General features: G+C 45.0%; 3 protein-coding genes across 7 annotated transcripts; all 3 read left to right on the forward strand.

Annotated features, from left to right (window-relative positions):
* The first annotated feature begins 1,835 nt into the window (after positions 1-1,835).
* Positions 1,836-24,533, forward strand: Pm20d1 (peptidase M20 domain containing 1). 2 transcript variants are annotated; one of them, XM_060364250.1, is made up of 13 exons: positions 1,836-2,026; positions 3,058-3,144; positions 4,578-4,810; positions 5,166-5,252; positions 5,731-5,864; positions 6,166-6,285; positions 7,471-7,546; positions 7,985-8,046; positions 8,274-8,352; positions 10,258-10,329; positions 14,918-15,086; positions 16,757-16,856; positions 19,049-24,533. In XM_060364250.1, the coding sequence occupies exons 1-13, from the start codon at positions 1,858-1,860 to the stop codon at positions 19,170-19,172; spliced, it is 1,512 nt and encodes a 503-aa protein (XP_060220233.1). In that variant the 5' UTR covers positions 1,836-1,857; the 3' UTR covers positions 19,173-24,533. The 2 variants fall into 2 exon arrangements, with proteins under 2 accessions (XP_060220233.1, XP_060220234.1); XM_060364251.1 differs by lacking the exon at positions 4,578-4,810 and having other exon boundaries at positions 3,058-3,200.
* A 7,630-nt stretch (positions 24,534-32,163) lies between these two features.
* Positions 32,164-52,401, forward strand: Slc41a1 (solute carrier family 41 member 1). The gene is made up of 11 exons (XM_021636395.2): positions 32,164-32,561; positions 34,139-35,127; positions 42,705-42,812; positions 43,751-43,822; positions 44,423-44,567; positions 44,744-44,890; positions 45,544-45,691; positions 46,510-46,589; positions 47,521-47,655; positions 47,931-48,079; positions 50,052-52,401. The coding sequence occupies exons 2-11, from the start codon at positions 34,753-34,755 to the stop codon at positions 50,235-50,237; spliced, it is 1,545 nt and encodes a 514-aa protein (XP_021492070.1). The 5' UTR covers positions 32,164-32,561; positions 34,139-34,752; the 3' UTR covers positions 50,238-52,401.
* Positions 52,402-63,816: 11,415 nt separating this feature from the next.
* On the forward strand, positions 63,817-70,281 carry Rab29 (RAB29, member RAS oncogene family). 4 transcript variants are annotated; one of them, XM_021636354.2, is made up of 6 exons: positions 63,817-63,966; positions 64,272-64,397; positions 67,619-67,690; positions 68,389-68,570; positions 69,446-69,567; positions 69,883-70,281. In XM_021636354.2, exons 2-6 carry the CDS (start codon positions 64,274-64,276, stop codon positions 69,995-69,997), a joined length of 615 nt encoding a protein of 204 aa, XP_021492029.1. In that variant the 5' UTR covers positions 63,817-63,966; positions 64,272-64,273; the 3' UTR covers positions 69,998-70,281. The 4 variants fall into 4 exon arrangements, with proteins under 4 accessions (XP_021492029.1, XP_021492025.1, XP_021492028.1 ...); XM_021636350.2 differs by having other exon boundaries at positions 63,818-64,151; XM_021636353.2 differs by having other exon boundaries at positions 63,818-64,018.
* Positions 70,282-70,402: the final 121 nt, after the last annotated feature.

The raw sequence follows: 70,402 nt of genomic DNA on the forward strand, positions 1-70,402 counted from the left end.
TTTCTCTTCTAGACTGGAGAAGACACCAATGCCAAACATGTTTGGAAGTGGACCATTGGAGAAGACATTGAATCTACTGGCAAATGAGGTGTGGGGGGGAACATTGCCTGCTCCTGGCCAGCTCCTGGAAGAGGAGCAGAAAGGGGGTGGAGAAGGAGTGTCAATCGGGTCTCTGCCTGCTCCCAGCCAGAGGCTGAGCCAAGAAGGGGTTTATTGTCTGAAGCTGATGGGACCTATCCAAGATCCTACAGCCTAACATATCCAAGTCGCCTTGAGAGCTGGTTCCCACTCATCCTTGAGGCTGCTCAACTGCTCCATATAGTCAGATGTGCCCATCCAAGTGGGGACTGCCTCACTCCAGCCTCACTCAGACTGAGCCAGCTGACCTGAGAGTTGAGGATGGGGTGATGAGGTTTGAGTGCTGAGATCCCTGAGGTGCCTGAAGTAGAGAAAATCAGGCCTCGGCAATAGCAGCCCTATCATGCTGACCCATTTCCTCCTGCTAACCTTGTCCCTTCCCTTTCAGTTTTCCTTCCCTACCAATATAGTCCTAAGAAACCTGTGGCTATTTCTTCCTATTGTAAGCATATTGTAATATGTAACTTTTGCTCCTCTAAAACTCCCACCTGTTCCCCAGCTTACCTGGCCTGACTAGTCATCCCTCAGCCATAGATAATTCTGATAAGCTGGTATCTCTCTTGGCCTTAAAGATCTCCAAGGTTACAGCTGTTTTTCACTCCCCTAAAGATCCAACTGCAGCCGTTGAGCTTCATCACATGTAGTCTAGTCGGGAGGTACATGGGTAGGAAACATGTCAGGATGCATGCTTGCCCAGTTTGGATATAGCTGTAATTGAACTCACCAGATCTCTCACATACACACACATACATGCACACGTAACAGAGGGAGATTAGTTGGAACAACAAGGTGATCAGTGGGTGTGAGAGGGAGACAAGAGAGGATGTTGGGAGTAAATTTGATTTAAAAAAACATACTACATACATGTATAAAATGTCATAATGAAACATATCTGATGCTGTCTAGGGGCACAGGACTGAGTTTCATTTTCTCTGTCAATTAAAGAATTAAAAGAAAGGAAAGACCTGTTACCAGAAAATGTTCAGAGTCCCAGCAGCGGCATCATATTATACCTGAAAATTTTCCAGTCTCCGCTTGGGGTTCTTGGTGTCTTTAATACAAGAATTTAAGAGCCATCACGAATGGAAGCTTGAGGACAAAGAATATACTCAAACAGAAATTTGGGGACCATTCGTTAGCGTTTAAAAGGAAAACCCCAGTGCAGGCAAGCTTAAATCTCAAAGCTTTGGGAACCTGTAGTATTGGATTAACCCTTGAGAAAGACGCAAGATCGCCTCTCCGCTACAAGTAGATTCCATTCTTTTCACATTATGGTGTACGGTTATGCTAAGAAAGGGTTCAAAACAGGAACAAAGTCTATGGAGCTGGTATGTCAAAGCACTACCTATCAACAGCCATTCTGTTGCAGTTTTCGGTGAAATTAAAGCTGTAACTCACTGAGTTCCTCCCCAGAACCTAGGGACTAGGAGTCAAAAATTACACACACACTTAACGAGTTTCCTCTCATACAGCAAATGAATCGTTCGCAGTATCTCAAAGCAGATAAAGAGAGGGCAAGACTGGATCTTTCAGTTTGCTTGCTGTCTCTACTCTCAAGCGAAACCACACACCCCTAAAGAGGCCTCCTGGGGCAGGGGCGGGTCGTTTTGTTGGTTGGCTGGCTGCCATCCAGGCCAAGCGATGATTGGTCAGCGGCGAGTCAGGCATTAGGCTTCTAGGTCCAAACTGCAGCCAGATTGACGGTGCCTCCCGACAGACATGGCTGGGCGGGTTGTTAACTTGCCGGCCCAGGCAACTGCACTCCTGCTCTTTCTCGCCTGCGTCTTCGGATCCACCGACCCTAGGAGCAGAGAAATTCGGGGGGCGTCGAGGATCCCTTCCCAGTTCAGCGAGGAGGAGTGCATGGCTATTAAAGAGGCGCTGAAAGGTGAACCTCCGCCCTCTTGTGCTCAGATGTGGGTCCCTCAGTTCCCCGTCAGCCCGGGACTGTCTCCCTCTGCATTGGTACTGCTCGCTGATCAGGCCCGAGTTCCAGCGTTCCCGCACGCATTCGGGACACGGTGCAACTGATCTAGCACACCACTCGAGTCCGTGTTCCCTTGCCTATCCTGAAGGCTCCACTTTCTCAGCATAGCCCGCACCCACCCTGCCCCTACCTGCCTCCAACAGTGTTTGTAGTACTTTGAACCTTTTATATCTTTTGACTTTTTATATCTCTGCGGTGCATGAAAACAAAACTGATTTGCTTGGTTTAAATGATCTTCCCCAGGATTCCAGCAAGAACTGGGCTCTCAGTGCTGTTTTAGAGTCAGCGGAGAATATATTGTTCCTCGGGTGTAATATGTAATTAGCTCTGCCCTTAAACGAGGAATTAACAAGGCAACTAACTCATTGGCTTGAGTCTGCGCCTTTCAGAGGAAAGAAGAGCATATTTGTAGGTTCATGGCATGCGTTGTGACCACTGGGCTCAACTCCTCTTTTCCGTTCTTGAGTAGTGGATCAATAAAAACTGCCTATGCAGGCCAACACAGGGTCCAAATGCTAACCCCTAGGAGGAGATAGTTTGTGCATATCATGGAGTGAGGAGCTGGGAAGAGTTTTCCCAGAGCATCACGCAATAGCCCTCTGCAAGGAGTCCCTTTGCACAGAAGAAAACAAAAGTTTACCAAGAGACCTCATAGCAGCAGCATGGCTTAAAAGCATCAACAAAGCCCAAGTACTCTAAAATCCAAAATCTTCTTAATGCCATGCTGACCCTCAAAAGGTTTAAATATCAATTTTATTTATTTATTCATTCATTCATTTTTGGTTTTTTCTTCGTTTGAAACCGTTTCCTGCTCCCCCAAGGTGCTGGAATTACAGGTGTGGCCTGCCACATTCAGCTATGGTTTCAGATTTCTTTATTAGAAATATGCAACCTCTGTAAACTTTAATCCTCTGACTGCTGAATCTTGACAGGTGCCATCCAGATTCCCACAGTGTCTTTCAGCCCTGAGAAATCCAACACCACAGCCCTCGCTGAGTTTGGAGACTACATTCACAAAGGTCAGCTGCAAACCGAGGGCCAAGGGTGGCAGACATACACTGGAGACCTTGACAAGGTGATAAGGAAATACATTTTGTCACTAACAGAGAACAGTCATAGTCTTGGGGGTTGCTTTTTCACTTTGCACATGGAATGTGTAAAAGGAAGAATTTAAAAGTTACACTTGGTGGAGGGTAAAGTGAGGACTATAGATTAGTCTTTGAAAAATAAAGAACTAAGAACTAGCTGTAAGCTGGGTGTTTGACCCCCAACCTTTGGCTAAATATGTATCAGTTAATAAACTATATGATTAATAGGTAAAACAAAGTATTCTCTCTCTTTTGCAAATGTCCCAGCACCTTCCACCCCTGTTACCATGCATATATTCATACAGCATGCAGGCACTTCACTGAGTGGGGTCCATTTATAATAATCACTAGCATATTTCTAAGCCTCTTGGCAGCCAACATCCTTGACCTATCTTAGCATCCTGTCCATTCACCCCTATAACCAAGGAGAGGTTGGGGGAGGGGTCTAAAATCTTCCTTAGTTTAAAAAAAAAAATCTTATGGAGAATAGGGAGGCTCCTCCTTCAAGATGTAGCTGGCCATGGAATATCAAGTAGTCCCCTCTCTAACACTCTGGGACAAATGGATCTGGGACTAAAGCCTTGTCAGTAAACCAGAAGCCAGGCAAGAAGTCATCACCAAAGAAGGGAGGGGAGGAGAGAATTAACTAGGGGCCTGGAGATAAAGCTTAGTGGTAGAGTGTTTGCCTGGTGTGTGCAAGACTCTGGATGCAATTACAAGTCTCTCTCTCTCTCTCTGTCTCCAAAAAATAAGGATATGCAGTGACAATAAACTAGGTAAAGTGGGTGACAGGCTAATCCATACTCTTATTCAGTTTTGTTTTGTTTTTTTGTTTGGTTGGTGTGTGTGTATGTGTGTGTGTGCGTGTGTAGTTGTTTTGCCTGCATGTATGTCTATCACTATGTGTACAGTCCCCTTAGAAGCCAGAAGAGGACATCAGATTCCCCTGGAATTGGAGTCACAGATAGTTTTGGGTAGCCATATGGGTGCTGAGAACTGAATCTGGATCCTCTGCAAGAAGAACTGATACTCTTACCTCTGAGCCATCTCTCCAGCCCTAATATTTAAGTAGAATATTAAGATAGGAAGGGTTTGATCCTGAAGGGAATTTCTGTGTGTGTATAGATACATGTGTGTATGTATGTATATTATACATATATATTTAAATATATACACACACATATGGAAGAGGAATTTCAGAAACTGAATAGCTAGATCAGAATTTATATCTTTAAGAGACATCTATATTCAAAAAATACAGAAAGGAAAAAAAGAGAAAAAGACTTGGGAGCAGAAAATGGTAGGGAAATGGAAGGAAAGTGCTGCCCTCAATTTCTCACTGTTCCTCATCCCTTTGCCTCAAGCCTTTCCTACAGTATTCAACCGCAGCTTTATCCGGCATGAAGTCGTGGGACAGTATAGCCACCTGTTCTCTGTCCATGGCTCAGACCCCAGTTTGCAGCCCTACATGCTGATGGCTCACATGGATGTGGTTCCTGCCTCTGAAGAAGAATGGGAAGTGCCCCCGTTCTCAGGCCTGGAACGTGATGGCTTCATCCATGGCCGGGGCACACTGGACAACAAAAACTCCCTGATGGTCTGAAATTCTATGCTTACTATCTGACTTAGGGCCCAAAAGGTGAATTCAGGATGGGAGAATGTGACTGGCTTTCATGGAGGAAGGAGGATATATTGAAAGAATTGTGTGCAGGAAGCCTGAATGGTAGCTATCAGTTTTTCACTTCATATTTCTGGACTTTGATTTCGCAACCATATAGGAATTGGGGTTAGACAGCCCACTGCTGTCCTTTTCATCTGACATTCATTAATGCTTTTCAGGCGGTACAGAGTTCTGCACCACTTGAATTTGTTCTTTAAAGCTAGTTTATCAGATTCCACCATTCCCAAAAAACACCTCAGACAGTAAGTTTTTCTCCTCTTCTAAATCCTAGGCAATCCTGCAGGCCTTGGAGCTCCTGTTGACCAGAAACTATAGGCCCAGAAGATCTTTCTTCATTGCTTTGGGCCATGATGAGGAGGTAAGCCACCTTATCCAGTACCAGTCTCAGGGCCTCCTTTGAAAGTAGGGTGCTTTCTGTGAGCCAGTATGACCATCAGCTTGCAGGGCTCTGTGATACTCTGTAGCTGTTTGCTACTTTCTGTGTCTGTGTAATAGAACCAAGCTTCCTGGTAATATCTAAGGCAAACAGATAGGCTGCCAATTCTACCCCCAGGAAACATAAGCACAACGAAAGGGAACTGAGTGCTTTCTTTGCAGTGATGCCACTGGCTTTAATCCTGGATGGTTGCTTCACTCTCCAAATCCCAGTTTCTTCATTTCTGAAATTAGTGGTTCCCAGAGGGACTCTGACATGTGGCCTGAGAATTATCTCAGGCAATACCCACAGAATAAGAGTAGGAAGGAAGGTTCTGGAGTGACAAGTGAGTGACATTTGCTGTCTCTGTATGTCTGTCTCTGGCTGAGAAGGACCATGGCTTTGGGTTTTCTATCTGCAGGTGTATGGGCTAAAGGGAGCTCGGCAGATTGCATCACTCCTACAGGCAAGGGGTGTTAAGCTGGCCTTCCTTGTGGATGAAGGGAGTTTTATTTTGGAAGGTTTTATTCCAAAACTAAAGAAGCCTGTTGCCATGTAAGTGAATCGTGTACCCCCTTTTCCACCCTTTGAAGAGTTGTCACTCCATTTGAGAAGAGTCCAGCCTACCATCTATAAGCCACTAAGATCGCTCACCCTCATTTTCAACATGTCCTGGGCTTTCCATTACACCCTTCTTCTAGTGTTGGGTTGGTTTGTTTGCCTTTATTCAAAACAGCATGAAGCTGACCTCCCAGACCTCCAGACCATCGTGTAGACAGGCCTGTGCGTCTATGGAATAGCTTAGTGAAGGAGGCAGGGGAACAGTCTGAAGACTTACCTTTCTCCTCTCCCACAGGATTTCAGTCACAGTGAAGGGTATCCTTGACCTCATGCTGCAAGTAAACATGACTCCGGGCCACTCTTCAGCACCCCCAAAGGAGACAAGCATTGGCATCCTTTCTGCTGCTGTCAGCCGGTAAGCATCTCCTGGCTGCACTCCCAGGACTGTCTTGGATGGAACACCAGACACTTTACTCTGAGACCGTGCCTGTGCATCCTGCCCTGAAGCTGGCCCAGGGAGCAGAGGTGCAGGCCACAGGAGGGACAAAGCCACCAACAACCCAGAACAGGACTGGGATCAAAAGATCTATCAGTACAACTAGAGGGCATTCAGGAGCCAGGAGACAAAAACGAAGTCAAAGAGCTGGGTAGTTCAGTTCCCACCCAAGCAGTTGGCAGCGGCTGGTAAAGCTGTCTAAAGTCTCCTGCTGCTCTGACAGGAGGACAAAGATAAATAAGGGGCACTGGCTGTGGGTGAAGAACAAGGCTTGCAAGAGCAACACTTACCTGCATCTAGGTTCTATTAACAAAATAAAAAGAAAGTGTGCTAGCTAGTTTTGTCAACTTAACACAAGCTAGAGTCATTTGAGAGGAAGGAGCCCTGTTGAGAAAATGCCTCCATAAGAACTAGCTGTACAAAAGCCTGTAGGACATTTTCTTAATTAGTGGTTGATGTGAGAGGGCACACCCCATTATGGATGGTCTCATTCCTGGGCTGGTGGTCCTAAGCAAGCCAGTAAACAGCACCCTCCATGGCCTCTGCATCAGCTCCTGCCTCCAGGTTCCTGCCACATTTGAGTTCCTGTCCTGACTTCCTTCAGTGATGGACAGTGATGTGGAAGTGTAAGTCAAATTAACCCTTTCCTTCCCAAGTTGCTTTTGTTCAGGGTGTTTATTCACAGCAATAGTAACCCTAGCTAGGACAGAGAGCTCTATTCATCAGATATTGAGTGAATAGTGACCATTTATCAAGGCTTTGTGTAAGAGAATAGAGTAAAAAAAAAAAAAAGAGTTGGCCCCTGCCTTAAGCAAGTCCCAGTTGGCGCAATAGACTGGCAGTCCTGCCACGATGTGATAAGTACAATGAGAGTGTCTGCAGGTGGCAGAGGAGCAGAGCAACAGCAGGACATAGCCCTGACTTCCACCTGTAACCAGGGCATGCTCCTGTCGGTTCTCTGGATCTTCAACTCAGGCTGGTGCAGGTGGGAGGCAGGTGGATGAGTGGCTGGCTTGCTGAAACTTGTGCCCATCTCCCTCATCCTCAGGAGGCTGGTCTCAGTCTGGAAGAGGCCTGGTCTTGAGAACTCTGTTTCTCTTCTAGACTGGAGAAGACACCAATGCCAAACATGTTTGGAAGTGGACCATTGGAGAAGACATTGAATCTACTGGCAAATGAGGTGTGGGGGGGAACATTGCCTGCTCCTGGCCAGCTCCTGGAAGAGGAGCAGAAAGGGGGTGGAGAAGGAGTGTCAATCGGGTCTCTGCCTGCTCCCAGCCAGAGGCTGAGCCAAGAAGGGGTTTATTGTCTGAAGCTGATGGGACCTATCCAAGATCCTACAGCCTAACATATCCAAGTCGCCTTGAGAGCTGGTTCCCACTCATCCTTGAGGCTGCTCAACTGCTCCATATAGTCAGATGTGCCCATCCAAGTGGGGACTGCCTCACTCCAGCCTCACTCAGACTGAGCCAGCTGACCTGAGAGTTGAGGATGGGGTGATGAGGTTTGAGTGCTGAGATCCCTGAGGTGCCTGAAGTAGAGAAAATCAGGCCTCGGCAATAGCAGCCCTATCATGCTGACCCATTTCCTCCTGCTAACCTTGTCCCTTCCCTTTCAGTTTTCCTTCCCTACCAATATAGTCCTGAAAAACCTGTGGCTATTTCGTCCCATTGTAAGCAGGTAACATATTACTCTTCCTCCTCTAAAACTCCCACCTCAATTACCTGCTCCCCAGCCCCATTTCTTGGAGTCATCCCTCTGCCAAAGATACATCATGTTATTAATGTATAAGCTGATGTCTCTTGTTCTTAAAGGTCTACAAGATTTAGAAAAGAATGAAATTCTAAGTCTTTCTTTTCTCCATTGCACAGTTCTTCCTGATGTCTAACCATGGCCTTTTGCTTTAGGTTACTGGAGAAGAATCACATAACCAATGCACTGATCAGAACCACTGCAGCCCCCACTATGTTCAATGCAGGAGTCAAGGTAACATCATCTGCTTCCTCCAGCTACACCTGCACCTCCATTCCTTGAGCCTATCTATGGGCTTTCCTTTCCTACTGTGGCTACAGTATGAATAATAGGAAGGGCCAGTTGTCCCGTACCACTGTTCTCTGTTGTCAGTTGGGTAAGCCTTGAGAGCCCCTCCAGTGAAGGTCTACAGCCCATTGAGAGTGTTGGTTACATCTCTATGCATGTGTAGAGGGCAGTTTGGGGGTGCTGGGTTTCCTAACCCATGCCCTGAATGCAACTCCTCTTGTTTTATGTTTTCCTAGCACTTAGATCATTTCGACTAAAACATTCAAACCTTTCTACCATCAAAGTTCTGTATCTATTTTTATTTATTCACTTGTTTTTGGTAGTGCTAGAGACCAAGCCTTCTACCTGTTGAGTACTCTACCACTGAGTAAGATCATCAGTCAAGTAGAATCTTTTTGTAAATGTCTTTGTTTTTAAAGATTTATCCACTGAATTTTTTAGCCACTCATTTGGTGGATGATTAACATGTTTCCCTGTTGTACAAGAGATACTCTCTTGCTACTTATAAAATCTATGATACTTTTTCCCAAAATCTGCCTCAGTACATATAATTTCTATATGAGTCCTTTTTTTGGAATTTAGAATCAATAATTTTATGTGGTTTGATCGCATAAAGAAAGCATTAAGTTTTCAGTAAGTTGACCCACTTGCAGTTGCACTGGCTACCAAGGGGTGTCTCTTGTTAAAGGACCAAGCCTAGCCAATGAAGACATTGGGCTTTGAAGAGAATTAGACCCACTCATAATCATTAGAGGCCACCATTTTCCTGAAGTACAGTGTAATCTGGAAAAAACTGGACTAATCTGAAACCCAAGTTTGATTTGGGTTTGGTGTTTTATTTTGTTTTGTATGCAGTGTTTTACTGTGTAGCCCTTATTGGCCTACAATTTAGTATGGAGAACATGTTGGCCTAAAGCCCACAGCTATATACCCACCTCTGCTTCCTGAGTATGCTACCACACCTGGTCCCCAAGTTTAATATAAGTGAATAATGCTTCCAAATTTATTGGCAAAACAAGCCTGACCCAGCCCAGATTATCTTCACCAGCTGCTGTTCAGAATAGTCATATATGTCTAGTTATTGCTTGATCACAAATATATTAGTCCTGTGCCCTTACATTTGACCTGTTGTTTTTCTCTCCATGCTGGTTGCAAGGTACTTCATTTGATTCTTCTAGAACTATGCAAGTCACATCGCCCTGACAGCTGGAAAAGCAGAGGTTCAGTGAAGTAGCAGATGGTCAAAAATCACACTGCTAATTTGTAATATTCCCAGGATATTCCTGTACCTGGTGCTTTTTGGCATCTTACAAGTTCAAAGAAAGATAAAGGAAATATTCCTCCATAGCCTATCTTCTCCAACTATTCATAAGTTCAGACAAAAAATATATATATATATGCAGATTTTGTAACCAGATATGCAAAACAACCACCACTGTTGTCCTTTGAGGGATTAAACCCTTGAGACCCTGGGTGTTCCACCACACGTAAGCACTAATATTAACAGAATTTGCCACGGTGTCTTGGTAACATGCACACAGATGTCTCCCAATGGCACAGAACAGAGTTGGTTGTCTGGGCAGTTTCAGGGAGTATAGTCCTGCTCTGAAATGCTCTATGACTTCTCCAGGACCAAGAAGTACAAAGATCTCACCTAAAGCAGAGAGCCTAAAAGTGAATATAACCGCTTTTAGGTTGAGGGCCAAGAGAAGACAGGGCAGATTCCAGATTAAGCCCTGGCTTCTTAAGCCAGAGCAGCTGCTTCTTCTCCTTCTGGTGGTACTTTGTGTTTCCTGGGCAAGGGCCAGCTCTAGAAATGTGTTCAGGCCAGGTTTGTGCTTCTCTTTCTAGGAGAATGTCATCCCCCCATTGGCTCAGGCTACAATCAACTTCCGAATTCACCCTTCACAGACAATGCATGAGGTATGTACTTACGTTCCAAAGAGCAGGTCCAGCATCAAGAAGTAAGACCACCAATATCAAGTTTTGTTTTTGTTCTGTTTGTTTGTTTGTTTGTTTGTTTGTTTCAAATGTCCCTGTGTACCAACTACATAGGACAGGAAACATCTGGCTTGAGAAAACTTGGAGTCTAAGTATAAGAAATAAATACAAATGGATGATAATGATTTAGTAAAATCTCTTTAGTGGACTTGCTGTGGGCTTGGCACCATCCTTAGGCAGACAGATGCGTGCACTCACTCATTAGCACTCACACCACTCAGTAAGGCAGAAACCATGCCATCCTCACTCTGCTAAGGAAAACTAGGGTGGTGAGCAACTGAGCAGTTCAACAGCAAGCCAATGAGTACATATCCAGCAACCCAGCTCCAGGGGTCTTTCCTCAACTCTTTGCTGTTGCTGTAATAATCAGTGGTGAACAGAGTCCACAGGACCACTGCAAAGCCACCTTCAAGGTCACAACAGTCTTTTCCTTTAATAGAAATGTGATCTGGGTGTTAAAGGACCCTTAAGATGTTGCTAAGAATACGATGTTAAGGCAAAAGAGTAGGAAAAGTGAAAAAGTAAGTGGATTTTGAGACCAGCCTGGGCTAGAAACCTTGCCTCAAAAACAGTCACAGCACATATGAGCAAACTAAATGAACTCAGCAGTTTGTAGTGTAGATAGATAGACAGACAGACAGACAGACAGACAGACAGATAGATAGATAGATATAAAGAGATAGATAAGGTAGACCAGGTTGTGATGGTTCAGAGTTTTACCTGCCTCTTCTCAGGAGACAGAGGCAGGCAAAACTGAATTCTAGGCCAACCTAGAATATATAGCAAGTTCCAAGCCAGATGTCTTAGTCAGTATTCTATTGCTGTGAAGAGACATCATGACCACAGTAACTCTTAGAAAACAAAGTATTTCATTGGTTCTTGCTTACAGTTTCAGAGGTTTAGTCCATTTTCATCGTGTCAGGGAACATGGCGGCATACAGACAGACATGATGCTGGAAAAGTAGCTGAGAGTTCTACATTTGGGTCCACAGGCACGAGAAAGGGAGAGATACCGGGCCTGCTTTGGGCTTTTGAAACCTCAAAGCCCATCCTGTGTAACACACTTTCTCCAACAAGGCCACGTCTTCTAATGCTTCTAAGTGGTGCACAATCCCTGATGACCAAACATTCTGATATATGAGCCTAGGGGGGGCTGTTCTTATTCAAACCACCACACAAGCCAAAGCTATGTAGTAAGACCTTGTCTCAAACTAATATGAAAAGCATAGGCTGGAGAGATGGCTCAAAGGTTAAGAGCATTGACTGTTCTTACAAAAGTCCTGATTTCAATTCCCAACAAGCTTATGGTGGCTCATAACCATAAAGATGGTTAAGGTGCCCTCTTCCAGCATGCAGGCAGGCATGTGTGCAGAATACTGTATATATAATAAATAAATAAATAAATCTTAAAAAATCATATGAAAGGTAAGGCAGAGAACAGTAGAGAAAGACACCCAACATTGACATCTGATCTGTAACACACACACACGTACATACATCTGTAACACATCTGTAACACATCTGATCTGTAACACACACACACATGTACATACATCTGTAACACACACACACACATACATGTAACACACACACACACACACAAAATGATTACAACAAAAGAAAACACCAAGAAGCCAGACAGCAGTGGCACATGCCTTTAATCCCAGCACTTGGAAACCAGAGGCAGGCAGATCTGTTTGAATTCAAGGCAGGTCTGGTCTACAGAGTGAGTTCCAGGACAGCCAAAACTATACACACACACACACACACAAAAAAAAAAAAAAAAAAAAAAAAAACTTGCCTCAACAAACAAACAACAACAACAAAACAACCACCAAGAGGTTCACCCAACAGCTGGCAGATGGATAATACATTCTAGAATACAGTAGGAACTCTGGTCTATATCCACAATGGTCAGACATGCCCAGATTTCTACATGTTGGTTTTCAAGAGTTCTTCCCATGTGTCCCTGTACAAGTGGGAGGTGCATACATCATAGACTCAGGAGTGGGTTATCAGCCTGCCCAGCCTTGGGGAAGGGGACTGAGCTCAATGTGAATCCTGGATTCAGTTGCTTTTCATCAGGTGCCAGCCTTGTCCTCTCCCTGGAGGCTCATAGGACCAGGAAATCACTCAATTTCCTCAGCTGAGCTTTCCACTGTTTTTTTTTTCCAGCCCATTCCAACTCCATCCTTTTCCAAAGGCTGTTTTCCACCTGTGAGGGCTTTCATCTTCCTGATCCTGGCACTGTCCCCACCTAACCACAGAAGCCTTCCCGCCTGGTCTATCTGACGATGCCTCTGGAATTCCCTGTACTCATCCTGGTCACCTGCCCCAGTGACAGATGGAAAGTCTCCATCCTCTAGAAAGCTCAGAGGACCTGTTTGTCCTGGCCACTCCTCTCTCTTGCCTAGGGGCCACATGCTCAGAGCTGCATGCTTGTTCCAGTGGGAACACAAGTGGGTGCCACAGTTCTCTTCCATCTGCACCTACTCTTGCCCACAGTCTAGAGGGAGGCTTCAATCCAGCTATATAAGCTGCTACTGGAAAACCCATGACAGGCTGTCACTCAATATATACTGTCTTGGTTGGTTGTTTGTTTGTTTGTTTGTTTGTTTAGCAACCTGATTACGAATATCTCCCTGTGATGAACTTGAGGCATGTTTCCCTGTAACACCTACCCTATTCCCCTCTTTCATACTGCTCACACTGCACTGAGCAGAATGTAGTACCAGACACATCACAGACAAGAAGAAAAATCAGCTCCTGGTAACAAGTGAGCAAGTGAAGGCATGGAGAATCTCAGAGCACACACCACTGTGAAGCGTTATCCAAAGCACATTTTTACCATGCCTCATTTTTCTGTTTTTGTTTTTGTTTTTTCAACCCATCCTTCTCCACCCTAGGTAATAGCTCTTGCTTCTTCTCTGCCAGTCCATATCCTCTCTTCAAACCCAAAATCTCTAGCAACAGACTGTGCACAATAAGATAAATGTTTTTCTGATCCTCATTTCAGATTGTTGTAGCAATACATCTGATGGATACTCAGCCCAACATTCCTAACTGGCTACAAGGGGAAGACAGCACCTCACTAGATTGATTCTTGTTGGGTTTTGTTGGTTCTTGTCTTTTATGATCCAACATTTATTACTTTTTATTTGTTCAGTACTGTAGATAAGGGAACAAAGCTGGCACAGCCCCTGCCTTTGAATCAGGCTCTTACTACAGGGAACCAGTGTTCATATCTTCTTCAATTTCTAGAAGACTGAAAACTCTGGAGTGACCTGAAGCAAGAAAGCAAGAAATGCAGGCACAGCCCTATCTACCTCAAAAGAGATGGCTTAGGAGCCTTTTCCAGGGGAGAGGGATGTGTGAAGAACATATATATATATATATATATATATATATATATATATATATATTTAACATATTAGGCCTTGAACCTAGGGCCTTGTGCATGCTATTGCAAGCATTCTGCCATTGAGCCATATCCACAGTGAATTCAGTATTGACTGAGTGAGACTATTGGGAATACTAAGCTGTGGTAAAACTGAGTTCTGAATGAAAACAAGTTCTTATAACCCTCACCCACTCCCTGAAGGGCATTTGCTTTGATTCTTATGGTGATTCTGAGCTAGAAGTGGGAGCCTTCACTGATCTCTCCAAAAGCAACTTCTAGGGACCATTAGCCTAAAATGAGTCCTCCAAATAATGTCCTCATTGGGGTGATCTCCAGCTTTTAGACATGGCCCTTTCAAGGACAGGAGCAGCTTCAATCTAACCACTAATGGATCAAATGGTTGACATTGAGCTTTTCCTTGTGTGGCTGACTGGATTGGGGGACCACTGTAAGCTTCTGGTCCATTCCCTCATGTGACCTGAGCCTTAGGGGTCTGACCTGCATCTTTTCTGGGACCAGGGATTCACTGGATTCCCCCTAAGTCACCTCAGGCTCAATTGTCTGGAAGTTTTCTTGTGGTCCTTCTCAAGAAAAAGAGGCAAAAGGGAAAACTTCAGCTCTAGCATTGTACTCCTGATTTTTTGTGTATGCCGAGCTCATCTTTCTGACTCAGTGTATTTGATTACAAATAGGCCTCAGCTCAAACAAGGAAAAGTAAGCTATGTGGTATGGCCCTATGGTGACCTCTCTCAGACTCTCAGGTTGGAGCAGGATCATCCCTTGAGATGGCTGAGATTCCCATCCTCCAGTCTCTTATACTCTACCTAAGCCCATGGCTCACAACCCAAAGGACAAAACAATTTCCAGATTATCCAGTTTTCCATCTGACTCCTAGCTGTATGACAGTCCTCCCAACACTTAGCTAAATTCTGCTATGCTTTCTAGGAAGTGCCAGCTCTTACATCATCTATAGCCAGGGTCCCACTGCAAAAATAAACAGCCTTTTCTTTGAACTCCAGAGTGCTACCTTGCTGAAACAAAGGGTCTGAATTTGGCGCTTAGCTTGGCAGATCAATGAGAACTATAACCCTCTTTGCTTCTATACTAAAGGTCCTAGAACTTGTCAAGAAGACCATGGCTGATGACCGAATCCAGATGCGTGTGTTGAGATTCACTGATCCCGTGCCCATCAGCCCCTCTGATGACCAGGCCTTGGGCTACCAGCTGCTTCAACAGACCATAAAATCTGTCTTCCCAGAAGTCAATATCGTTGTGCCTGGTAATGACTTCATCAGCCGTGGCTGGTGGGTGGTGGTAGCTGGGACCACTTCCTATCTGACACCCCTTTCTTTCCCTAATCCCAAACCAGCCATTTATCCTGGAAACAGCTGACTGCTTCTGTCCCTGGAACTGTGTTTTCCCCTTGGGCTGGAAGTGAGAAAGCAAACAGGAAAGGAACAAAAACAATAAATTAGGTCAGTTGAGTGTGGGTCCTCGCTTAACCTAGGCCAGCAGTGACCTGTAGAGGGAGGATCAGCTTAGAATCTACCTTTGCTGGAGGAGTTATGTCACCACCATCCTAGAATAACAAACAGCTCAGCAGCAAGAAAAAGTCTCTGACCCGTGACATTCATTTTGACCCAGTTCTCTTCAATCCCTTTGCATTCTCCCCATCTTCCATCCAAATCTGGCAAATCTAGCAAATCCTAGGGAACCTCATAAAATTTAACTACTCACGTATTCCAGTTAGAATCTGCCTTTCTGAAAGATACTCCCAGAGGATTTTTGTCACAGTGGTGACTGAGCAATTTCTAAATATCTGGTCCCAATGTACAGGCATGTGCTGATACGAAAGCTTGTGTCCAGTCCCTTCTATGTAGGTTTACTCATGGCTTTCTATGAACATCTCAGAACCCTGGCTCTCACAGTCCACATCCTCCTCTCTTGGCCTCAAAGGCTCTTTCCACTCCTTCCATGCCACTGGCCATAATCCCATTGGTAGGATAAGGCTGCAATAGGACTGGAGAAAATTAACAGGAAGAAATCTACAAAGCACAGAATCAGACCTAGGTACCTACTTGAAATCAGAAGAGGAAAACAGAACAAAACATAAAATGTCATCTTGAATCATCACACCACATTTGAATCAATTCTGGGAATACCTCTTCCCAAAGGTCATGCCTATCCAGGGCAAATCTCAGCCCAGCTGGGTGACTTATCTACCTTCGGGAAAGTGGGAGACCAGGGGGAATTTCTTAGAACTTTCCCAAGCTTTGCCTCCAGGACAAAACCATCCCTCAGAAGAGGAGACCAGAAGAACATGCTACCCTATGAGGAGGAATTATGTTTTATCTTAGTAAAATGCCCCACAGATGTCTCCATTCTTCTGTCCTGAGTGATATGGAGTAAAGGCCAAGTGATCTCTCTAGAGTCTTGATTTCTCAAATGGCAAATTGCTTTGACTGTGGAGATAAGATGAAAGTGCTGGCCTCCCTGGTCATCATAAGACAAGAACAGATTGGCTTTGGACCACTCCAAGCTATCTCACCAGTGCTTCCAGGGGATTCCACATTCCTGGTTAAAGCTAAAGTTTTTGCAAAAATTTGAAAAGGAGCACCTTAGACAATAAGAAATATCCTAGGTGCTGGCTGGTGGTGATGAATCCCTTTCATCCCAGCACTCGGGAGGCAGAAGCAGGAGGATCTCTGAGTTCAAGGCCAGCCTAGTCTACAGAGCAAGTCCAGGACAGTCAGAGTTACACAGAGAAATCCTGTCTCAAAAAAACAAAACAAAAACAAAAAGTCCTAGGCAGATGCTCTTAAGAAGTTACAGACATCACTCTACAGTGGCCCAAGCTCCTAAGTGGCCCAGCCACTCACCCAGTGTCCCCTACTTCACTGGTTGGTCTGCTCACATAAAGCCCATTTTCTCATAATCTTCCCTTTCTAGGTATTTGTATTGCGAATGCAGACTGCCGACACTATGCCAACATCACCAACGGCATCTACCTGTTCAACCCCGTGTTCCTGCAGCCTGAGGGCTTCAGTAGGTAAGTGGCACAGGATTAAGCAGCAAAGCACAGAGGAGGTATATCTGATCTGTCCCTTCCCATTTTGGTGACTTACAGAATAAAGGAAAGGCAGATTTTGACAAATTAGATTGGCATCATTGGCCCAGGAATTGTGGGGGTAACCCCATGCACACTCCTCTTTTAAAAGAATAGCAGGTGACTGGTGAGAACTTGTTGAAAATAAGATCCTTGGGTAAAGCTGTATGTAGTGACCTGTAATCCTAGCACTTTAGAGACTGAGACAAGGGGATGGCCATTAAAAATTTTTTAACATATTTTTGTTTATTTTATTTTATTAATTATACTTTATTCACTTTGTATCCCCCCATAAACCCCTCCCTCCTCCCCTCCTAGTCCCACCCTCCCTCCCCCTTCTTCACACATGCCCTTCCCCAAGTCCACTGATAGGGAGGTCCTCCTCTCCTTCCTTCTGATCTTAGTCTATCAGATCACATCAGGAGTGGCTGCATTGTCATCTTCTGTGGCCTGGTAAGGCTGCTCTACCCTCAGGGGGAGGTGATCAAAAAGCAGGCCAATCAGATTATTCCAGAGGCAGTCCCAGACATCAGAAGAAGACAACAGGAAACAACCTAGGAACCTGCCACAGAGGGCCTCTGAAAGGCTCTGCCCTACAGACTATCAAAACAGACGCTGAGACTTATGGCCAACTATTGGGCAGAGTACATGGAATCTTATGTAAGAAGTGGGAAATAGTAAGATCTGGAGAGGACAGGAGCTCCACAAGGAGAGCAACAGAACCAGAAAATTTGAACACAGGGGTCTTCCCAGAGACTCATACTCCAACCAAGTACCAGGCATGGAGATAACCTAGAACCCCTGCACAGATGTAGCCCATGGCAGTTCAGTGTCCAAGTGGGTTACATAGTAATGGAATTTTTTTTCTTATTTTTTGAGTGTTTTGCTTTCATATATATCTGTATACTGTTTGCATGCATTGTTCAGAAGAGGGCACCACAGAGCAGGTGGTTGCAAGCCACCAGGCTTCAAATCCAGGTCCTCTGAAACAGTGCTCTGAACTGTTGAGCCATCTCTCCAGCCCCATGGATTGTCAAGTTTAATTCCAGCTTGAGCTATGTAGCAAAATCATGTCTAGGAAGGGAGGGAGAGAGAGAGGGAGGGAGGAAGGGAAGGAAGGAAGGAAGGAAGGAAGGAAGGAAGGAAGGAAGGAAGGAAGGAAGGAAGGAAGGAAGGTTGGATTACCCATAAGTAGTCTTTCTCACTTTGGGAGAATGCTCACCTTGATAAGCAAACATATGAGTTCAAAGTTGGGCATCCAAAATGTGAATACCAATTTTAACTGTCATATGTGACTGTTTTATGGTTTCTTAAGTAAATTTGGACCTTTGAAATTTGGGGAGATAAGTTTTATTTAGCCTTCTGCAGTCTATCACATCAGACCTGACTTCACCACAGGTCACTTTAAGCAGAATGGATGTGTTTGAATGTGATCTTAAGGACAGCATCCATTAAGCAAGGCATGGTGGCTTATATCTTTAATCCCAGTGCAAGGGAGGCAAAGGCCAAGTTCAAAGCCAATCTGGTCTACATAGGAAGCTCTTAAACAACCAGTACTACTTAGAGAGGGCCTGTCTCAAACAAACAAACTAACAAAAAGAATAGCATTCATGTTTGGGGGTTTATTTGTTAAAATTGAGGGTAAGTGACCCCTCTGTTTCCTATCATCTTTTCACTTTGTGGGTGAGCATGAGATCTGATAGCAGGGTTCCTAGGTAAAGTACAGACTGGAGAGGTACCTTGAACTGTTGTTGCCTTCCTGCCTTCCCTTATGCCTAATGATCACAACCTTAGAAAATTCTAGCCAGAAAGAGAAGAAGGAGGATGAGGAGGAGGAAAAGGAGAAGAATTAGGAAGATAATCCTCCCAGAGGAGAAACAGACCTCAGAAGAGTGGATAAGTCCCCAGAAGTTTAGTCATCAGTGTCCCCACTGTCCTTGTACATGAGCACAGGTCCTTGAGAAACAACTGCTATGTCACACATCAGCTGACAAATGACTCTTCTCACCTTTCCCCATGGGGGGCCAAAGACGAGTCTATCAGGGGATGGAAGAGGCAGAAAGGGTGTTCTGTGACAACTCAAGTGCTATAAACTTTGACCCTTATCTCCTCCCCCTGAACGTTTTTTCCCTCAGTATCCATGGAATCAATGAGAAAATCTCAGTTCAGAGCTACCAGAACCAGGTGAAGTTCATCTTTGAGTTAATGCAAAATGCTGATACCAACACAGAGCCAGTTCCTCATCTGCACGAACTATGAATCGAGGATCCGGCTGAGTGAGGGGTGCCCAGCACTGCGCCAGGACTACCCTAAAGGGAGAGAACACTGATACTGATGGAAGGTTTGATAGAAAACATCTTGTCATGCAGAGCTCAGCTGCCTCCTCCACTCACCAGGGAATGAGCTCCATGGAGAAGAGGAAGATGAGCAGAAACTGGCCTGTTAGCCTCTGGATGTCTGTGTTCTTCCCCTGAGTGGCATTCACTGCCTTCTGCTCTGTCCTGCTTGTTGGCCTCTCTCTTGTTGGTTATTTAACTATTCCACTTTCCCAGCCTGACTTAGCAAATGTAGATTTTGGAAAAATCTCAAGCAGGTTTTATCTAGATAGAATGTTAATTTAGGGTGCTTGAGCTGGACTGTCTTCTAGAATTTCCTTTCTCCTGTCATTTTCTCTCAGACTTTGGAGCTGCCTCTTGGCCTCTCCTTTTCTGCCTCTGCTTCCTTTCTCCATTCTCAGGTTCATTCCACATCTGGAATAAGACTCAGTCAAACTGAGACACTCTCACAATCACAGTCAGTCAAATAAAGGGGTTGGGGACTGTAGCATCAGCTGCTCTCTGACAAGTGAGCATGAGGTAGAAACTTTGAGAGAACACCATAACTACTGGTACCAGAGGCTGGGGCCTGAAAAAGTAAGCTGCTGACCTTGGGCTCCTGGGACTTTGTTCAACCCTGTTCCTGCCACCTGCACTTGCTGCTCCACCCCAGGAAACACTAATCCATTGAAGCATTTTGCTGGCACAGCCTATGGGGCTGAGCTCCCAAGAAAGAAACTTTCACTCAAGATCCAGCTTCCCACTGGAGCCCAGAACCAGCAGAGCCCTGGCCCTGGCGTCATGTCCTGTTTCAGGGAAGTGAAGGGCAATAAAGGGGGTGGTTAGAGGGTTTCTTCCCTGGTCAAGACAGGCAAGGGGAGGTAGCCTCCATTAGAGGACAGCAGAACTCCTGTCTTCTCTCTGGACTCTAACCCTAGGCATATTTGAATCTTCCCAGTAGCTGCCAGGTTGGGGGGGGCATTGGAAAGCAGCATTTCTTGACTCAAGGCCAAGATCTGTGCTTTTTGGGTCACAAGGGAGTCAAGGTCACAAGAGGAGATACAGAAACAGGACTTGAAAGACTCCATCTTTTCCCTTCTCCAGGCCAGGACAGTCTATGTGTACCAGGGCTTTGATAGTACTAGGTTTCCTTGATAACTCCTCAGTAACCCCAATTCTCCCTCACTCCCAAATCCTTACCTTCCTCCTGTGGATGTGAACTGTTCCTTGCAGCTTGGGCTTAATTGTCACTGTTAGAAACAGTGTGGGAATTATTCAAGCTTTTTTGCTATTCCTGCTAAGATTCACATTCCTTCCCTCACTCTCCCTTTCTGGCCAATTCAGTACTTATTCAGTCTTTGTTGGAGGGCAAGCTTAAGAACAAAAACAATTCTTCATTTTTGTGCAGAGCCCTACAAAGTAGTTTTATACACCTTATCTCAACCCTGTAAACATGTTACTGTTAGTCCTTCCTAACAGATGGGTGGGCTACACATCTAGCTGTAAACAGTTATGGAAACCCACATTACCTGGCTCCCAAACTCACCATTATTCTCTGATCTGACTCACCACTGAATTCTTATTTAATCCTCATAGCAACTTCTGTGGTATGTGTGTACCCCACATTTGTATGTTGTAAACTTAATCATATAAGAAAAGTATTCAGAGGTGGGAAACACAACCTTTATAGGGCTATTAGGGTTAGACAAGGCTATCAGGGCTGAGCCCCATCTTTGACTTACTGATAGCTTTTTAAGATGAGAGTTTGAGAAGACAGATACATTTAAATTGATTTGGACATTGTACCATGAATACATATGTCAAAATATCACACAGTACCCCATTATAAGAGAAAAAGAGAGCAGAAGACAGACAAGTTAATACATGCATTCCTACATCTTGCCATGCGAAGTCCTGTGCCATCTCTACAGCAAAAAGACCTTTACCAAGGAGCAAACCAGTGTTCCCCACATGATTTTAAAGCTCCAGAGCTGTAAGCCAAAATAAACCTCCTTTCTTTGTAACTCAACCCAGTTTGTAGTATTGTGTTCTTGAAAACAGAAAACAGTAACACAACTCAAATATGCTATTGCTCCATTTTATAAATGAAGTCCCGGGCTTAAAAATCCCAAGGTTGCCCAAGGCCATGCAGGTATTAAGGACAGGGTCTCTGTGAATTCAAAGTCTATGCTAATAGTTCTCCCAAAAGCCCAAAGTGACAGGATCCTCAAGGAGCAGTTGTAGAAATAAAAGGAGGTCCTGAGTCCCCAAGTCCTGCCTCCCCCCCAAGAAACTGTGGGGTGTAGCTTACTGCTTTTTCCCCTCTATCTGGAATCAGTTCCCCACTCTAGCTCTGTTCCTCTGGCTGACCTCTCCTTATTCACACCTCTCCCTGTGTCTGCTAGCACTTCCTATTCCCATTCTCCAGGTTCAGCTCTATGGAGGACAATCACATCTCTAATGACTACAGTGACTGGAGGGATGTACAGCAACTTATCCCCTTCCATCCCACTTTCTTTTCTAGCTTCAGAAAGGATAAGCTTTCTGCAACCCCTAATGGGAAAAAAGGCCCTTGAGAGAGAAAGCCCTGACTCCTTCCCTGAGAGATCACAAATGCCAGTCAATGGCCCTGAAGGGTCCTGGGAGGTATGGATCACAGCTTTAGATAGCATAGCTACAGTTAGACTTTTCATAGGTGAACAATAAATCTGAGGCATTCCTCCAACCCAAACCCTACCCACTTACCAAACCCTAAATTCACCTTGAAAGAGACCCAGGAGATGAATGTCTACACACGTATCTCCTGACCCTGATGACAGAGTTCAAGCTTTCTTTTATCTCCCTTTATGCCTACCTAGGTGGGAAGGGGACAAAATATGTGTAAGCAAAGACAATGGAGAAGGTGAGTAAAATTGGGCTGTAGTCCTGGATTGTGACTATTCTTTTTATTTCATTTTTGTTTGTTTTGATACATGGTCTCACAGTGTAGCCCTGGTTGTCCTGGAACTCACTATGTAAGCCAGGATGGCCTCAAATTCATAGAGATCCCCCTGCCTTTGCCTTCTGACTGCTGGGATTAAAGGTGTGCACCAACACCCCTGGCTTAATTCTACTCTTCCAATAAGAGCTGAACATTTCATCAAATGTTTTTGAAAACATAAATATACATACATATATATTAAAGATTTATTTATTTACTAGGAATATAGTGTTCTGCCTACATGTATGCCTGCACACCGAAAGAAGGCACCAGACCCCATTATAGATGATGATGTGGTTGCTGGGAATTGAACTCAGGGTCTCTAGAAGAGCAGCCAGTACGCTTAACCTCTCCAGTCCCCAAAACATAAATATTTTAATTGAAATAAAACAACTTAAAATTCTTATGTTTTGATGTCTAACACAGTCAATTATGAAAATGTTCCTTGCATATGTTATTTTAGATCGACAAATATAAAATTTTCAGAATTGTATAAATTGTTTAAAAAACGTTCCAGCTGGGAAATGGTGGTGCACACCTTTAGTCACAGCACTTGAGAGGCAGAGGCAGGCAGAGCTCTATGAGTTCAAGGCCAGCCTGGCCTGAAGAGTGAATTCTAGGACAGCGAAGATGATATAGATAAACCCTGTCTTGAAGAACCCATGAGTACACCAAAGCAGGGATTGGAACTCAAAGACCATCAAGAAAATAGATTTTCAATACTACTGATAAATAACATGTCACACCAGGATCATTGTCTGAGGGGAAGCTGTAACAAGCTTTCCTTTGTCTTGGCTAAGCATTTCGACAACTCAGTTCTTCCCTGTACTCAGAAGCCAAGCCTGTCTCTAGTCCACAACAACACAGCCCACAAGCCTTTGGGACAAGTCAGACATGGTTAACTTTTTCTGAAGACAGAAGGCATACTTGCTTTGGCAAGCACACACACCAAACTTGGAAGCAAGCAAAGGTTGGTGTTCCCCCATCCACCCTGCAAGGATGGCATAGGAATTTGTAAGATGTTCCATAGTTTTTAAATTATTATCTTTTATTTTTATGTGTATAGGTGTTCCATGTGTATGTGTGCTTTGTACTGTGTGTAGTACCTGCATAGGCCAGAAAAGGGCACCAGATCCCCTGGGACTAGAATTATAAAAGGTTGTGAACCACATTATAGGTGCCGGGAATCAAACTCTAGTCTTCTGGAAGAGCAACCAGTGTTCTTAATCACAGAGTCATCTCTCCGTCTTCAAAGTAATTACAAGATAGAACAAAATATATACTATTTTAATTTATTAATTTAAATGAAGACATAGGGCAAGATAGAGAAGTGTTTCCCTGGAGTCTGATCTCTCAGGAATGTATACTCAGAGTTACTAGTTGTTCCATCAACAGTGAATATTAAATGTCAAGGGACAGAGTGTTTGGCATATCATGGCTATAATATATGGCTCATTCTAAAGCAAGAAGCCCAGGGTGAGTGATTCTGTTGCCCAAGCATATGAGATGAAGTCTTATTCTATATGTGTTGCAGGGCCTCATTTGGACATGGGCCTCCATAGTGAAGAGACTTCCAGCTCTGAGACTTCAGAGTTCAATGAGAACTGTACAAAGAACTGAGAAAGTGTGCTAAGATTATAAGCAGATAGGCATGTGAGACCTTCAGAAAACCAAACCCTGTCAGATTGGGCTTTGTAAGTCAGGGGAGAGAAAGAGAAGTACAGTAAAGACCCTTTTTTGGGTACTGTCTTTTGTTCCTTCTTTCTAACCCTTGTACAGAATTTACTATCTTCTAGGCACTATGTGATATATAAAGGTAATGGTGATGATATAATTAGCCTATGAAGTAAGCTGTTGCAGTGTAACAAGTGGAAAACAGAGGCAGTGAAATGAGAAAAGATATATAAATGCAAAAGTTGTTAGTCATTAGGGAAAAGCAAATTAAAACTACAGTGAGAGACCACTTTATATCCACCAGGTTGGCTGTAATCAAAATAAGTGGAAAATAACAAATGCTGGCAAGTATGTAGTGAAGTTGGAAGCCTTGTGCATTCACTGGTGGGAACAGTTGGTGTTTCCTCTAAAGTTAAACAGAGAATTACCATATTACCCTGCAATTCCACTTGAAAGTATGTGGTCAAGAGAAATGAAAACAACAAGTGTTTAAACACCTTTTTGTCAACCCAAAAAATGACATCACAGAAATTTTTGAATATAAAATTTTAATGTATACAATTTAAAATATTTACACATCTATCCTCGAAGACTTTGTAATGTACACTGGGAAACAAAATGAATGTAATAAAACAAGATGTTCATGGGCCAGCAAGATCGCTTAGTGGGTAAAAAGCACTTGCTAAGCTTAACCGGCAGAGGTGGACCTACATAAGGGAATTAAATCCCCAGTCATCCTCTGGTCTTCATATACACAAGGTGGCACATGTGTGTCTACCTTCCTACATACACACTAAATAAACTTTTTAAAATTTATGGAGCTGGAGGTATAGCTCGTCACAAAGTGCTTGTCTGACATACATGGAACCCTGGGTTCCATCCCCAGCAACTGAAAAAGAAGGAGGAGGAGGAAGAAGGAGAGGGGAGGGAAGGAGGGAATGAGGGTGGAAGGGAGGGAGGGAGAGAGGGAGGGAGGGAGGGAGGGAGGGAGGGAGGGAGGGAGGGAGGGAGGGAGGGGGGGGAAAGAAGGAAGGCAAAAATACATATGAGAAATCTTGTGCTGTTTAAATGATCATCTCATCTTGTATCTATACCCTCCACATGCGCCCAGCCACACACTAAATGCTGTCCTTTGCAAATGCTATATTCTCTTGCTTGCCTACCTGCCATTTCACTCTTCCTTTTTTTTTTTCTTTTTTTTTTTTTTTTTTCAATGCAGTTTATTCAGGAACCTTGAACAATCCTCGGACCCTGGGGAAAGCCAGCCCACAGCTTAAATAGCCTCTGGGTAGCCAACCCAGGCATGCCACGTGGGCAATGCAGATAGGTCCACATACATGGAAGCAAGCCAGATCCTCAGCCTTAGCCAAATGTGGAATTGTTCGTGACAGAGAGCACTCACCATCGGGAAGGTGGAAGGCGGAAACCAGCTCCATCTTTAAGGCATAGCATTCCGCAGCTCTCTACAGTTCCCCCTTTATGTTTTAGACGCATCAGGCAAGAGTAGAGGTCTGATCTCTGATATTAGAAATAAATTGGGACTTTGTACCAATGTTCATTTAGGTGTCATCCACCCAAAGAGCATCAGACCCGTCCGATACCTTTTTCTCAGAGGCGGGACCTGGGGCATCAACCTGCATGCAATCAGACATGCTCTTCTCTGGGTCGAAAGCGGCTGACCCTGAGTGCAGTGCTTAGCCTCGCATCCTGAGCGTATCATTTTAGCTTTTTATGGTATCCAACCATGCTTGGGGAGAATGTCCTGTTTCAATGGCTGTAGACTGCTCAGACCCTGAATAATCATTTAGCCAATGTAGCTCATGCCTTAGTTGTACATAAAGGAATTAATGCTCAACTAAAAGGAAGCTTGATGGTGGTCAATCAGAGGATTGACCTCTTGCAGGAACAAATTGATACCCTATGGCAAATCGCTCAACCTGGCTGTCAATGAAAGTATGCTGGACTTTGTGACACTAGCATACAACATGAGAATTTTTCCTGTGCTGCAAATCTGTCTAAACAATTGTCGAGCTATAATTTAGGTAATTGGACTGGAGAATTCGATACTACGATGGAGCAGCTGAGAGTGGCCATTGTCACAGTAAATTCTACCAGAGTGGACGCAGGACTAGCCACAGGATTATCAACATGGATTGCTGCAGCCATGAATCATCTGAAGGAATGGGCGGGCATGGGAGCGTTAGCAGGCCTTCTGGTGTTGGTCTCCTTGGTTTGCCTGTGGTATATATGCAAGATTAGAGTCTCACTCTTCCTTTTAATAAAATGATTTTCTCCCCTGCTTTCAATTCTTCTAGGCAAGCACTTAGGAGTGAAAATGCTTGGTGATGTGGAAATTCCGTGCTTAACTGAGAAAACACCACAAGCTCACTACTGCAGCCAGGACCATTTTACCTTCCCACCAGCACTGTACACTGTACAAAACCCATTTTCTGGATTTTGTTCCTCCACCACCATCTTATGTAGCAGAAGATGCAACCTGTTATCTTGTGGTTTTGATTTGCATTTCCCTAATAACTAACCTCAGTTACTTTTTAATCTGCCTATTTTGTGTTCAATCCACTGACTCCATTTTCTACTCCTTATACTGCAGCAAACATCTTCATAGCATAATTATTAAGAGTAAATGAATTCGCATATGAATCCACACTGTCAGATTTGGTAAGAGCTCTACTGTGCCATTAAAGACTTTCTGGGCTTGGCTGAGCCTTCCCAAGGCAAGGGTGTTGCTGAAGGGTGTTTCTATGAAAGTTCCCCAGAGAACCTAGTCAACAATGAGAGCCTCCAGGTTAGGGCACTGCTATTCAGCCTAGTTAGATCATGAGTGTTATATGGGATACCTTATTAGAATAGGTTTTTCTGGCCCATCTTCCCAAAGTTTTGTAATCAAAATTTCTAAAAGGTCAGAAATTTTTATTTTAAAACAAGTGCCCACTGGTGATTGCTATGACTAGGCCAGTTTGGTAAACTAAAGATGGTTAAGCAAAGTAGAATAAATACAAAGGGATAGTTTGCAACTAGATAATATGGCTTGCAGGTTATGTTTTCCCAGGCTAGCTCTTACAAGATGAAGTTTCCAGTCTCTGGTTTGTGACCCACTGCAGGAACGTAGCCCTGCAGCTCCCAATCAGCACCTTATTCTATCAGCAGTATACAAAGTTTAGAATTCAATGTGAAGCTTGGAAAATTCAGTGTGGCCTTTCTGATGTCTCATGCTTGGTTTTGGCTCTTTGTTTTTTATGAAATCAGAACAGTCTTACCCTGCGAGGGAATTTTCCAAATGCAATGTTACCACTAATCCAGAATCTTCTGAGGAAGGCACTCATGTATCCCCATTAGAGCTGTGGCTCAGAAATATACAAGCACTAACCCAAGGCCAAATACCTAACATGTGGCTAAGCATGTAGTTTCAGAGCTTTGGCACATTCTACCCTGCCCTACTGTTTTAGTGTCAGCATGGCCTCCTGTTACAGTTCACAAGATAATTTTTCCAGATGCTATTTGCCCAGCTAAAATGCTGTAAAATGCCTTGAACTCTTTTTGAAGAAATCCTAGTGTGAATGTCAACGACAGTTTGAGAATTGAGAGTTCAGGTAGAGAGAAGCCAAGGCAATTCTGAGAACAGATGGCCATACTTCCCCATATCCCCTGAATCCCTACATCCTCTTAGAGCTGAATGGAGCAGGAAGGGGATATAACCTCAGCTCTAGAGGCAGGAAAGAAGTTGACCTCTGGGAGAGTGACAGTAGGGAGGAGTTACAGCAGGGGAAAAAAAATGGGAGGGGGTACACACTCTCAGAAAAACAAAACTCAGGAAAATTTCCAGCCATGCTGGGCTAGTCTCGTGACTATGGCTCGCTGGTGAGGGACTCTGAATCTATGGGACTGGAATTTTATGATGTTTCAAGACAACTCCCAAAGTTGGTCTTGAAGAAGTGCTTAGTGGTCAGCATCTATACCTGAAGGGAGGCCAGGGTTTTTGAAGAACAACAGGACAGAAGACTAAATGAACTGTGTATTAGGACAAATGCCAAGGAAGACTGAAAGAGGCTATCCCAAGAAACCGTCCCTGTAACTCCAGCTCCAAGAGCTCTGAAGTCTTCTTCTGCACTCCATGTGAATATACATTCACATAATTTTTAGTAAAAGTAACAATTTGATTTTTAAAAAAATAGACTTTTTTTTTAAAGAAATCAGACCTTTAACTTAATTTTTTTCTTGCTATTAGTATATGGGCAGGTACACATGTAGAGGTCAGAGGACAACTCTGTAAAATCAGTTCTTTCCTTCCACCTTTACATGGATACTAGGAATTGATCTAAGTCACCAGGCTTGTGCAGCAAGCGCCTTTACTCACTGAGCCATTTCACTGGTTCAAGAGTGGGCACATCCATAAGGCCAGTTTACACACTCCTTGGACACACAGAGGTTCTTGTCTTACAAAGACCCATGCTATCTTCCTGACACTCATGACTGAGTCTTGCCTGAAGTATCTGGCTCTCTTGCTACCTGCTGCTAATTCCTGTCTTTTCATCTGTGACCTTTGCTCTCCACATCTGTGTTTTTCACTTCACTGACTGTAGCTATTTCTGCTCTCTCTTGGTACAGAAAGGGTGAGATGTCTTCCTTTTCCCAAGGTTACAGCTGGCTGGACTGGAAGGAAATGTGCTTCCCCCAGGCTCTCTTGCTGTTTAACTCTAGGAATTAGCATAACATAGGCCACACTAAATAGGAAAGTGTCTCCTATCTTCCCCCCCCATCAGTCATTCATCATACTTACTGAGTACTTACTGTGTGCCAAGTGCCAGAGATACATAAGTGATCAAAGCATAGACGTCATAGTTTTGTCCCAGTGGTTCTGACACCTCAGGACATCCCAAGATAAGGGCTTCTCTACTTAAAGAAATATTGTAATACCCAAAGCTAATGGAGGACTCATGTCCAAAAATATATGAACTCCTGACAAGCCCAGAGGAAAGCTGATAATACTTAACAACTATCCAAATGGCAAAGAAAGAAATGTGTGAAAAAGTGCTCAACCTCATTGGCTACCAGACCAGAGCAATACAAATTTAAGTCACAATGAAATACCACTACTCATCTACTAGAATGTCTACAATTTTTTTGTTTTTGTTTTTGTTTTTGACAAGGTTTCCTTATGGTAGTCTAGGCAAGCCTAGAACTCACTATGTAGAACAGGCTGACCTTGAACCATAGAGATCAACTTGTCTCTGCCTGCCTCTTGGGTGCTACTTTAATCTTTTCAGATTGATAGTACCATTGTTAATAACAATAGGGCATTCTTAGAAAAAGTATAAATTAGTAAAAGCACATTGGAAAATTATTTAGTAGCATTTACTAAGGCTAAACACTTGCCTGCCCTATGATCTGGTCCTGTTCCAATGTATGAATTTAGGCTGGGCAGAGTGGCATATGCTTTTAATCCAAGCATTTAAGCAGCAGAGACAGAGGTAGGCAGATCTCTGAGAATTTGAGGCAGCCTGGTCTACAGAGAGAATACTAGGACAACAAGGGCTACAGGGAGACTCTGTTTCAAAAACAAACAAAAAAAGATGCCATAGCAGACTCATAATAATCGCACCTGAAAACAACTTAAATTTGCGTCAACAGATACATATCATGTTATACTCACTTAGTGACATTACACTTCAATGAAGGTAAATTAAATAATGTTATCATATGTGTGCATGAGTGAGAGAAATTAGGCACAGACTCATACCTCCTGAGTGGTTCCATTATATAAAGTCCAAACACTGACAGACAAAAATAACAGTGTAGACAGAGGTTGCCTTAGGGAAGAGGGGTAAAATAATAACCAAAGACATAAAAGTAACTTTTATTCAAATGTTTTAAATTTCGACTCAGAGGCTTACTGCCTCCATCTGCTAACCTAGGCCTCTTCTTGGAAGTATAGGCTCTGTACAATCTAATCTAAGCCTAGAATGTTTTCAGCCTCTGAGACTTACTGCTGAATAAGCTCAACCTTTCTAGCTCTTTCTGAACTCTTGCTGGCTGGTTTAATTCAGGTATTCTGGTTCAAACTCCTCTCCAAACTGACTGATTCAAACTGGCTTCTCTCAGCTTCTAAGCAAAATGCTCTGCTTGGCCTCAAACTAACTTTAGCAATCTGTTCTAATCTTCTGGATTCTGCTCATTCTCTGGCTTGTTCTCTCTTCAACTGGTCTTCTGTAAAACTCTCCCGATAAAATTGCCTCTGAATTCCACAAACTGAACTACCATAAACTCAATTCCTTTGCACTGCCTCTCAACTCACTGACTCAACTGAACTGACTGGAACTCAGAGATCTTCCTGCCTCTGTCTCCAGAGTCCTGGGATTAAAGGTGTATACCACCCCACCTGGACCTAAGCATTTCTTTACCTGAAATTTGCTCTATATAAGGCTGGCCTTAAACTCAGAGATCTACTTGCCTCTGTCTCCTGGGATTAAAGGCATGTCTGTGTTCCAGCTGGATCACACAGACCTAGAAAGTCTTCTTTGGATGTGATCTCTTGTCAGAGCAGCCATGTTCTGAATTAAAATTCTTCCACACAAGAGGGGTTCTAGGATGGCAGTACTGACTGAATTCTTACTTTTGGTAGTGGCTAGATGGGCCTGTTCACTATGTCATAATTTATTAGTCTACACTCTAGGTTTTATGCACTTTTATATGTATTTGGATTACTTCAGTTGAAAAGAAAAAGGTTTTAAGATGATAAAAAAGGGGGGAAATAATAGAGAAAGACAAAGATTTTATTTGTAAGTTGTTATTGGGTGAAAGTTTTGGGGTTTTTTTTAAGACACAGTCTCAACTATATAGCCCTAACTATCCTGGCACTCTCTCTGTAGATTAAGATGGCCTCGATTTTGAAGAGATTCTCCTGCCTCTGCCTTCCAAGGGCTAAGATTACCAACACTCAGGCAGCCACATCGGTCAGTCTTAATTTCCCTCCCAATCTATACTCACTGTTCACAAAACTGATCCTTCTGGAGAAGACCTAGTGTTTACCAGTCTGGGAGTAACTTCCATATCCAAACACAGACTGGGATGTGAAGCCAAAACTGGGGTTCTTCTACAGTGACATTTGTTTTGCCGGGTCTTTAAAATATGGAGGCCTTTGATGTCCCAGCTGCTGAGCGGAACCCAGGGGTGCTGGATTGGCAGGTGGGGACAGGCTTTCGTGGATACATTTGTCATCATTGTCCACAGGAATGGCCCTCTCAGGTTACTGTAGAGCATGTGTGCGGAAAGCTCCTTAGCTAGCACTCTCTTCTCCTAGATGCATCATATCCTTATTCTGGAGATATGCTTCGTTGCCCACAGGCGCCTTTCTAGGCAGCAAGGGGGCAGGAAAGAACCCGTGGTCACAGGTTCCAAGAACGAAAAGGGAAAGCCTCTGAATAGGAGGGAGTTCCTTTATGGAGAGGGCACATGGCCTGCACAAAAACAACCCAAAGAGAACTGGTACCGAGTTTGGGTTGACGAGGTGGGGAAACCCCAGGGAGGAAGTGGCAAAAGGAGAGGATGAAAACAATCTCCTCTTTGATCCCACAAGGTGCGTCAGGGAAAGTTGGAATTTATTTCGCCAGGGATGGAGCCATCTCTCCCCAAGGGGCCACGAGTGGGTCAAAGGAAACCCGCTCCCCTCCGCCCTTATATCAGTGGCGTGTGTAGCACCAGCTGTGAGTCAAACAAATTTTCCCTCCAGCCTGACCGTCACCACCCCTTTCAAGCCTGAAACTTTATTAAGGCAGATCTATCAAGGCTCGGCCAATCGCCCAGGGAAACAAGGAACCTAGAAGTAGAGGTGAGGAGCCTGAAGAAAAGGAACTGTGCCCAAGAAGAAGGTAGGGACTGGGAGCAGGGAAGGAACACGCGATGGCGTCCGGGGCCCGCGCAATCGCCAGCTGGCCGGCTCACAGGGGTGGTTTCGGGTCTTCTGGAAGGCCAGAGGCTTATGAGAGATAGTCAAGATGCAGGGGTACTTGCATACCATGCTCGCCAGACGAGCGCTCGGGAACTCAGGCGCACACCACTCGCCCGCGCGCTTGAGCACAGTGGGCCCACGCCACCCTCTGATTCTGACTGAGTTCCCGTCACTCGGCTGCGTTTTTCCCCTTACACCGCCCCAGGCACACCAAGCGAGGGGAAATGGGCGTGGCCTGGGCGTAGCCGGCCTCTCTCCCTGCTCTGATTGGCTGATACAGTTGTCCATCCTGAATCTATTTTTTGATGGAGTGGGGGAGTGCCACTCGCTCTGCCCCAGATCACGTTTGCCACCCACAGCCAACCACTCTTGTCCAAGTCCGCGGGCAAGAGGCGATTGGGGACGAGCGAACTCGGCACCCCAGGCTCCGTCCGGTCTCTGCCGGCCCGAGGCGGAATATCCTGCCCTCCAGGCCACCTCCCCATCGTGGAATCGGAGCGGCGGCCTCTCAGGAAGGCAGAAGCGAAATGTAGCGAGCCAGGTGTCGCGGTTGGACGCTTGCCTTGGCTGGGGGTGTAGCGGGGCACACGCGGGGTCTCGAGGAGGACGGCTGAGGGAAAGGAGTGATGAGAACAGGGGGTACCCTGCACCCCCCGATACCGCGGGCCCCTGCTGCCACTCTTCAGGCGTTCTTCCTCCCCAGCAAGACGCAGGTCAGTGTTGTTGGGTCTGGGGGTAAGTGGGGGAGGGTGGGAGCTCAAGCATGTAGTGCTTTTGCAGTCTTGAGTTGCAGGGAGTCGGCGGCGAAAGCCGTCCAGTTACTCCTCTTTCCCACTGCTGTAGTTGGGGATACCCAAAAGATTTTTTTTTGTCCGCCCCCCACCTGGAAAGGAGATGGGGTGTCCTAGGGCCTGCGGCCCATCGTTAGTGGCCTTACTAGAGATGTAGTTGAGGGACTGGTCTGCCACCTTGGTAGCCCCCTTCCAAGTTAAAGTGGCCTGCCAGCAAGATGGGAGGAGTGGGGTTGACAGGTTTTAGCGACTAACTCAGAAACTTTGCTGGCATGGGTGCGGTGGACTCAGAGTGTTCCCTCGCTGGCTGACTGGTGAGGATCCTTGAAAACAACGGTGCTGTGTTAAGGTGGCTTGGCTGACGACCTAGTTGATGGAAGATTCATAACTTGGGCCCTGGAGTTTGATTCAGTATTAACCAAACTGGAGTTGACTAATCGTGAGTGTTCAGAATAGTAGCAGGCTGTTCATCATACCTGCAAAACCCTCTGGAAAGTTTTTACTATTGAGAGCCATGCTGGTTAAGTGCAACAAGTTGGAATCAATGCCAAGGGATTTCTTTAAATAAAGAAAAGTGGGGCAGGGAAAGACAGACATGATTTAGGAGTAAATGTATATTAGCTTGTGACACTTGGATTTGCCTTGCTTTGTTTTTCTTTCCTCTTTTAATGATATTTATGCTTTTAAGAATTGCACCATGTCCAGCTATAAGTAACCCTAGGGAACGGGGGGGAGGGGCGCTAGGTAACCAAAATATGCAGGAAATGACCATAGTTTCACCCTCTGTCTCTTCAATGTGGTTAACTGCCATGCCCTAACTGACAAGCTCACAGGGCCAAGCATAGAGGGAGAGAAGTATGGGTCAGCCTCTGTGGGTTTCCATAACACTGTTGACTCTCAAGGGCAGGAGTAGGTAGCAGGCCTCTGGCTCTTAGCCTTGATCTGGCCAGCTTGCCCTGCCGCAGTGCCTGGGGAGTTCCCCTGGTATTTCCACCCCCACCCCAGGGGGCCAGGGGATGAGGGGACCTAGGGCAGTTAGAGGTCTAAGGATGCTTCTCTCAATGATCAGTCTGGTGTTTGCCCTGTCTTGCTGTCTTTGATAAGTCAATCAAGAAGAACTGTGTAGAGAGCTTACATCTGAATTTGTAACTTACAACTAAGACTCTTAAGTAGTCTTTAAGTCCTTACTGAGTTCTTATTCAAGACGACAAATCCTGAGCACATCTCTGCCCACCCTAGGTTGCTCAGAAGGCAATGCCAAGGTCTTCTGCACAGCATCTTCCTGTGGGGTGGTGATTTGCTGGCTGGGAAGATGCTGGGGACTAGAACCCACTGGGCCTCCACATGAAGAGGGACAGTGTCATATTATGGGAAAAGAGTAGGAGATATCCACCTCTGCAGTAGACTGTCGCATGCTCTGCAGATCGTCCTAGTAGGAAGTGGGTTTTGCCATGTACCAACATTCTCCTCTCTCTTTTTTTCCCTTCCTCCCATATAAGGTGTTCCACACAGATTCTTGTGACTTTAAGGACCAGGCAACTGAAAAAGCACAAGATCTTCTCAAGAAGGGAAGAGATCTCTGGGAGAGAAGGGAAAAACAGCAAATACTATCCTGGGACCAGCTGAGCCCAAGGGGTTGTGGGAAGCCAAAGGCAGCCAGCAAGAGTGGGAAGAAGCTGCAGCCTCAGGTTGAGCCTGTGTTCTGAACAATCTGAACTCATTCAGCTTTGCACAAAAGAGGGCTGCAGTATCAGGCACTCCAGACTCAGGTGGAGCCCTTTTCTTCTGCATGCCCCTGCCCTGAGGAGCTGGCCACTGAGAACCAAAGATTGCCCCTCAGCATAGCCAGAGCTGCTGGGGGCATGCACCCACACCCCTAGTGGCAGCTGCTGCATCTAGTGAAGAGTTTAACTTCCAGCTCCAGGCTGCATTGCTTGATGGGGCTGCCTTTTAGTAGATCAGTTTTTACAGTGCCCGGTAGGAGTGGAGAGCCGTGGGAAGAGGTCCTGCGGCACTCAAGCCTGGGTTCACCCCAAGACTAAGTTCTTTCCTGAGCTAAAAATCGAAGAGAGAAAGAAAAATAAATTCTTCCCTCCTCTCCTCCCTGCCTGTCATGTCCTCTAAGCCAGAGCCAAAGGACATCCACCAGCCTAACGGTACTGGCCCTACTCCCTCTCCCTGCTCTTTGGATGGCCCTGGGCGAGAGCCCTTGGCTGGGACCTCAGAGTTCCTGGGGCCTGATGGGGCTGGGGTAGAGGTGGTAGTGACTGAGTCTCGAGCTAACGCCAAGGGAGTTCGGGAGGAGGACGCGCTGCTGGAGAATGGGAGCCAGAGCAATGAAAGTGACGACGTCAGCACAGACCGCGGCCCTGCACCACCCTCCCCGCTCAAAGAGACCTCCTTTTCCATTGGATTGCAAGTGCTGTTCCCCTTCCTTCTGGCAGGCTTTGGGACCGTGGCAGCTGGCATGGTGTTGGACATTGTGCAGGTAAGACCTGAGGAGGGTGGCTTCTACTTGCAAGCCCTCACTACCTTGGCCTTCTGGGAAAGTGACTCTTGGAATTTCCTCTCCACCTCTGTGTCAGAAGCAACTGCTGCTTCCTAGAACACTGTTTCCCTTTGGATCACAGCCTTGGTTTCATCGTTATCTCAGTTACTTTCTCCAAAAGCCTCAGAGAAGCCAAGTGGCCCCAGGGAGGTGCTCAGAGCAGTATTACCTAACAGTAACAAATATAACTCCAGAACTCAGGCAGAAAGGAGAAGAGAGGGGCAAGGCTGTTGCTTGCCGTGTGCCTCCTCAGTGCTATTCAGTCCAGCTCAATAGGAAACATCTAGATGGGTCTCCTCTTTATGCCTACTTTGCTTTTACTGGAGGTTTCAAGGATACCCACTGAAGAACTCTCCTTTTCAAGCCTCTCCTTCGTTCCCCTGCTGGGCAGGAATTTACTCAGCTGTCAGGAGGGTCTCAGATCCAATGAGAAACCTCTTAAGGCATTTTGTATTGCTTATCTTCATGCATCCTTGGCATAGTCTCTTTGATGAGTGAGGATGGTTTGGGAAGGTGGCATAAGATCTGAAAAAGCTGAGTGCTATAGATGGGAACAGAATGTAACCAGATCTGGTCATAACTATCTCTCTTTGCTCCTTGTCTGTTACAGACTTCCTCTGGGCAAACAGGGTGCTCCATGAGGATGCTAGGTAGAAAGAACAGTGGGAGTTGATAGAACCTAGGAGCTAAGAGTGAGGGCAGGGGCATGCTGTGTGTAGTGCACTGTGGGTCTCCAGGTTGGAGAGAGAAAGTCTTGTTTTTAGATAATAGTTTTTGAAGCTCATGAGGCACACAGAACTTTCTACCAGTACTAGGTTCATCTGAGTTAATCAAGATTTATCTAGGGCCTGCTAAGTGCTGGCTCTATCATAGGTACTCCAAAGTAAGTACATAGGCAGAAAGAGATTGGGCTGTGTCTTAGGAGACCACTCCTCCCCTACTCCAGGGTTCCCTTACTATGGCATCTCCCCTTGTGCCCAGCCAACACTGCACGCCATGCACACAGAGACTGCTGTAGGGGTCTCCAGCACTGTCTCAGGTGACTGAAGGTGGTTGGTTTTAGGTGCAGTTTATAATGTCCTGTAGACCCCGAGTCTTACAGGAGAAGCCTGCAACTTTGGAAGCTCATGAGAATTATATTTATAGCTTGCAAAAGTGCCTGGTGCTGCCTCCCCTTCTCCTCAAACCTGTTATCATGAGGACTGTTCCAACATGGAGGTTAGGAAGCCAGTCCAGGGCTTGGGACTCCTTCCATGCTGGTTGCCTTTTCCTGGGGCTGAGAGCAGGGAGAGGAAGAAGGGGAGGAGACATGAGACTGCCTCACCTCTCCTTTCTGAGGTCCTTTTCTCATTCTTACCATTTTGGGGTCCTAGGTTAGTGCCTATAAAGAGCTGCAGGGTGTGGTTCAGTGGTTCAGCCCTTTTTCATCCCCAGCACCACAGTATAAAAACAAGGGGGCTATAAAACCAGCATCCTGTGGTGAACTAGGAGACATTTAGCTTATTTTCTGATAATGGTGATGATAATGGAGGGCCCCCATTGACCCTTCCTGTAAGCTTAAAAAGTAGGAAAAAGGCATTGATTACCATTTTGTAGATGGGAAATTGTGGCATAGAAATGCCACTGGTCAGTGGGGGAGTAGTGGCATGCACCTTTAATCCCCTGCTGGTGGATCTCTATAAGTTCGAGGCCAGCCTGGTTAACAAATCGAGCTCCAGGACAGCCAGGGCTGTTATACAGAGGAACCCTGTCTTGAAAAACAAAAGAAAGAAAAAAAATGCCACTGGTCATCTCTCCCAGAGCCTGTGTCTCTAACCCTTGTGGCCTTCATTATGGCCAGGCTTTACAGACTGGCTAAAGACTGTGAGAAGCCTGCTGTTTTTGTCTTATCTTGAAGAACCGGACAGACTGGGAACCAGAACAATTGGCATTGGCTTTTAAAGTGAACAAGAGCCAAAGGGAAAGGAGGATCCAACCCTCACCCTTTGGCATGTCAGGGTTCCAGAGTAGGAACTGCCTGCTGATGCCTTGCCTTACACCCATGGGCCTGAGATTGAGGAATTTAGGTAGTAAAGACCTGGAGCTGCCCAGCATTCCCACAGAGGGCTGGCATCTCCCTCAGTGTGGCATCTTGGCTTATACCAGAGCTAGGGTTCAGTTGGTGTAGATGACAATGACTGGCTTGTCCTTATGCCCCTCCCCCATGCTCCCACCACAGCTAGGCTAAAACAGGGCCCACAGATGGCTACAGCAAGATGACCGGAGTGGGTGAGTATGGGAGGACATGGGCAGGGAGCCACAGAGAGGTTCTTACTCTACATCGGGGGAGTGATGGGAACAATAGATGCTTTTGGATACAGGAGTCACACCTGTGTTCCCCCTTTACAGGATAAATAACCTGAAGTGAAGTGCCTAAGATAGGGCCATCAGCTGGTTGTTCAGGGTCTCTGTGGTTCAGAGCAGCAGGCAGCTATGTGAACTTCAGTACCCATAGCCTCCTTGGCCCAAGGTTCCCACTGCAGCTAAGACTGGGTTTTTCCAAGAAGACCCGCTTCTGTCTCTTGATTGACCTCTTGCTTCTCTTCCTTTGTGCAGTAGCTTCCACAGTGAAGTAAGGAACAGAGATATTTTCCGGATTTGAAAGAAAGCAGACCGTAGTCTGTTCTGACTTGCTCACTGCAGCCAAGATTTGCTTTGTAGGAGTAAGCCCAGTGTTGGCTTCAGAAAGAGACTGCATAAAGCTGTCTAAGCTTTGTGACCCTCCCCCAGTTCTGTCCTGGGCTCCTACAGGGCATTACATACATTTCCTATCAGCCCTTGTGAGGAATGGGGGGTGGGGGGGAGATGGTATGTGATCTCCACAGGGACTCACCAGTCCTTGTTTTAATAAACTCCTTCTTTACTTGCTGAGTAGCTAAAGAAAGTAGACTCCCCTCCCCTGTACCTTCAAAGAAGAAAGTGGATGGCAGCATGGCCTTGGGGAAGTGGTTGTGGGAGGAAAACAGACCTCTTTTCCTGGAGGCTGCTGGAGATCCTGGGCAGGACGCTCAGATCCTGTCTCCCTTGACCACCTTCTGCTCTGACCATCTCTGCCCCTTGTGTGCTACCAGGACCATTTCCTTTTCTCACGCTTCATTCGCACAGCCCTGTACATGCAGGCATTGCCCTGAGGCCCCTCTGCTTGGACACCTCCAGGATGCCTGTGGGACAAGCCTCTATCAGATGGAAACTATGATCCAGCCTGACCCATGACTACCTGAAAAGTACTTAAGCAGTTTGGTGCCTGGTTCTAGGATCTGGGGGTTAGGTCATGTTAATGTCCTGATTGCATCTATTTCTCTTCCCGACTTTACTTCTTGCTCATATGCTTCCAGAGCAAGAGTCTCTGCCAGATGCGATTGCAGGTGGAAGAGCAGGTTGGATAGCCAAGGAAGGAGTCACAGCAAGCTCTCTGAGCTCTGAGGCTTAGGGTGGTGGCTCTGGGTCCAGATTAGTTTTGAATGTGGAAGGAGCTGTCTCATCACATTCCTTACTTTTAGAATATCAGGAACGAGGAGAGAGAACAAAGTGAAGAGGGGCCAAGATTCTGAGAAGCAGTAAAAACCCGTAGGTGTTCCCTTCTACCCCCAAGCCAAGCAGAGTTTCCTAGACCCCGTTTCATTCCGGTTGGTATGAAACGTGTGGGTGGTAGCTTGGCTAATGGCTTAGCTGAGTGGTTTGACTTCAGGGGCAGACACTCCCAGCCAAGGGTGAACAGAATGGGCCTGCATTAAGCCAAAGGAGTAAGAAAAACCAGTCTCATCTATACTGCTCCATATCACACAACCCCTAACCACAGGACCTGCTTTCCAGCATCCTGTGCATGCATATAGGCACAGACTCCCTGCCTGAGCTGCATCCTTGAGAGGGTTTTGTGGGTAGGAAAAATAGATGTGGGAATTGGCTCTTCTGTACCAAGTACCGGCTTAGGAATTTGTTGGGTTAAAAGGTCAGGTAGTAAGAGTCATATTCTGTGAGTTGTTAAGACTTCTGCATGGGGCTCCAGGCCCTGATCCTTTCCCTTGCCCACATGTCCCATCTCAGCCCTTCCAAAACCCTCACAACTTCTAGATCCCCCTGTAATTAAAAGCAGAGGACATGTATGTATTGAAAGGAAAAAATTAAGGGTGTTCATGTTGGCAGCTAGGAGAGTTAACTGAACTTTATACATTCTTTCCTCCAGGCTCTTATTGCTTTTAGCCCAGGCTAGACTCCACCTCACAACTTGCCTCATCATCCTGAACAGCAGACTTAGAAGCATGTCCCACCATGACCAGCTGTATTTTTTTCCCTTGGTAATAAAGACATGCTATACTTCTTACAAACAGTTCAGAAAATGTCCATTGCATAAACTTAAAGCACTTCCTTCTGGTCTTTTCTCTCTACTGGCATATGCCCATCACCCTCAACTCCCTAGAAAGCTGAGCATTCAGGGAGCAAGAAGCTTAGGCACAGGAAGGGAGGCATTTGGGGCCAGGATAGGATGTGGGCCTGTGTTCTGAGAGAGCTCCAAAAGCCCACAGTCACCACACTTGTCAAGTAAGGAAAAGAATTCTTCTCTCTCTGAAGCTGCTTATCCAATCTGAGAGGGCCAAGAGTAACAGTTCAGGGCTCATGAGGCACCTCACAGGGGTTGTCTGGGAGGAGAGAAGACATTTACCTTCCCCAGATCAGAGCAGCTGTGGAGGTGGGAGTGCCTCTTCTTCCATGAGAGAATCCAGAGTCTAGTCCTTTAGGAGACAGTAAAAGGAGTTCTAGGCCAGGAGCTCAGACAAGGGTATGCTCTAGCCCTGGAGAAGTGAGCTATTCACTGTGTCCTGTCTACACCACACACACCCCAACAACACTAACAAAAAGGCAAAGTCTTTGCCTTATAGGACCACCCAGTGTTTTAGCCTCTGTTCCCTGGCCCAGCCCTCTCTGGTGGCCTTGTGTATGTTTGTTTGTTTGTTTCAAATAAAGTCTCTCTTTGTACCTCCAGCTATCTTCAGGCTCCCGATCCTACTGCCTCAGCATCTAAATGCTAGGATTACAGACACTACCAGGGTTGTTTGTATGTTTGTTTGTTTTTAATATTACAGAAAATTACATAACTGAAACAACACTGTAGCCATTTTAAAATGTGTAAAGTGTGTTGCCAGTTCCACTCTGTATCCCTAGAATGCTGATTCTTTTCTCTCCAGGGCCTCAGCCCTTAGCAACCACAATTTGTTTGTTTGCTTGTTTGTTTGTTTATTTCTGTGTGTAGTATCTACTTCAGAGCTTGTATAAGTGGGATCATACAATATTTGCCTTGTGCCTGGCTCGATTGGTATAATGTCCTAAAGATTCCCCCACATTGTAGCATGGGATGGGATTTCCTTTTCAAGGCAGAGTCCTATTTCAGTACTGATACACCATATTTTACTGGTCTACTCAGCTGCTGATGGACATTGGGTCGCTTCTAACTCTTAGCTGACATGAATAAGTGAAGCTATGAACAGGAATATATAGATGTTTCTTCAAGATCCTGCTTTCTTTCAGTTCTTTGGATAAATACTTAAGACTCGGGTAAGTAGTCAGGTGAAGTACTAGGATCTTACTACTTATTTAATCACTTATTCATTTACTCGTGTGTGTGTGTGTGTGTGTGTGTATACACTGCACTAGGGACTCAGACTCAGGTACTCAGGCTTGTGCAACAAGCAGTTTACTGACCAAGCCATGCCCCCAACTTGTTTGTGTATTTATTTGTTTGCTTGGTTTGCTTTACTTTTTTTCAAGACAGGGTTTCTCTGTATAGCTCTGGCTGTCTTAAAACTCTCTCTCAGCCTCTCTAGAGCTAAGATTAAAGGTGTGTGCCACTACCACCATCACTTGGTTTGTTTGTTTATTTTTAAGACAGAGTCTTGATATGTAGCTAGCTAGCCTTGAGCTTTCAGCAGCGCCCATACCTCCTGAGTGCTGGGTATACAAGCATATCCACAGCATACAATTTATTTTTAATATGAGGAACTTTGTAGTAGCTACATTTTATAGTCCCACCAATAATGCAAAACTGTTCCTATCTCTATGTCTGTTTCCGATACTTGGTGTTTCCTGTCTGTCCTGTTAGCCATCCTAACAGGTAGGAAGTGACATCTCACTGTGGTTTTCATTTGCAGCCTTGTTCTTTTGTAATAGAGCAGAGGGGCTGCAATTTTGCCTTATGAGTGAGCTCTGTGGTCTGGCCCTGAACTGAACACTTGAGCAGGAGTATGATGCCATTGTAACCTGTCTGAGGGCCCAGCTGGCCACTGTAAGGAAGCATGCTGTATCCCTCATAAGGGACTCCCAGCCCTCAGACCAGGGCACTTGCTCATTACAGCTCCTTGTCTCCAAACACCCAAACCAACCTGTGTATATCCCCCTGCTGCCTGCCCCTCCTCCCTTGACAAACCTGCATGCCCTTTACAAAACTCCATGCCCTTTAGGGCCAGGAAGGGAGGCATAATATGATTTTTTAAGGAAATCCTCCATTTTGGTTCCAACTAAGGGGACTTTCAGTGGCCAACCTGGGTTTCTCAGTTTTCTTACTGCAAAATGGGAACAAAAGTATCCCTTAATTGACTTGTTGAGGTGACCAAGAGAAAATACATTAACATATGTCAGCCAAGCTAGTGTGAAGCTGGGCTTGGTAGTGCACACCCTTGGTCCCAGTGCTTGGGGAGGCAGTAGCATGTGGATCTCTGTGAGTTCAAAGCTAGCCTGGTCTACAAAGCAAGTCCAGGATAGCCAAGGCTACACAGAGAAACCCTGTTTCAAACAAAACAAAAAAAAACCCAAAAATAAAGTTGATGGGAGAGCCAGGAGGACTGTTTGACCCTGAACTAAGACCCATGTCTCCTGACTCCAGGCCCAGCCTCTCTCAGCAGGGGTATATTTGCTTCTGTTAGCTAAGAGATGGGAGTAGAGAGAGGAATCAGAAATCTCTTGCAGACCAGCATAGGAGAAGCGCCATCTAAATTCAGAGCCTGCTCAGGAAAGTCACTGTGGCTGAGACCCAAAGCCCTTGGAAATAGAAACCAAACAAACGCACTAATCACCGGGGCCTAGCCCTGTGGAGCCCAGCTCTCCACAGCTGAGACAACACCTCCCAAGGCTGAGGCCACAGAGAAACTGGATGGAAGGCAAGGGAGCTGAAGAGCACTATGTGAGAGGGCATCATCAAGGAGTTGTGGGGCACAAGCCAACTGTGGGGTCTCCTCAAAAGCATATAAAAGGGATAATCAGGCTAGGAAACTCTTCTGTTCTGGGATGAGGATTGGGCTGTGCTTTTTAGAATTCTTGGACTTGTTCTACTTCTAGACTTCTTGGGGATGGGGAAGGGAAGGTTGCCTCGTGTGCTTGTTCCTGCTGGTCTGTTTCTCCATCCTGTCCCCTGACCCCACACTCTGTTCAGCGTCAATGCCAGTCCTTTGAAGGTACTGAAATTCTTGGACTCTGTGTTCATCTTATAGCACTGGGAGGTCTTCCAGAAGGTGACAGAGGTCTTCATCCTGGTGCCTGCACTGCTGGGGCTCAAAGGGAACTTGGAAATGACCCTAGCATCGAGGCTGTCCACTGCAGTAAGTGTGTTAGCTGTTGGGAGTTGGGGAGAGGGACAGGGAGAAAAATAATGAGCAACACAGAGACTAGTAGGTATCTATACAACTGCCTGAGCCTGGGGAGGAAAGGGAAGCCGTGGAGGGAGATCCCAGACTGAGTGTCCTGTCCCTGGGCAGGGGCTCCCTGCCCAGAATGGTTCCCAGGCTCGGACTCTGGATGTCCCAGCCATCCCTGGATGCCTGCCCCACCTCCTGCTTTGCAACCTGCCTCGTGACTGTTTATGCAGCTTTGACAGGCAGGCATCATGCTGGTCCCTCCAGCCACACAGGTGGGGGCCTCCTCTGATCTCTAGCCCTACCCTGCAGCTGGGCAGGAGCAGAGCCAGGCTGTCCCCACACCCTTTTGAACCATTCCCTTTCCCCATGGCAGCTTTTTCTTCAAGAGATTAGGCATCTCCAGCTCCCACAGTCCTTTATATCAGCCACAACCTTTCATGGACTGAGCCCAACAGAAAGCCATGGCTGGGAGGCAAGAGGTGTTAAAACTCAGGACCAGGCATGTCCCTCTGTAGCCAAGTCTGGAAAAGATGGTGCAGAGGGCAGCTAGCCTAACCCACCCCAACTTGCTTTTCCTTTCTCGTGGCTGGTGCCACCCACTCTTTTCCAAATACTGTCAGCCTCAGCCCTGGGCCAGCAACTGACCTTGTCTTCCCTAAGAGAACAAGCAGCTTCAGAGCCAGGACAGAGTCATGCAGATCTATGCAGGAACATGCTGCCTGGATAAACAAGACAGAATGGAGTCTGCCTCCGCTCCCCTCACTTCCTGGAATGCACCCGCCTTAAGTGCATTGATGTTCTAGTCCCGGAGTCTCAAGCTACATGCATTGCTTTTTGATCCAGTGTGACAGAGCCCCAAGCTCTGTGCAGCCTGCTCCAGCCCCTCACCCTTCCTCTTTCAGGCCAACATTGGACAAATGGACACACCTAAGGAGCTCTGGCGGATGATCACAGGGAATATGGCCCTTATCCAGGTAAGAAAACATGGACCAGAGACAATAGGCTAAGCATCTCCTTAGTCAGGAATCCCTGAAAGGCTTAGGTCAACCCAGCTGGCTCCTTAGTGACTGTCCAGCATCCTACAAAGTAGGCTAGGAGGTGACTAGTTACTCAGGAAAATGGCCAAGATATGGGAGAGCCCCAGCAGCTTCCATGTCACATATTTAGGCTCTAGGTGGTTTTGGGGCTTTTGAGCCTTCACCGATCTTTGCAGTAGAATCAGATTCGTGAGTGTTAGAGTGTTCTCTGCCACTGTTGTCCCATCTTCCCAGGAGGCCACACAGATCAAATGTCTTCACCAGTGAGTCCCGGGTCTTGACCCTGAATGATCTCTGGGATGTTGACTTTCACCCCATCTCCAGAGAAACATCCAACCAGCCATTTACGTGCCCTGGATTTTTGCAGGATTCGCTACCCTGTACTAGGGACAGGGCTAAAACTAAATAAAAGACATCATTCTTGCCTGCAAGGACTGTAGAGTCTAGTCCTGCCTGCTTGCTAAGGGCTAGGAAGAGACCCTTGGGTGTTCAGTGACCTCAACTAACTGGACTCCACATTGCCACATCTCTCCCCAGGTACAGGCCACAGTGGTAGGCTTCCTGGCATCCATCGCAGCCGTTGTCTTTGGCTGGATCCCTGATGGCCACTTTAGTATCCCGCATGCCTTTCTGCTATGTGCCAGCAGCGTGGCTACAGCCTTCATTGCCTCCTTGGTGCTGGGTAAGGAAGGGAAGAAGGCAAGGGATAAGGATGCTGCTCCTTGCACCTCCATTCTCTCTTTTGTTTTTTTTTTGTTGTTGTTGTTGTTTTTGTTTTTGTTTCTGTTTTTTTTTTTTTTTTTGATGACCTCTCTTTTTCTTCTTACCCTACCTGGCCCACCTCTCTTTCCTCACCAGGTATGATCATGATTGGAGTCATCATTGGGTCTCGAAAAATTGGAATCAACCCAGACAATGTGGCCACGCCCATCGCTGCTAGCCTAGGCGACCTCATCACATTGGCTCTCCTGTCTGGCATCAGCTGGGGACTCTACCTAGAATTGAGTAAGGCTAAGGCCACTGAGAATGCCTTGGGTACTCTAAGGTGGGATTGGGAAAGATGAGGACTATTTTGCAAATATGTGAAGATTTTTTTTCTATATTGTTAACTGTATGAAAGTTCCTGCAGGCAGGCAGCAAAAGGGAGAGTGTCACAACTCATCCCCGCTTGATCCTAAGGGTTTTGTTTCTCTTGGAGGGATGAGATGTGGAAGCAAGAAAGGAAATAGAAAACTAGAATCTGCTTGCAAACTAGAGAAGAGAATGGGAGGTAGGGATTTCTGGGATCATACAGTCTGGTCTCTGCCTCTGTTAACTTTATTGCTTCAGCTGGGCATGGTGACACACACCTGTGATCCCAGCTACTCAGGAGGTGAAAGCAGGGAATAGTGAGTATAAAGCCAACTTGGACACCATAACAAAACCTTGTCTCAAAACAAGAACAGTGTAGTGCCTGAGTAGCTCTCTGCTTCATTTCTCCCTCTACAAAATGGACAAAGCTAGCCTCACAGATGATGAGATGAGGTGCTACACTTCCTGGCATTTGGGGTAGAATTACTGTGCATGCATTGGTCTCTTGGGACATCTACAGGCTGAGCTGGGGGAAGCTGGGTACTACGGCCATGATGTTTATCTCCTTCTGGTCTCTGCCCTCTCAGAGCACTGGCGATACATCTACCCCCTGGTGTGTGCCTTCTTTGTGGCCCTTCTGCCTGTCTGGGTGGTGCTGGCCCGAAGAAGCCCAGCCACAAGGGAAGTGTTGTATTCCGGCTGGGAGCCTGTCATTATTGCCATGGCCATCAGCAGGTAGGCTGGGGCCCTGAGTACCTGCTCCTGTACCACTCTCACCTCACCATAGACTCCATTTGAAACCCTCGAGGCGGGAGAAATGAAGTACATACTCAAAATGCATCAATAGTGTCAGTCATGTGTCCGTCTACTGCCAAGTTACAGAACTATCTGCATTAGGTTTTGTTCCAAAGCAGAACATATTGACCTTGGGAACTAAAAAACAGCTGATTCAGGGACACACGCAATATCATCAAAGGCCCTGGGACTCTGTTACTCTGCCTTCTCTGTGGGGGTCAGCAGTCTAGGCTTTCACTCTTCTGACTCTTCCCGATTCCCCCAAGAGGAGAGAGCGGCTTTCCTCCAGCAGTTGCACAAAGACCTAGAATGGAGTGGTGTTGCTTCCTGTTCAGTTGGTCTCAGTTCTGTCCTTGAATCAGTCACTTGGTCTTGGGAATGCAGCTGTCTGGTTGGATGGCCTAGGCTTAGCCACAATTGGAGCAGTGTTACCTGGACCACAGTGACTGAATTTAAGAGAGCTGGTTTCCTCAAGAAGGAGCCAATGCTGATACCATCGAGGAAATCAGTGCTGAGCAGACAGGCACTTCCTCACAGGAAGGTGGCCCTGCTCACACTTCTTGTACCAGAGTCACTATGCCAAGTCAGATTATGGGCAACAAGTGTTGCATGCAAGAGAACTAAAGACTGAAAGGAGAGACTCCTGGACACTTTGCTGTCCTTGTCCCCAAGCTTAAGTAGGCCTTGCATCTCATTCCAGAGACTAAAGCAGAACCTTTCAGTGGCCTTTTGTATCATTTGTCCTCATGTCTCTGTAGTGTGGGAGGCCTCATCTTGGACAAGACTGTCTCAGACCCCAACTTTGCAGGAATGGCTGTCTTCACACCTGTGATTAATGGTAAGACCTTAGCATCAGCTGCTGGGGGAACAGAAAGGGACATGGGGTTGGCTTCTTCGTCACTCAGGGTTCCAGCAAACTAGAGAGTCTAACTTAGAAAGGACAACACTTAATAAAGATAGAGGTAAAAGGACCAACAGGGGACCATGAGATGAGACACCCAGAATTAGCAATATGAAAGCCTCTAGCCATGAAGGGCCAAGGGGACCCAGAACTTGTCTTGTGGGAGCCCAGTTAGAATTCCACTCTGCCCCCTGCAAAAGTGAGCTTTTGCCAATAAGCAGAAAATGATCCAGGGGAAAAAAAAAAAAAAAAAAAAAACATTAGGCCCCTCTCCCTGCTTACCTGCTGGTGTCTCCCACTACACAAGCCCAAATAGAAGCATCCAGCAAGAGAGACTGGTGTGAATACTACAGCAGTTTACCTCGCAGGGCTCAGGGAAAAGCTAAGAAGTTCAAGGACTAGGTTGTGGGGTGAAGGCAAATGCAAAGCAGCAGCTTACCAGGGCAGTGCCAGATTACAGGTCAGACTTACTCCTGGAAACTGGGTGAATATATGAGCACCGAGAGCCTGGGTCAGCTCTAGAGAAGGCTAAGGCAAGGAAGGCCCTGGACCCTGCTGTGTAGTAGGCAGGTACCCATGTTGCATGCACAGGCAGGCTGTATCCCTGCCAACACTCTGAGAACCACTTCAAGGGTACATGGAACTATCACAGCTGCACAAAAGGAAAGCTGAAAGCCTAGAAAGGTTCCTTTAGAAGCAGTGAAGTATTTGTCATCTTGTTCTCTTGGCACCAGAGGGAAGGGTGATGACTGGACAGACTCTAGTGAAGGTAGAAGACAGGTCCCTACAGACACGGGACAAAAAACAAGGTGTTTCCTCCCAGTCCTTCTGACTCCACAGTCTGAGTACTGTGTGTGTGTCTCTGCAGGAGTTGGGGGCAATCTGGTGGCCGTGCAGGCCAGCCGCATCTCCACCTTCCTCCACATGAATGGCATGCCAGGGGAGAACTCCGAGCCAACTCCTCGCCGCTGCCCCAGTCCATGCACCACCTTCTTCAGCCCTGGTAACCACAGCATCTCAACCTTTCAGGTCCATTCCTGTCTTAGAGAGAGGGAGCAGGCAGCCACAAACCTCACTAGAGAGGCCCCTGGGGCCCAGGTTCAAGGTTCTTTTCTGCTAGGCTTTGCCTGCTATTCTGAAGAGTGAAGCCCAGATAAGACCTTGTCTTTTCCCAAAATACCCTGGAGAGCTGTGTGCTGACCTAGAATATGTCACTGACCGTCCTGTGACCTCCTGGGGCCAATACTTCCCTTCCTGTCTTCCTGTCTGCTCTTCCAGATGTGAATTCACGCTCAGCCCGGGTCCTCTTCCTCCTTGTGGTCCCAGGACACCTGGTGTTCCTCTACACCATCAGCTGTATGCAGGGTGGGCATACCACCCTTACGCTCATCTTCATCATCTTCTACATGACAGCTGCACTGCTCCAGGTATGGCACAGCAGAAATGGGGGAGGCCAGGGGCCCATGTGGAATGAGAGCCCCAGGTTTGGACATAGTCCCTTGGCACTTCTGTCTCTGGCCAGGACTCAGGAGAATTGGCTAAGGCTCTGGAAGAGTTACTACCATGCTGTGTGACTTTAGCCTAGTCATGTCCCTTCTCATCCTCAGAGGTACACTCTCAAAGGAAGAGGAATTGAGCAGTGGCAGGGTTTTCAAGCAGGTTCTTACAGGGTGGACTTCAACCACCTATACCCTGCCCTCTGCTGGCCTTGTCACAGAGCTCCATTTGGCTCTGTTTTGCATTCTGGGCTTCATTTAAATAAAGAGTTCCACAGCTAGAATGAGCATCAGACCATTGCACAAGACAAATACATCTTTGAGACTCATGTAGCCTTGCTATGACCCCCTGGGTCATTACTATATTAGATTACTAGACTTATCTCCTGTTGATAAACAATTATCTCTCCAAAACCCCAACTCTGTCATTAGAAAAGTTGTGTGTTAGGAATCTTGGCAAGAGCAGGGCTGAGAACCACCCATATGCTGTTTCCCAGCAATAGTTACCAAAAATCACCATGCTCCCTTGCAAATGTAGTCAGATGCACCCCTGACAGGAAAGGAGCATAGGCATGCTAAGGGTCTATTCTGGCCGTATCCATTCATCCCTTCGCCTGGGTTGGAAGGCCAAACCTTCATTCCATTGCCCATCATGGACCATGACCCTGTGGTCAATTTTAGCTCCTGTGGTCAGTTTTAACTGTGCTTCTTTCTCTAAGTCTGTGGAGAAGCAACGCGTTGACAATTGCTCCCCGTAACATTCTACCAGGTCCCTTTTCCACCTGGCCCAGTAAGATAGCTACTGCCATTTCCATCTTAGTGCATATCCTAACAGCTTTCTAGCCACACTCTTAATTTGGCACTCTGTCAGAAAGGCTATGAAGTTACAGGGAGGCTGGACCACAGCCAGGGCCAGGGCCATAGGAGTGCAAGGTAGCTGTGTGCAGAGCAGGGGGAATGTGAAAGGTTTTAGAATAGTGAGTCCTGGCCAAAACAACCAGGTTTGCCTAAAAATAAGGAACAGCTCTGGCTCCTGCCCCTGAGTCCCTTGCAGCAGAATTTTCACACCACAGTCTATACAAAGTAGTCAAGACTGAACCCCACCAGATGTCCATGTCAGAGCCTAACCATTAGAAAGCATCTCATGTAGACATGCATGGTCATTTGGGGACCCCTAAGGCAGGTACTAATGTTCTAGATGAAGCACAGCTCCAATAGTAGAATGCAATGTAAATCTTACCAAAATGCAAATCCCTATCAGAAGGCCCAGCGATAGGCCAGAGGTTGTACATTTCTGACATACTACCCACCATAGCAAATACAAATGGTACAGGGTCCAGTAAAATAGATTCTGATCTTGGTTATTCTCAACCATCTATAGTTACAGAAGATAAGCGAGGGTGCAGATAAAGTACTAGATAATCCACCATGTGTTTGAAACTGCTATGCATGACAACTGACTTTGTATTTAGCTGATGTTTTTATAAACCTATCTTACAAATGAATATTAGAATAAACTTAGATTCTTTTAGTTCACAACACCAGGATGAAAAGAATGAAGAGAAAGCAGCTTGGATAGTCAACTGTTACCAGATGAGAGAGGAGAAAGGGCCTCATCAGAGAAACCAGCTCTAACTGCCAGCCCCCACCAGGCTCCTGGAGGAGCTAACATGGCAGGAATTGCAGTAAATCAAGAATGGTCTGACGCAGAATTAGAGGCAAGGGCAGAGTTCCTGTAAGGATAGGATTTAGTTTAGAAAACCTCTGGCTTGGTGTGAACTATCCTGGCAAAAAGGTTGTGACTAGCCAAGCCTTTGACACACTACACAGGTCCTGTCATGTGGCCTCTGGCTCCCTCTGCAGAAAGAGGGTGGTCACAGGCAGAACCCTTCTGTCTCTCCAGGTGCTGATTCTCCTGTACATCGCAGATTGGATGGTGCACTGGATGTGGGGCCGGGGCCTGGACCCAGACAACTTCTCCATCCCATACTTGACTGCTCTGGGGGACCTTCTTGGCACTGGGCTCCTGGCACTCAGCTTCCATGTCCTCTGGCTCATTGGGGACAGAGACACAGACGTTGGGGACTAGCATAGCCACTCAGCCTTTTCCCCACCCTTCTGCACTTTCTATTTAGATTTTTTTCTCCTCTTATTTTCCTACCCAACCCTACACTACACTCCTACAGTCTTTCTGGGATTTCACTTTGATACAAAGTTCTCATTATTTTCAATGGGAATGTTTATACATTGAACCAAGTTTGGATAGTGAGAATTCAGGAAGGACAGATGGGCTGAAATAAGCAGTAAAGGAAGACCTCTGAGACAATCACCAAGTGCAATTCCATGGGGTGAGATGGTGCCTCCAGGGCAGTAGATTGGGACCTTGGCATTCTGTCTGGCACCTGGGGACCTTTGCATTAGCTTTAGAAACCGCAGCCTTGGCCCTAAGGAGAAGCTCTTTATAAATGGGCTCTGGGTTGGTTTTGGTTTGGTTTCAGAGAGGGGGGAGGGATAATTAACACTCCCACACCTGCATGTACTTGTATAGAAATGGACCAACTTCAAAGCACTGGGCAGGTGAAAGTTGTTTCAGTTCCTAGTAGTCACAGCCCTGTTCTAGGCCAGAGTCAGGTGAACTGACGATTCCATCTGTGCACATGTGCCTTGCCCGACTGCCTGTCCCCACTTTGCAGCTGGATGAGTGGTGGCCTGATGCTCCTTGTAGATCCACGTCACCCACAGGTTTCCAAATGTCCACATGCCCCCTGAGTCTAGAGAACCCAGTGTCTGCTCAGGCCTCCTCTCTAACTGTATCTGATCATTCCCTTTCCCCATAGCTTGCCAGACAGGCTTTTAAGATTGGGGATAGGTCAAGGAAATGTGGCAAATGGCATGATGATTGATGGAACCTGGGGGTGTCTCACTGCTGTTTCTCATGAGGACATTACCACATGATCTGTCTTGGCCTCTGTCACTTCCTAAAAGCACTCAATTCTGTCATACCAGAGGTTGGTTAGCCTTTGTCTCGGCTCCTGCCCATTCGCCATTCGTTCACTCATTCAGCAAATCTTGGCTTCCCCAAGATGAGCCTTTTTCCATGGTGTGGCCTGCAATAATTCTTCATTGAGCAATAGTTATGGGGTGCCTACTGTGTTAGGTACAGTGCCAGACATTGACTAGCCAGTGCTAAGAGGGTCACATCTCTAACCTCATCTCATTCCCTGCGTTACAGAGGCCATGCACCCCTTCAATCTGGCGGTAAACGTCCCCTCATTGTAGGTATCTGTGCCTACTGCAAGGCAAGTTCTGCCTCATTCCCTCTTTAGACCCTAACTCTGCAGTGATTGCCAACCCTATTACTCAAGCAGTTCCATGTCCTAAAATGCCCTCCCCTCACCTTCTCTTCTCTACGCACTCAGAAGAGAATTTAGAATTAGCAAGCTGGACATCATTTGGCTGCTTCAGTATCTGTTTTGTACGATTAGAAGAAAACTGGAGCCCACTCCCCACACATAGTTCCAAATGGCTCAACAACTGGGGTGCAGGTGTTTTTTCAGCCTGTTTTGTCAGGAGCCCATAAATTCCTTCCCTGTGCAGCCTAAAAGATCAGCCTCCAAGGAAAGGATTAAACAATGCCCTGTGTCTGCAAATACTGTGCTGAGACCTACAGAGTCTCTTTTCTCACCCTCATTTCCTCCCATATCATCTGAAATCATAGAACCTTAGAACTGGAAGGATTCCTAGAGGTTATCTAGTTGCAGTTGTGTCAAGCAGATTAATACCAATCTGAGCTTGTTTCTGCTCTGCCCTCTGGCCTAACTCCACCCAAAACACAGACTCTTGTACAGGCAACCAGACTCTGAGACTATAGCCCCAGGGTCCCCAGCCACTTACCTTACCCTGATTTCTGGAGTTGGATCAGGTTGTCTGGAGACTGAAGAAGCATCCCCCTTCCTTTGCCTAGAAAACAGAAAGGTAGGCACACCCAAGCTCGGTGCTTGTGAGCAGAGGAGGACTGTAGTGAGAGGCAAGTGACTTCAGTAGGAGACCTCACTTCTTCCCTCCCGGGTGCACCTATTGCATGTACTTTTGGCCTAACTGGAAGAAACAAAATTGGTTTACTTTCATATCCTTCAAAAATTACAGAACTGTGTCTTAAGAGAATTATTTATAGTTACTATAACTGAATTGACAAATGTCAACTTAACTGATAAATTATATTTGGTAAAATAAAATGGAAGTTTATTTCAACAGCTCTGGACTCCTACCTTAGAAGTGGGAAGGGGCCAGCATGTGACAAGGAACCACCTTAGAGCAAAGATGTGATAGAAAAAACACAGCTATTGAGAAATAAGAAGTGGTGCTATGGGACACATTTTGGAGGCTGAATAAAGCCCCTTTATGTTCAAGGGTATTAGACTGCTCTCCCCCAACACATTACCTCGTTCTTTTTTTGCCAATGATACCAGCCTTTATGAATCAGAATTCCTTCTTTACAGAGGTTTATGATTGAGTTGAATCAAAGTAGAAGTGTTTTTACGTTGAGCATGCACTGCATGCTTTCACTGTGCTCAACCCTGGAAACCCATAGAAATTTACAAAACTGGCTGCAAAGGAATTGTGCTCATACTTGAATTTCTGTGACCTTCCACAAATCATTGACCCTCTTTCAGCTTCCATTTGCTAACCTGAATTATACCTCATTTATAGGACGGGGTGAGATGAGACTTTGGTGATTAATAATATACATAAAGTACTAAGTTCTGTTCCTGGTATACTAAGCCCCAAAGTACGATGAAATACCAAAAGTGGATATGTTAATCAACTGTCCATTTTGCTGTAACAGAACACCTGAGATAATCAACTTATAAGAAGGGAAGTGTACTAGAGACATGGCTCAGGTTAAGACTGCTTTGCTGCTCTTATGGAAGAATGCAGTTTGGTTCCCAGCACCCACATGAGGCAACTCACAACCCAGTGCCCTCTTCAAGTCTCCATGGCCACCTGCACACACAGGGCAAGTACACATGCATTCAAACATGTAGGCATACACACATAAAAACTAGTTTTGCCTTGTTTTGTTTTTAAGGGAAGATTTCAGTACCTGGTTAATAGTGGCCTGTGATGTAGAAGATGGTGACAAGGGACTTGTGGTAGCACAGAATGCGCCTCATGGCAGCCAGTAAACAGGACAAGGGGGAAATCAGTGTTCCACAGCCCACTCTAAGGCATACCTTCAATGATCTAAACCAGCCCCTTTGCCCCACCTGTTAAGTTTCCAGTACTTTCCAATAGTGCCCGGTTGAGGACCAAGTTTGATCTACAGGCATTTAAGAAACATTCCCTATTAAACTCTAGCAGTGAGAGCAGTGCAGTCTGAAGATGAGCTGTGTCCAGATCCACAGGGTTAGATGAGAGAGACCTCATCAAGTCATGGGGTTCAAGGAAGCCAGCCTTTCTAGGGAATAATGAGGTCATAGTCTAGCAGGGAGGAGAGGGAAGGGAAAGCCACTATACAGAGAGATAAGGAGCTAAAAAGTCAGTCTGATATTTTGGGGAACCAGAAACAGTACCAAAAAGCCTAAAAACTGACCTCACAACCTGTGAGACACATATTGTGCTGATCTCAGGAATCAGTCTCTAACTGCCCTGGGCTTAGAGACTAACTCTTCAAAGTACCCATGTTAGAAAGGCTGGTAAGAGTTAATGAGAAGATAATTGCTCGTCAATGATTTACATAGTGTATTAGCATACAGTGGGTCGTGCTGTACAGTGTACTGTTAAGTTAGTGATGGTATTGTCAACGCTAGTATCTCTAGTAGCTATGAGTAGAATATAGCACTATTGTATAAGAGAGAAACAATCAGAGAGGTTAAAGATCTGGCCCAACTACATATTTTTTTCAAGCCAAGTCTCTCTCAGTCCAGTGCTTTCTACTATGCCTGGAGATAGGAGAGGCTGGCCAAGGCACCCTTCATAATGAATATAAAACATTGCTGAAATTATTAAAGTGTATTTGTGTGTGTGTGTGTGTGTGTGTGTGTATTACCAGCTAGCTCAGTTTTGCTCACAACAAATTTACTGCAAGATATTATTTAACTAATAATTTACTAACCCCAAGTAGCCTTTTTAACACAGCTTCTTTTAGGCTAGGAGTAATGCCACAAACCTATAATTCCAACCCTCACAAAGCAGAGCTAGAGGATCAGACCAAATTCAAAGCCAGCCTGGTCTACATAGTGAGTTCCAGACCAGCCATGGCCACATAGTGAAACATCAACCTACCAAAATACATGGTGGGTAGGGAGGGAGAGAAAGAGAGAGAGTACAAAACATGGCTACTTTGAATAGTTAGGGCTGTTAGAGGCTAATTTCTGAGACTGGGAAGTGCTCAGCAGCCATTCTTAGCACATAATGTGTTCTGTGGGGTCAGGCCTGGTATGACTGTTCCCAGCAGATTCTTGGAATAGATAGTATTTCCCAATGGATACTTAAAAAACACACCTGCTGGGCACAGCCTATCTCTGATGATATTTTTATAACATAATTACAGGCAGAACTTCCAGTCCTGAGAGCAGTCAGGTGATGGCTGGTCTTCTATAGTTAGTCCTGAAATTGGCCAACTCCTTCAGATAAAACTCAGTGTCTTTGGTGCACTCTCCTGCATTTTATATCATCTAAACATAAAATGTTTTAATTCCACTCTTCAGGAAATGTCTGACTTAGAAGATTAAAATAAATAAAAGACTCTAAAAGTAGCTGAAATTGTAGAAGAATGGTGATAGTTTGACCAACAAGAAAATAACCTTTAACATAATCTGAAAGACTTCATGATTATATTCACACATAGTTACATGTGTATGACTCATACAGTCTAGCCATTGGTGTCATTCTTAAAAAGTTAAAAGTGAGAGGCTAGATATGTGCTCAATCAGTAGAGTGCTTATGTAGCATGCACAGAGCCTATAGTGTGGCCATTCATTCCTCTATGGCCTCTATTTCTCATTGGCTTAGAATCTAGGTTATCTTTTTTTTCTCTCTCTCTCTTTCTCTCTCAAGGTGAAAGATGGCAACAAGAATTCTCTGGATGAATCAGGCTTACCCAAAGCTCTACTCCAAACTAGACATAACTATAGGCTGCCTTCTCCAGTCAGACCATATTATTCTTTTAACTTCATTAAGTAAGGGCCTTCTTGCCCATTTTCAGAATAAGGAAACTCAGAGAGAACACATGGAAGATACTTTTCCCTGGGAAATCTCCCTAACCCACATACACAACTTAATGAGTTTTTGTTTTTGTTTGTTTTGTTTTTGTTTTGTTTTTCTTTTTTTCAAGGCAGATTTTATCTGTGTAATAGCTCTGACTTTTCTGGAACTCACTTTATATACCAGGCTGGCCTCGAACTCACAGAGGTCTACCTGCCTCTGTCTCCCAAGTGCTCTATGCCACCATTCCAGGTCACAACTTAATATTTTAAAATACAAATAATTAAGGGTAGACAGACAAAGGCTTGGATTCCAGTTTTTGATCATAATTAGTTTATAAGCCCCCAAACTGGATAGCACTGCCTCTTCATGGGGCCTTCAGAAGCTGCCACTATTATGACGCTACAACATGTGTTCAATTGATTGAAATTTTAGAAGCAAAGTGAAAAGAAAGAATAACCAGAATAGAGAGTTGGGGTAATATAAAGAACTAGACAGGAGAAGTGGAGCCCAGTGTGCACAGTAAGGAGGGCCCGGCCAGCCACACAGACACTTTCACTGGTTTAATGCATCATGGCCTTGAGCTCAGCCTCATCTTCCAGAACTCAGGAACCCAGCCCCACACAGAAATCATTTCATACAGGGAATTTGACTCTGTCCCACAAAGACAGACGTGTGTGCCTCTACCCTATAGAAACTAAATGCCAGTGGTCAATGAACAGGATAGATATGTTAGCCTGATAGGCACAATCATTCCCTAGAAACAAGCCTCCTGGGCAAGCAGCTGATCAGGAGGTACCTGGAAAACCTAACAGAGGTGGGTTTTAGTACTTCCGAGTTCAAGGCTGGCAGTCCGTGTTGGTTAGTTGCACAAGTCTGCAACAGAGACACCTAAGAGAAGGCCAGATAGTCCTGAAGACAGGGCCCTCTGCCAGATGAGCCCTAAGTTGTGTGGCCAGCATTCTTGCAGAGGCTCCTCTCTTGGCACCCGGGAGGAAGAACTTCCCTTTGGATCAACACTCCATTAGATATGTTTATAAGCCATATAGCCCTTGGTATTTCCAACCTCCTAAGAAGGGTGATCTCAGTGGAAGACTGTGTGGATGGCCCACAGGAATGATGTTCTCTGCTTCCTCACTTCTGAGCAAATGAGTTCAAGAAAAGGACCCCTGATACTAGAACAGTATCCTCCCAGCTCCTCCCTTCAGCAGATGCTACCTTCCCAAAGCCATGCTGGCAGCTGTGACCAACACACTTAGTTTTTAAATCTCAATTACTCTGCAGTTTCTGCTCCCTTCCTCTTTTTTTCCCCCTTTAGTCCTTATTTGGAATAAGAGGGAGGATATTTAATGAATGAGGCAATCTGGCAACAAGTGTGGTAAAAACATTTTCAATGATTCCCTCAGCTACACCCAGGCTCAAACCTTGCTCTAGACTTGGGCACAAACTGGCAGAAGCATGGTAAGTGGTTAACTCCCATAGCAGTTAACTCCCCAGCCTCTCTCTCAGGGGTAACGGCTTGGCTGGGCCATAGGCATTTCACCAAGCTGCCTTCTCTCCAAAAACAGTTGCTGAAACACCATAATTGGGACTGGGAATATAGTTCAGTGGGTAGAAAAACCTGGGTTTCATCTTTGGTACTACAAAATAACAATAAAAGCATGATCAGGAGAGCCTAGCCCTGCAGAAGACCCACAGTCTGCTTGGGGTCTGCTAGGCCATTTGTTGAATCACCTTATAAGTTCCACAGCATTTTTCCACTGTTTCCAGGACAGTGGTGGATCTCCGAGGACAGGATATTTGAAGTCAAACTCCTAAACTCTTAGGCAATTGCCCGGCACAAGGTCATTTCTTTGGCAAATGTTGGTTGAGTGTATACTATAGGCTTGCCAATAGTTGCCTGGCAGTAGCAACATACCAAAATGCTTACCACATCCTTTGAGGAAGGCATTTGCCAAAAACCTTTTTCCAGTTTTATTAATCTTGAGAAAACATTCAGACAATCTAGAGTGTAAGACTTTCTATTAAGACAACTGGACTTAGACAAATTCTGGAGACAGAATTTGGATTTGTAGCCTAGGCTGCTGGCTTACTCTTTGGAAAGAAGGGCAATGCTATTTTAAAAATCAGGGAAGCTGGGCATGGTGGCACTGCCTTTAAATCCAGCAGAAGGCAGAGGCAGGCGAATCTCTGTAAGTTTGAGGCCAGCCAAAGCTACATGGTGAGACCTTATCTAAAAAAAGGGGGGGGAGGTTACAGTTTCTGTAGTGACAGAAACAGTTTACGTCTCTATTGGGTTCCTGTGCTGTGATACAATTTGTAACAACTGAAAAGAGGAGAGACTTAGTTTGGCTTACAGGTTCAGTGTGTGGTGTAGGCAGGGACATAGAGGCGCAGAGCGTCTGACATCATGGAAGCCAGGGAGCAGAGTGAGAATGCATAAGCAGGCTTCCCCATTCTTCCCTCTTTATTCTGCCCTGGCCTCCACCTGTGGGGCAGTTCCCCTCACAGACAACAGGGCTGTCTCCCCTTAGTCCTCCCTAGGACTGCAAATAAACAAAACAAAACAACAACAACAAAACCATGATCAAGAGAACGATATGCCAAAACCCACAGCCTCTCCTTTTCTGGGTCTTTCTTTTTCCTCTAGGTTGCTGGGCTAATTGTTGGGTCACCTTATATGTTATATAATTTATATATATATATAATTATATATGCATAATTGTATATAACAGCTTAGGACAGCCTAGTTTGCCATGTGTTTTTTTATTATTTTTAATTACACTTTAACCATGTGTTTTTTATCTCAAAAAACAAAACAAACACAACACTCTAATTAAATGTACCATCAAATTATTATAAATTGCCATATAATTAAGTGACCAAAAGTCAAACAGAATGGCAAGAGCAGAGGTGGAAATTAACTGGGCCAGTGAGATGGCTCAGTGAGTAAAGCTGCTCTCAACTCAAGCCTAATGACCTGAATTTGATTCCTGCACTCACATGGTAGGAGGAGACAACTGACTCCCCAGGGTTGACCTCTGACTGCCATACATCATGACACACACTCAACTGCAAATATATGCATGTATATATAACCAAAACAATTTGTTTATTAATTAAAACATAAACTAATCATCAAAATACCTGTACTGTCCCATGAAGTAGCTACTACCCAAACTTATTTAAAAGTTAGGTCGGGGCTGGAGAGACAGCTCAGAAGTTAAGAGCACTGGCCGTTTTTTCAGTGAATCCAAGTTCAATTCCCTGTACCCATATGGCAGCTCAGACTCAGCTGTGACCCCAACCCCAGAAAAACCATCCCTCTTCTGGTCTCTGTAGGCACTGCATGCATTAGCACACAGACATTCAGGGAAACACTTACACAAATAAAATAAAAATAAACTTTAAAAGAAATGTGGCTAGGTAATTGATGAACTGTTTATTTTATTTTATTTCAGTTAATTTAAGTGTAAATAGTAACACATGGCTACCGAGTCCCATATTGAGCTCAGTAGCATAATCTTATATTAAAGAAACTTAATATGCAGTTAAGATGCAGTTCACAGAATAATTGCCTAAAGTGCACGAGGTTCTGGGTTTAATTTCAGCATGGCAAAAAGAAGAAACAGAGGCAGAGACAACAAAGATTGACTATTGATAATAACCAAATGCCATGCATGAGCCTGCACTGAATTCTGGATTAGAGGTGAGGAGAATAAGAAAAAGTATTTGGAGACCTATAAAGAAGGAGAAATCCATACTATTAGATGACACTATCAAATTAGTGTGATTTGCTTGATTCTGTAGGAAGTTCCGGAGTACAATCTATCCCAGAAGAGAAGTTATAGTAGCAGAAACTAGTAACATTGTGTCCACAGTCAAGAAGCAGAGAGCAATGAAGGCTTGTGGTCAGCTTGCTCAGGCCTTTTTGTTTAGTCTGGGACCCCAGCCTACAAGTAATGTGAGTCTTCCTACCTAATTTAATCTAATCTGGAAACTCCCTGGAAGTCTGTCCCTGCCTTTGGGGGGTGGGGTGTCATGGCAGGCAGGGAAAGAAATTTTGAGAAGCAAGAAGAAAAACTCATTTCAGCTTGACTGAGTCAAACTTCTAGGGAGTCTGACACTTAAGGAATGGTTGGTCTGTTTGAGAAAGACAGTTGACAATGAAGAAACAGTGATATTTTAGAGAAGTCTCATGGGATGATTAAAGAGAAAATAAACAAACTACCTCATAACAAGTCCTCAGATCAGGGAGACCAGTGAGCACACCACTGAAGTCCTCCAGTGTGGAAGAGATACATCCACTCTCCCGCCCTTGGCTCTGTGTAAATTCTGCTAGCCAGTCATGTCACTGGAGTTTCCAACAATAGCTCTGGCCCTATCTGGGAGCCCAATTTCTACAAAGGCTGATTAATAAAAATTAAAGCAGAATTTTTTAAAAATTTATGTAGGCAAGAGAGTAAAGTCTCCCCCCGCCCCCCAAAAAAATGATAAAAGTATGATGTTGTGTTTATTTTAGACAAAGGACAATATACATTTGGAAAAAGGCAATAGAATGAGTGAAAATCTAAGCAAAGATGTTATATTGTAGAAGTGTTTTATGAAGGAGGAGAAGGTATTTTTATGGAGGTGTTTTATAGAAGGTAGGAGAAAGGAAGTTATTTCAAATGATGTTTATTGAGGATCATATAACCCTATGACCAGTCTCCAGTAACCAAGGTTAACTTCCAGCCTTAGCTTGTGAAGGACAGTCCTCCAGAGAAACTATTTTGACTTACATGCCTACAGAAAAGGCTGGACCAAATGGCCCTTTCTGAAGTCACAGGTTCCTCAAGTGATTTCAGCTTAAAAGGATCACTTTATCAATTTTATTGTATTTTGAGATGGTTGTTAGCATTTTATCTGTTGCTGTGATAAAACAGTCTGACTTAGGGAAGGGTAGGGTTTATTTTACACTCAAGGCAGGAACCTGAGTGCAGGAGAGTGTACTATTCCACTCACTATTACCAGTGAAGGAAATACAGCAGAAGCTATGGAGGAACACAGCTTTATGACTCACCCAAGCTGATGCTTAGCTAGCCTCACATCCAGAACCTTCTGCCCAAGAGCTACATGGTTCTGTTCTGGACCCTATACCAATCAGCAAGATAATCCTGTACAGACAACCTGATCTAGACAAATCCTCACTGCTTTCCTCTCAGACAACTCTAGGCTGTGCCAAGTTGACAGAGCTATCTAGGATGATGGCACATTTTAAGTCTCCTTTACTTGACATTTTCTTTTTTGGATGGCTTCAAACCCCCTGAAGATGATCTTAAACTTTTAATCCTCTGCCTCTACCTCCTAAATGCTGGTATTAAAAGCATGTACCACCACAGCTGGCTTAAGGTGGCTGGGCATTAAACCCATGGCCTAATGAATGCTAGGCAAGCACTACATCCCTATCCCTTATAACATTTTCTTATATAGATGTATATTATATTATTTACCTATTATATTATTATTTTATCTATTAAAGTATATATTATATGTGTATATATAATTGTTTTTATCATAATGACCCCAATTACTGTCTCTTGTTCTCCTTCCACTCCTACTGATCCAGTTCCTCTTTCACACTAGTCCCTGCTTTTATTTTTTCATTTTTTGTGGGACACCAGTGAGTTGAATCAGGATTGCTTACAAGAGCACAGGTGAAAAGAAATTGCCTCTTAGCTGGGCATGGTAATTTTTAATCTCAGCGTTCAGGAGGCAGAAGCAGGCAGATCTCTGTGAGTTTGAGGCCGGGACATCCAGGACTACATAGAGAAAATCAGTCTCAAGCAAACAACAAATTGCTGGAGAGATGGCTCAGCAGTTAAGAGCACTAGCTGCTCTTTCAAAGGATCCATGTTCACTTTTTCACACAAACATACATGGAGGCAGAACACCAATGTAAATAAAGTAAAATAATAGTAATTTTTTAAAAAAATAATGATGTAGTAATTGACTTTTTAAAAGGAGGGACTGAGGTAAATGAACATGTATAAAAAGAATTAATAATGCTTAAAATATGATATCTATATGGAAGGCAGAAATGATGAGGCTAATGACAATGGCAAACTGAGAAAGGAGCTATTTTTGCAGTAATGTGTAAAAGGAAGTCTGTGGTGGATTTGCCCAAGTCAAAGAACTTTTCTCAATACTGAACATAATCATTTGGAGATAAAGAGCAAATAAAGTGGGGGTGGGGAGATGGCTCAGAGGTTAAGAGCACTGGGTGTTGTTCAAAAGGTCCTAAGTTCAATTCCCAACAACCACATGATGGCTCACAACCATCTATAATGTGATCTGGTGCCCCCTTTCTGGCATGCAGGCAGGATACTGTGCAAATAAATAAATAAATATAAAGTGAAGACACATATATTTGAAGCCAAGAAAAATATTCTAAAGACTATAGGATAACCAACCCAGAAATCAACAGTTAATCCTTAGGAAATACTTAAGAGGATAGGATGGAGAAATCCCTGAGAATAAATTTTAAAAAGTGACCACCAGAGAGAAGTGGGGGCAAAAAAAGAGGAAACAGCATCACAGAATCCACAAGTCAATAAATGCCAAAGAGTGTTGAACTATGTGAAAGAAATAGGAACTAAGAAAAAACTATCCTTAAAGGTGATATAAATGTCAATATATATGTATGGAAATATTACAATGGAAGGTATCGCTTTGTATACTAACCATAAATTTGCTGTTGTTAACAAAATCTCAGTCTTTCCATTTTACCAATGAAGACTCAGGAGCCAGATGTAGGGGTGAAAGCCTGCTAGTTTAGAAAGGCAGAGAAAACACTCAGCTGACCTTCCTTCCTTTGATGTCCCAAAAAGAAAAGGAAGCTTTCCTTCTCCACACTCTCAAACTCAATGTTCCTCCATTCTACTTCCTGTGTGTCTCCCTAACTGTCCTCCTGACTTCCTCTTACTCTCTATGATTTTTTTTCCATGTTCACTCCCTCTCAACTGGTAGCTTGCTCTGCCTCTTGACCTATGGTTGTCTTTATTTAATCTTATTTTCTGATAGCTCTTGGATTAAAGGTGTGTGCGAGGGCTGAACCACAGCACAACTGGAAACAGGTTTTCCCAATAACAACACAATCTCAGGGTTCACAGTGTGATAAAATATCCTGCAACGTAAATTTTTAGTTTAAAAAAGAGAGGGGGAAGGGAGAGAATGGTCCAAGAAACCTGCCATACACACACACACACACACACACACACACACTGGTTGGGCATGGTGAGCGTGCAGAGACAGACACAAATGAATTACAGGCGCAAAGCCAGCCTTAGCTACAGAGATTTTGTCAAAAGAAAAAAAGAAGAGGGTTGGGGGATGTAGCTCAAGTGATAGAGTGCCTGGATTTAATCCTGAAAACTACAAAACTGGGTGTTACAGTACAAGTTCAAGGTAGTATGTAGGTAGTTGAAGCCAACATAAGCTACAGAAAACCCTCTCTCAAACAAAAAACAAACAAACAAACAAAAAGTGAAGCTTATGCTACTAGCCACAGTTCCTCTCTAAAGGACTGGCTAGGCAGAAAAATTACAGGTAGGAAAATTAAAAACATTTGCCAATCATTTTATGATTATTCAGAAACAATAGCAGCAACAAAAGGAAATATCTTGTTGCTCAAATGATGTGCATGGCTGGTATAAAAAATGTGGAAGTGTGAATGAGGAACTGTCTCTTATTCTGTATTGCTATCGCTAATTATTAAGTTTTGTGACCTTCGACATGAATTTTTTTTAAGGTTTGATCTCTTGGGTCAAATGTCCCTGAACTTACCTTCTATTAGTCATATGGAAAACATGAGATCACATTTACAAGGTTTGAGATTTGACTGTGTGGTTGAGACAACAGGAAATAGATTTCACCTGGAATATGAGGGGTGATTCTTGGGCTTTTATAAACGGGGTACTTATCTTAATGTCATAAAACCTTTAGAATATGATAAAAACCATCTGGAAATATTTAAAATGTGATTTTTAAGAAAACGTCTGGAGGACAGATCTACACAGAAGAGATCATGGCCTATGTAGTTTAGGCTGGCCCAAAGTCATTTCAAACCTCTTGTCTTGGGGAGGGGTAAGGGTGAAGGTGGAGGTCCTTGAACTCAGTATGTTGCAGAAGATTATGACATTGGGTTTTCTGCTCCTCCAGTTTCCATCTTCCTAAGGCTTGGATTACAATCTTGCGTCACCACGCCTAATTTTAGAATTGTTTTAAAATAGATTTCTGAATGCTTTAAAGTTTGAAAACCTCGTAGGGTTGCTCAAGATGGTTAGGAAACTACATTTCCCAAGAGTTCACGCGGCAAGTTGCCACACGGGCCTGATCACTTCACCAAAAGGCATACTGGGAAATGTAGTGCCCCGAGCAACCGGGCACACAACGCTGGTGGAGAAAAACGGGAAGTGCGCCTCCAGTGGCAGGACAGGGGCCGGACAAGGACTCTGCACAACCCCAATTTAGTGTGTGCGGTTGGAGAAGGGCCCAGGTCATAAGTACCTGGCCCCGCAAGGTGCCGGCCGGGGTTCACCGCTGGGTAGCTGATCGATGGTCTCAAAGGGAAGGTGCCGGCCGGGGTTCACCGCTGGGTAGCTGATCGATGGTCTCAAAGGGAAGGTGCCAACCGCGGATGGTCGAGCTCGTACCCGCCCCACCCAGGCTGCAGCAGAGCGGGGAGGAAGCGCGCTTAGGCCGAGTGCAAAAGTTTCCTTTTCTGCTTTTCCGTCAGAGCAGCTACAACTAGCCGAGGGTGGGGATGCCTGACTTTAGTTGGAAGAGAGCCTGGGAGCCAAAGGGATTAAAATAAGCGACTTCCCGAAAAAAAATTTTTTTTTAAACAAACAAACAAAAAACCTCTCCCCACCTCTAGCCATGAGCAGCCGAGATCACCTGTTCAAAGTGCTGGTGGTGGGGGACGCCGCCGTGGGCAAGACGTCGCTGGTCCAGCGCTACTCCCAGGACAGCTTCAGCAAGCACTACAAGTCCACCGTGGGAGGTGAGCGGCTGGGGGCGGCTGGGAGCAGGCTCCGGGCTTGCAAGCCGGTAGCCGCTAGGTACTAGCGGTCCGCCTCTTGGGGTTCCCAGCCTGTGCTGACTGCCTGCCAAGACAGGACCGAAGTATACCTGTGAGAGATGGACAAGGTGGAGGGATCTGAGCCAGAGTTGTTCACAGCAGAGAGCAGGGCCCTCCGGCAGCCATGCGCTTCCCAGAGCAACTTCTCCAATCAGCCCCCGGTTCAAGGGCGGACTGGGGCACTTGCCCTGCCTCCCATTAGCACGGGATGGGTGTTGAGGAAAGAACGGACTTGACCTCAGGAAGAGAGCCCAGGAGCTAAGCAGTCAGGAGAACCAAACGTGGGGAAGACTAGGGGGCAGATTTTGGTCAGGACTCAATGAGCCCTGTGGGGTGCTTTAATAAAGGTGATTTGTGGACTTCCTCGGAAATGTGAGGAATTCAAGAAAAAAAAATGTGACATACAACCCAAGTTGTATGTCAAGCCTATCTTCTTACACACCAGGGAAAGGAGGAAGGGAAGGAAAAACACTGAAAGTTAATTCATTCTTTCCCAGTGTGAACTGGGAACCCACACTGAACTGTCCCTCACACATACCACCACCACCACAAGTAGAAGTTAGTTAACAAGGCAATGGGAGAGAATAACCTAAAATTACACTTGTACCAACACACAGTTTGAAAGTGTGTGCCGGTGTTCAGATGAAAGTTTTTTTTTTGGGGGGGGGGGTTGTTGTTGTTGTTGTGTTTTTTTTTGTTGTTGTTGTTTTACTTTTTGTTTTTTTGGTGGGGGGATTTCCAGACAGGGTTTCTCTATCCTGACTCGCTCTGTAGACCAAGCTGGCCTCAAACTCACAGAGATCGCCTGCTTCTGCCTCCCCAAGTGCTGGGATTATAGGCGTTTGCCACTGCACCCCAGCCATATGAAAATTTTTTTAAAGTAGCTTGAAATAAAAACTCTAAAGAATATTTGGCAAATGACAGGAGATGGCTCAGTGGGTAGCGATGCTGACCTCCTGAGCTGGCTTCCCCAACCTCACAAGATGAAAAGAGAAAAGAAACTCCCAAAAGTTGTCCTTTGGCCATCGTGGGAGCACTGTGGCACTGGCACACACTATATAAAACATTTTAACTAATTTTTCAGAAGTATCTGGCAAAATTAAAGGCTTAACATTTCAAAGACTGTTTCCTGACTGCTTTGCCCACCAGTGTTAAATATGTACCTTTATTTCATGGATTTGGATTAAAAGTTTCCTGTGAATAGTGCTTCCTCAAGACCCAGCTATACCACTGCTAGGTATATACCCAAAGTTCGTTCAAGTACACAAAAGGGATACTTGCTCAACCATGTTTATAGCAGCTTTATTTGTAATAGCCAGAACCTGGAAACAACCCAGATGTCCATCAACGGAGGAATGGGTACAGAAACTGTGGTATTTTTACACAATGGAATACTACTCAGCAATCAAAAAGGAGGAAATCATGAAATTTGCAGGCAAATGGTGGGACCTAGAAAAGATCATTCTGAGTGAAATATCCCAGAAGGAGAAAGACAAACACGGGATATACTCACTTATATAGACCTATAAGATATGATAAACATAATGAAATCTATACACCTAAAAAAGATAATCAATTGAGCGGACATGGGGTAAGATGATCAATCCTCGTTTAGAAAGACAGATGGGATGTGCATTGAACGTATGACAGGAGTCTACTGAGCGCATCTGAAAGACTCTAACTAGCAGTGTTTTCAAAGCAAAGACTCATGACCAAACCTTTGGCAGAGTACAGGGAATCATAAGAAAGAAGGGGAGTTAGTCTGTTGGGGAAAGGATAGGAGCTCCACAAGGACCAAATATATCTGGGCACAGGGTCTTTTCTGAGCCTGACATTCAACCAAGGACCATATATGGTTATAACCTAGAACCTCCACTCAGATGTAGCCTGTAGTAGCTCAGTAACCAATTGGTTTCCCAAAGTGAGGGGAACAGGGACTATTTCTAACAGGAACTCAATGACTGGCTCTTTGGTCTCCCCACCCCCGAAGGGAGGAGCAGTCATGTTAGGCCACAGAGGAGGGATTTGCAGCCAGTCCTGAAGATACCTGATAAAACAAGATCAGATGAATGGGGAGGAGGTCCCCCCATCAGTGGACTTGGAAAGGGGCATGGTGGAGATGAGGGAGGGAGGGAGGGACTGGGAAGGAATGAGGAATCGGGACACAGCCGGGATACAGTTAATAAAATGTAACTGATAAAAAAATAATAATAATAAAATAAAAAAAGAAAAAAAACAGTAAGGATCCATTTTAGGTCTTATTCACCAGTTCTATATAAAATAAAGAATATTTTTAAGTGTTAAAAAAAAAAGTTTCCCATGAATTAATTTTCACTAGCAGCTTAGTTCTCCTACAGCATGAATATAAATGATTTGGGTTTTTTTCCCGGTGTTTCTTATAAATTCTCCCTAGTTTTTACTTTTGCCACAGATGTAGAAGTATATGTTTCCAAATTAAAATCGTTCTGTTTTTCTCCTTAACACAGAGCTTTCCCTGCACTGCACAGTTTTGAGAGGTTCCACTGGAATAGTTGTTCAGCCCAGTTTCACAGGGTTTCAGCATCTGCAGACCTGATGGTGGATTCCAGCATAGCTCTTAAGCTTCATTCCTGCCTGACATAATCACCACAGCCTTATGAATGAGATAGAGGTTTTTGTTGTGCTTTCTCATAACACTATTTGACTAGATGCTAACAATGAAGTTGAATGCAGAAGTTACAAAAGTGTTGGCACTCAACTTCATTTTTTCCTTCTCCCCTATCATCCTTTCCTTGAGAAAACCCCCTAAAAACTCCCAGAAACCACTTAACCTGAGAATAGGGATGACTCCCATAATCATTCCCACTTTCCTTTTCCTAGCCACAAGATAATTTGTTTGAAATAATTTGATCTGATAGAGGAGAAGACACTGAAGACCCTTTGAGAGTATGAGTTGTGTCCCACACTTATACACCATATGGGTCATCTCCATCTATTGAAGGCTTAAACCTAATTGGAGTTTCATGATCTTGAAGTTGTCATTGTATGTTTGATCTGAGCTTAGCCCTGGGTTTAATTTGTTTTTAATTTTGTGTGTATGTGTGTATTCTTGTGTGCCATGACGTACATGGTTTCTACTAAGGTATAACTTTTTTTTTTTCCAGTGGATTTTGCTCTGAAGGTTCTCCAGTGGTCGGACTCAGAGATAGTGCGGCTTCAACTGTGGGATATTGCAGGTAAAATGGGAAAAGGAGACAGGAACAAAAGTGAAAATTATTTAACCAGCAAGCTGTCTGGGATGGGGGTAGGAGTCAAGTGGAAATGGGATGGCAAAGCTGACATTTTTTTTTTCACTGAAGCTACAAGTTTGAGCTGCTCTGAGCTTTTGAGATGATTTTGGAGATTGCTCCAAAGATATCAATCCACCACTGTGGATGGGTGGTAGAAAAGCTTCTAAGGTCGTGGATTGTCCGTAGGTGGATGCTCCTCAGATAGGAGAGTGGGCTCCAGATCTTCGGCTGATTTTAGTGGGAAACAAGATCTCCAGAAAACATACAATGATAATGATGAATCCTTATTTGTGTTGTTCTTCAAAGTATTTCAAATTTACCAGTTCACTAACCCTGTTGTGAAAGCTTTTGTCTTACTCTGTACATGCATAAATATGAGGTGCTCAGCCTGGTTTTCTTAAAGTCACACAGATAGTAAGTGGCAGATAGGGATTTGGACATTGCAATTTGGATTCAGAATCTGCAGTGGAATTGATTGAATTTAATAATCCCTTAACAGGATAAACAGAGTCAAAGGAGAAAGGAAGGGGCCCTTTCTTCCATATACGCAAATGCCATCTTCCTGTGAAGAAAGAGTTGTCAGGGTATCAGAGAGGGTACTCACCTTCAGAATCACCTTCTTAAGGGCTGTCTCTTCTCTCCAGGGCAGGAGCGTTTTACCTCTATGACACGACTATACTATCGAGATGCTTCTGCCTGTGTTATTATGTTTGATGTCACCAATGCCACCACTTTCAGCAACAGCCAAAGATGGAAACAGGATCTGGACAGCAAGCTCACACTGCCCAGTGGGGAGCCAGTACCCTGCCTGCTCTTGGCCAACAAGGTGTGTGGCCAGTTTTAAGTAAATGGTCCCTGGCATCTATCAGTGGCCAGAGTAAAGGTATCTAAAAGGCCTTGTGTTTCTGAGCATGCTGTTTTATTTATTTATATATACTGTTTTATTTTAGTTTTTTAAGACTGAGTCCATGTAGCAAAGGCTGGCCTAGAACTTATAATCCTGCTTGTGTTGCCCAAGTACTATAATTAGTGCCACCATTCCTGGCCACCAGAACAGCAGCATGCCTGTTTGCCCCTTTCAAGTTGACAGAGTCACCCTCCACTTTCTTTTAATGAGATACTGAGAAAGTGATTTTTCTTTTCTTTTCTTTTCTTTTTTCTTCTTCTTATTTTATTTTGTAGGGGAGTGTTTTGCCTGTATGTATACCATGTGTATGTGTGGTACCCAAGGAGGCCAGAAGAGGGTGTCAGAGTCATAGGTTTGGAGTTACAGAATGTTATGAGCTGCCATGTAGGTGTTGGGAGTGGAACCTGGGTCCTCTGGAAGAGCAGCCAGTGCTCTTAACTGCTGAGCCAATTCTATATCCCTGAGAGTGACATTTTTATTTTGTTTTGTTTTGTTTTGTGTTTTTTGAGACAGAGTTTCTCTGTAACAGCCCTTGCTGGCCGGGGTTGCTTTGTAGACCAAGCTGGCCTCAAACTCACAGAGACCCTCCTACTGCTGCCTCCCTAGTCATGGGATTAAAGGCTTGAGACACCATGCCTGGCTGAAAGTGACTGTTTGTTTGTTTGTTTGTTTGAGGAAGAATGTTGACTGCAGATTTTAGATGTTGGTGATTTCAGGCACTGGTTGAAATTTTCTCTAAATGCAAGACTTCTATGAAGATTATGGTGTTGCCACTTATGTATTTTCTTTGTCAGAGTGATCTGTCCCCTTGGGCAGTAAGCCGGGACCAGATTGACCGGTTCAGTAAAGAGAATGGTTTCACAGGTTGGACAGAAACATCAGTCAAGGAGAACAAAAATATTAATGAGGCCATGAGGTGAGTAGCTCTTAGGGCTCTGGGGACAGGCACACATACTGTTGTCCACTGTGACCCCATAGACACTCTGTTTTCTGAGCAAAGGAGTACAGGTTAAGCCACTGGAATGCCAGCTTTCCTAAGATAATTGAGGACAAAGAGGAGTGCTTAAACCTTATGTCTTTATGGAGTTCTCTCTCCTGATAAGACAATACCTGCTACATATTTTTCTCCATCTACCGTCTTGAGCTTATTCTTGTTTTCTGTTTGGTTTTTTTGTTTGTTTGTTTGTTTGTTTGTTTACTTGTTTGTTTTGTTTTATTGGTTTTTTTTAAGAGTCCTCATTGAAAAGATGATGAACAATTCCAGAGAAGATGCAATGTCTTTGTCCACCCAAGGGAACTACATCAATCTCCAAACCAAGCCATCCTCTGGCTGGACATGCTGCTAGTGAGTTCTGTTAGACTCTTTTTGTATCCAGGTCTCTGAGTCATTCCATCACTTCCTGTTGGTTGTCCAGCCAGCATAAAAATTCTGTTAAGTATATTTGAACCGTCTGTTACCAACTGCCCAGAAAGAAGGCCAACTGTGACTTGGGAATGGTTACCTGGGATCCATGTGCATTTCTATTGTTCCTGGATGTTATCTGTGATTTAGTGTTTCCTATGTGACAGTGATCATCTCAGTCCTCAACTGTGGGATGCGTTTACAGGAAGGATTAAAAAGTAGCACCTGTGTGTGTGTTTGTGTTTTGTAATGCCAGGCCTTGCACATGCTGGACAAGCATCTTGTTACTGATATACATCCTAGCTCTAGCCTTTGGTTGTAAAATAATCCTCAAGGCCAGCAAGTTATC

The sequence above is a fragment of the Meriones unguiculatus genome, chromosome 11 (genome assembly GCF_030254825.1).
Source record: "Meriones unguiculatus strain TT.TT164.6M chromosome 11, Bangor_MerUng_6.1, whole genome shotgun sequence".
NCBI classification, from domain to species: domain Eukaryota; kingdom Metazoa; phylum Chordata; class Mammalia; order Rodentia; family Muridae; genus Meriones; species Meriones unguiculatus.

Coding starts and splice junctions, on each gene's coding strand:
- Pm20d1 (XM_060364250.1), top strand. CDS start 1,858: ATGGCTGGGCGGGTTGTTAACTTGCCGGCCCAGGCAACTGCACTCCTG. Junction 5,253..5,730: donor CTTTGGGCCATGATGAGGAG/GTAAGCCACCTT, acceptor TTCTATCTGCAG/GTGTATGGGCTAAAGGGAGC. Junction 10,330..14,917: donor CTTCACAGACAATGCATGAG/GTATGTACTTAC, acceptor TCTATACTAAAG/GTCCTAGAACTTGTCAAGAA.
- Slc41a1 (XM_021636395.2), top strand. CDS start 34,753: ATGTCCTCTAAGCCAGAGCCAAAGGACATCCACCAGCCTAACGGTACT. Junction 43,823..44,422: donor GGAATATGGCCCTTATCCAG/GTAAGAAAACAT, acceptor ATCTCTCCCCAG/GTACAGGCCACAGTGGTAGG. Junction 44,568..44,743: donor CATTGCCTCCTTGGTGCTGG/GTAAGGAAGGGA, acceptor TTTCCTCACCAG/GTATGATCATGATTGGAGTC.
- Rab29 (XM_021636354.2), top strand. CDS start 64,274: ATGAGCAGCCGAGATCACCTGTTCAAAGTGCTGGTGGTGGGGGACGCC. Junction 64,398..67,618: donor CTACAAGTCCACCGTGGGAG/GTGAGCGGCTGG, acceptor TTTTTTTTCCAG/TGGATTTTGCTCTGAAGGTT. Junction 68,571..69,445: donor GCCTGCTCTTGGCCAACAAG/GTGTGTGGCCAG, acceptor TTTCTTTGTCAG/AGTGATCTGTCCCCTTGGGC.